The 72,089-nt window shown below is 37.1% G+C and overlaps 4 protein-coding genes and 2 non-coding genes across 8 annotated transcripts in view; all 6 read left to right on the top strand.

The window, feature by feature from the left end:
* The window catches only part of LOC135786633 (uncharacterized), a 2,542-nt gene extending 1,473 nt beyond the window's left edge, over positions 1 to 1,069 (top strand). The window contains exon 3 of the mRNA XM_065296125.1: positions 1 to 1,069. This exon is cut by the window's left edge and continues 43 nt beyond it. Coding sequence (XP_065152197.1) covers positions 49 to 816 — 768 coding nt within the window. The 5' untranslated portion in view covers positions 1 to 48 and the 3' untranslated portion in view covers positions 817 to 1,069.
* A 161-nt stretch (positions 1,070 to 1,230) lies between these two features.
* On the top strand, positions 1,231 to 7,159 carry glo1 (glyoxalase 1). Its single transcript, XM_065296127.1, has 6 exons — positions 1,231 to 1,363; positions 2,796 to 2,878; positions 3,260 to 3,400; positions 4,839 to 4,906; positions 5,215 to 5,304; positions 6,818 to 7,159. The coding sequence occupies exons 1-6, from the start codon at positions 1,295 to 1,297 to the stop codon at positions 6,907 to 6,909; spliced, it is 543 nt and encodes a 180-aa protein (XP_065152199.1). The 5' UTR covers positions 1,231 to 1,294; the 3' UTR covers positions 6,910 to 7,159.
* Positions 7,160 to 8,153: 994 nt separating this feature from the next.
* On the top strand, positions 8,154 to 18,480 carry btbd9 (BTB (POZ) domain containing 9). Of its 3 annotated transcripts, XM_065296123.2 has the most exons (12): positions 8,154 to 8,379; positions 8,503 to 8,533; positions 9,200 to 9,410; positions 12,822 to 13,185; positions 13,383 to 13,650; positions 13,795 to 14,017; positions 14,848 to 14,967; positions 15,050 to 15,159; positions 15,253 to 15,442; positions 15,768 to 15,875; positions 15,968 to 16,046; positions 18,055 to 18,480. In XM_065296123.2, the coding sequence occupies exons 3-12, from the start codon at positions 9,226 to 9,228 to the stop codon at positions 18,220 to 18,222; spliced, it is 1,815 nt and encodes a 604-aa protein (XP_065152195.1). In that variant the 5' UTR covers positions 8,154 to 8,379; positions 8,503 to 8,533; positions 9,200 to 9,225; the 3' UTR covers positions 18,223 to 18,480. The 3 variants fall into 3 exon arrangements, with proteins under 3 accessions (XP_065152195.1, XP_065152194.1, XP_065152193.1); XM_065296122.2 differs by lacking the exon at positions 8,503 to 8,533; XM_065296121.1 differs by lacking the exon at positions 8,154 to 8,379 and having other exon boundaries at positions 8,386 to 8,533.
* A 1,260-nt stretch (positions 18,481 to 19,740) lies between these two features.
* On the top strand, positions 19,741 to 19,813 carry trnav-aac (transfer RNA valine (anticodon AAC)). The gene has a single exon. It is a non-coding gene; the product is annotated as a tRNA-Val (tRNA).
* A 1,895-nt stretch (positions 19,814 to 21,708) lies between these two features.
* On the top strand, positions 21,709 to 21,781 carry trnav-cac (transfer RNA valine (anticodon CAC)). The gene has a single exon. It is a non-coding gene; the product is annotated as a tRNA-Val (tRNA).
* Positions 21,782 to 35,717: 13,936 nt separating this feature from the next.
* Positions 35,718 to 64,109, top strand: zfand3 (zinc finger, AN1-type domain 3). Its single transcript, XM_065296117.1, has 6 exons — positions 35,718 to 36,059; positions 47,864 to 47,904; positions 48,013 to 48,192; positions 51,187 to 51,252; positions 53,511 to 53,672; positions 62,748 to 64,109. The coding sequence occupies exons 1-6, from the start codon at positions 35,989 to 35,991 to the stop codon at positions 62,900 to 62,902; spliced, it is 675 nt and encodes a 224-aa protein (XP_065152189.1). The 5' UTR covers positions 35,718 to 35,988; the 3' UTR covers positions 62,903 to 64,109.
* Positions 64,110 to 72,089: the final 7,980 nt, after the last annotated feature.

The following is a 72,089-nucleotide window of genomic DNA, read 5'->3' as shown; positions in this document are numbered from 1 at the left end:
TTATAAAGCAGGATCTTGATTACGGACAAATTCAATTCATCAGGCCTGATGTCTCAAGAGTTTTTGGTTGGAGTTCCAGGTTCCGATTCCAGCAGAAAAGAGCCTACTCTTACCAAAATGTGTCCAGAAACCTTGTTACTAAGCCCAGCGGAGGAGTCAGTAGGGCGATTTTGCCGTAGAATGACATATAAAAACAAATGTATTATTGTGTCAGATCATGAAAGCTCTTCAAATCCTGCTTGTAAACTCTCAATCTCTCAGCCATCCAACAGCAGTGAGACACATCAAGAGAAATACAGCTGTAAGATTTGTGGCATAGAGTATTGCCGCAAAGGAAACCTGGTGTCTCACATGCGAAAACACACAGGTGAAACTCCATATGACTGTAAACTGTGTGGTAAGTTGTTCCGGCGTTCAGACTACCTAAACTTGCACATTAAAGTCCACATGGGTGAGCAGCAAAAGAGGACCAAGCGCTTTGTTTGTGAACAGTGCGGGATGAAGTTTGTTACATCCAGTTTACTTCAAAGTCACATGTGGAAACACAGCGGTGAAAGGCCGTATGCCTGCTCACTTTGTGAGAAAACATTTTTCAGTAAAGTCTTTCTTAAAAGACACATGAATGATTGTCATTTAGAAGAGAGAGCTTTTATTTGTTCTTTGTGTGGACACAGCTTCAAACGCGTGCATACGCTTCGCAAACACATGCGAATTCACACCGGAGAGAAACCTTATTCGTGTTCACAGTGTGGAAAAACATTTACTTATAAATACTCACTGATTTTGCACAATAAACATCACTCGTGCAAAGTGTGATGCACATTTATGCTTGATTTCTTTTTCTGAATCTTATTTCATCTGTACAATGCCAATAAAGAGACCTTACTTTTATTAAAGGTTTTATTTATCTGTGTCACACCAAATCTCATTTTTGGCAAAACTTTTTCTGTTTCTTTTAAAGAAAACTACCTGAGGTTTCACAAACAGAGTCATTATTTCTGCTATTTTGAGGTAGGATGGAAAAATAAATCTTGTGTTTAAAGTAGCTTAAAACTATTTGGGGAAATAGTCTGTAGATTTTATCAACAAGCAAAAAATTTGACATAAAGTTTACGTTGAGAGCGCCCTCTGAATGAAGAAAATGGGAACTACCACAGCAATTTTATCACGCCTCTTTCGCCCCTTATATATTTACGTCACACCTCTGACGTGGCATACGCCACCACGCCCCTTTACGGTATCTATCCGCCCGAGATTCAGCCGTTCCGTGATCACCTGGCAGAAACAGACCGAAATGACTGACCAGGGGCTGACAGACGACGCGGTCACCGCTGCGTGTAAAGAAGGAAACCCTATCACTAAAGTAAGTTGCGCTTTTAAGTTCAGTAATGTGTGAAACGGGCGAGGCTTGTCAATCAAGCACGCAAAGAATGTTCGACTTCACGCGGCTCTGCGCAAACCGTTTAATGTACCATAGTAAAGTACCGCGAGAACTATTAAAATCTGTTATTTCTAATCGCTATCGCGGTACTTTGACGTCATAGCGCCTCGTTAGTCGAACACACGGTCTATCGGTATTTGTATATCTCACTACTGTTTTACGAGCATGTTACTGATATAAATTTGTTTTTGTATAGTGATCTATCCACATTTCTCCCTTTAGCTTAGTTGAAGTTAATGAAAATTGTTTGTAACGTTTGTTCGTGTTTGTTTCGCTGCGTCATTTTGAGGTAGACGATCATATGTGTGTTGTTAGCGTACATGTATTGCAGATTGATGGTTGCTTGAATGACCCTTGGCATTTGACACAGATGAAATATTGACTCTGTGAGGTTCGCTAAGGTGTCAGTTGTGCAGATACACATGCAAATCTCCCTTTAACTTCTCTGCTATGAAAAAGTGTACAAAAGAGCTTTTTTGTTATGATTGTCAATACAGTATGTGACACTGTGAGTTTCAAATTACACTGTACAGTACATTCAAGATTTATGATAGATGTTTAAATTCCAGTTTAATACATTTGCAAAAATATATAAAATAAATATTCTGGATGATGTACAGTCTGATAGATGTCTGACACTGCATTGAAAGCATCAGTTTATTATTTCAAAAATCACCCCAGTCTGAATTCTAATGCATTGACTGACATTATGTTATTTGAAAATATTTTATGTGTAAGCCTGCATGAAATATATTTTTATTGCATTCAAGTTTCAAAGTATAAAACCAGTGGAAATGTACCTATTTGCATTTTCCGCTTTATTTATAATTTGTGCATTTGGTAGATGCGTCCAGTGCATTCAAGCTATACATTTGATCAGTATGTTTGTTCAATGGGGATCGAACCCATGACCTTTGCATTGCTAATGCAATCCAATTGAGACTACAGGATCCCTATATATTTTTTCCACAAATGCCAGCATAACAGTTTAAGTGACAATTTAAGTTAACATGAATTTTGAATATTTAATACGCTCCGATGTGCTTTTAAGATATAATGCAGTCAAACTGGCCTGGTTGTCGTGGGTTTGTGCTAATCCGGTCATCCTTGTTCAGAATCTTGATAAGAATGGTTCATTGAAAATGATAAAAACTAAAGATTTTGTTAGTGAGAAGACTTAGTGGTTACATATTTGCTTGCAATTGATGCAAATCTTTTTATTTTATGTCATTAGTTCTGCAGACTCTGATTTTTTTTGTGTTAATTTCCAAGTTTAAATGAAATATATCAGGTTTCAGTTAGCACAGGTAACCACATCAGTCTAAATGTCATTATGTTTTTCCCTCTGCTTTAGGACTTCATGATGCAACAGACAATGTTGCGCGTTAAGGATCCTGTTAAATCCCTGGATTTCTACACACGCATCCTCGGAATGACGTGAGTGCTTAAATTTAAAACATCAGCAACTTTTCTAATCCAGAAGTGTATCAGATTTGCTGTTTTTTACTTAAAGGCCCTCTTGCAGGTTATTGAAATGACCTTTATATTTTTTTATGAACTTGTCAGACATGTGTTAAATAATTACATTAGAGACGTAAATGTTTTGTTTACGTAATAAATAAATTAGGTCTGCACAATAAATTCCATGTGCTTGTCATGCGCATCTCATCAGTAAAGCCGGTTATTGTTACTGAGTAGATGGACAATAGCATGCGATTTAACATGCAGCCCTAAAATAAATATTTATTAAAATTGTGTATTTAAACCAGTGAGAAACATCTTATATCTTATATACATATTGTGAATGTTTTGTTATAGGTTGCTCCAGAAGATCGATTTTCCTGCCATGCGATTCACACTGTACTTTCTGGGTTATGAGGATAAATCAGAGATCCCCGCTGATGTGAAGGAGAGGACGGCTTGGACGTTTTCTCGTCGTGCCACAATAGAGCTCACCCAGTAAGCAACCCAGCAATGAGTCAAAATGGGTCTAGCTGTTGGGTTGAATTAACCTAGGAAATGTTTATATTTGATTCAACATTTTGACTTGAAACAACCCAGCATAAGTAAAAAGTACAACCCAACAGTTCAGGTTCATCCTTTTTAACCCAACCCTGGGTTCAATTTAACCCAACATTTTTTTTCTTAAGTGTGAATAATATAAATGTGCTGTTTATTTGCTCACCCTCCAGCTATCCAAGATGCAGGTAACATTGTTTTTATTTGAGTAAAACAGACCCATCAATTTGTTTCATAAGACCTCAGTATATCATCAGGAGCTATGGGGATTACTTTGGTGTTGCCGAAATCTGGATTTCGAAGGCAGATGTGGACTTGCATTACCATATTATCCAGACTATAAGTCGCTCCGGAGTATAAGTCACATCAGTCAAAAATGCTTTTTGAAGAGGAAAAAACACATATAAGTTGCATTGGACTATACATCAAGTTTATTTAGAAAATGATTTCACAAAATCCAAGCCCAAGAACAGACATATTTAATCTGAAAAGGCAACTAAACAATGGCACACAGAACATCAGGATCAATAGGTGTCTGTACATATTAACATAACATTTACATTTATTCAGCTAACACAATAGCATACAGAACATACCTGGGAGGCTGAATAGGCTAAATTAACATGACAAGCCAAATCAGGTTCAACAAGCTCCCGAAGTCATTCTACATCACTGAATCCATTGATTTACATAAATATAGGAGCAGCATAGAGGCTATAGACAGTAATGGTTTCTCTTGGTTCATATGAATTAATTTTGACATATAAGTCGCACCTGATACAGTATATGATCACTTTCAGCTAAACGTGCTTTACAGTTTTACTCAAGAAACACTGTCACTTGGATAACAGCAAATGTGAAATGACAGGAAATAAAGAAATCCAGCAGTGTGTTTAAATGTCTATAATGTTTGTTTAATACCTTAAGGTGTCACACGTCCCTGCTTGGATTGGTGCAGTTTTGACAGTCTCCAAGTTTACCAGCAGATGAATAATACTTATCATATTTTATTAGTACTATTTACTGAATCTATTATTGTTCAGCCTGGGTAGGTTGTTACCTTGTTGTCTTAAAAGTGAGTACAAGTTGACATGATATAATTAACACCATATGTGCCTTCTTGTAGATACAAACATCTGTCAAACCACCACCATCTGCACAGGGTTACAGTAGACACAAAAAAGGTTTACTTTAAGACAGTAAGAGTGCCTGCCGCATACTGATTATTGATGCAGTTTGTGTGTTGTGATGAAGTGCAAATGTGATTTCACTGAACTCAAATGTAAACACATATGCAGTATCAGAGCAGCAGTGGAGTAATGTTTAAAGCTGTTTTGTATGTCTGTCTGTTTATAACATTTGTTTCTTTCTTCATCAGTAATTGGGGTTCAGAGACCGATGAGAGCCAAAGTTACCACAATGGCAACTCAGATCCACGAGGCTTCGGTAAATACAGCTTAACTTTTTATTGATGCTTTTCTAAATTTCAGGAACCATCAATTCATCCAAACAAAGTTTCAGAGAACTAAACCAAATCTAGTTACCATATAAGTGAAGCATAATATTTTTCAATGAAATTAGCACGCGGAAGAATCTTCAGTCATTAAAATTTTTCAGTATGGCTTTTATCATGAATAAAATGGCATGCATATAAAAATTTACAGTAAAGTGAATTTACTTCTGTCCTAGTCCTACATTATTTAAAGGATGAAAATTTAGATTTAATGTCATGATGTAATTGTATTTTATTAAAGGTCACATTGGAATTGCTGTGCCAGATGTGTATGCTGCTTGCAAACTGTTTGAGGAGCAGGGAGTGACATTCGTAAAGAAACCTGATGATGGTAATTTCCGTTTATTTAATCCTGCTGTATGTGATTGATATTATTTTTAATCACATAATTCTTTTAGACTAACAACTAAGGATCGACCAATATAGATTTTTTAAGTGCCGATGCCGATTTTTGTTTCATCAGCCTTAGCCGATGACCGATACAGGTTGCCGATTTTCTTGAGCCGATACTGCTTTTGCTCCCTCAATTTACATCATAAAAATGAAACAATGATGATGCCAAATGTTCCAAGTCTCAATTTTAAAAAGTAACTTTTATTGAACTTAAAAAAAAACTATATTTAACAAATAGTTAAAACAGGTGAGGGTGCTATGGAACCATGAACTGTACTCTCCACGATGACGAGGAACTATCAGCAAAGGATATTGATTTTTAGCACTTTACTACTACAAATATATATATAGGGGTGGTTTCCTGGACAGGAATTCTCTTAAACTAGGACTAAAGCTTAGTTTAATTAGGAAATAGAACTAGTTTTAACAAACATGTCTTACTAAAAACATTACTTGTCTCCATTTTGAGGCAAAACACAGGGCACTGATATATTTTAAGATATGTTAAAAAGAGATGTTATTAGTTTGGACAGTTCTTACATTTATTTTAGTCTGGGACAAGGCTTATCCCTGTCCGGGAAACCGCCCCATAGAGATGAGAAATAAAACCCCGCTTTGTGCAGCTATAATCAGCTGTTAGGACAAGCTTTCGATGTTGTCATGGAAAGGTTTGTTGTTTTTAGTCACGTCATGTATCGCTTGCAATCGCTTGCAACTTCCAGCACTCTGTCTGTAAATAATGCCGAAAAAAATCACATAAAACTTGCAAATACCGTCCCGATATATCGGTCTATCACTACTAACAACGATTATCTAAACTCTACATTATAAGGTTGATAGTCCTGCTGAATGTACTCATTTGGGATTTTTGGGATATGATATTGTTTAAAGTAGCATCCTACCTACACTCATTCTGCAATTTGTATGTATACTGCGCACAGTATGCACTTGAATACATGAAACACCCACATGACATACTGTGTGTGTTTGCCAAAATGTGCAGTATACAGTATAACAATACAATATAAAAGTGTAGTATCCCACAATGCATTGCACTCCATAATCAAAATGTGAGCTTAAGAAACAAAAGTTATGGTACTGTTGATGTCAGGTTAAATTGTTAATCAGAAATATGTTGTTTAATTGTTATTTAAGCACATGATTTTAGAGATACCTGTCTTTTCTTATTCAGGTAAATAGATCTTTAGTCTTGCATGACTGAAATAACTGTCAGGAGGCTTTGCAAACCTGGCTGCTTAGTAACATGACTTCCCTAAAGGGATTACATTTAGGCAACTGTAAAATGTTTTTCTCAGGCATCTTGAAATTTACCTGTGGCCTTTTAAATGTACAATTATTATGCAGTTGTTGTAGTAGTCCTAGTAAAATAATTGTTGTTTATATTTCTATTATTCCAGCTATTGATTTCTGTCCATGTGTTTATCCTGCAGGTAAAATGAAAGGCTTGGCCTTTATTCAGGATCCTGATGGTTATTGGATAGAGATTCTCAGCCCCAACGGCATGGTGCCCATCGCATCTTAAAGACTGCTCTAATGCTGTGACCTAAACATTAAAGTATAGTTATAATAAATTACGGACGGTTGGTTGATCAGGAAAGGGAACTGCTCTGTTAACAGCAAAGTAGTATGCAAAGTAAAGAGAAAATGCTGTCTAGGGTGGAGTTTATTTTGTGAATTTTACGTACGAGCCTATATTTTTGAAATGGCATGGTGTCTAACTTTATAATTATACCTATTGGTTTAAATAAAAAAGGATATGTTTTTTTGAGTCATTCTTGAGCATTTTTTTTTTTTTATAGGATAAATGGTTTAGTGATATGCTCTATAGATTAGATTAAACTTTTTTGAATAAAAGTATACATGGAAATTTCAACGTACGAAATTGCAATATCTAACGCCAATTTATTTCGTGATATATGTGTTTTATAGTAATTATTAGGTATACACCAACATACAATTTCTGTGCCTTACTTATTTAGAATGACATCTACAAATTCCAAAAGATAAAGATAGTTTTCTTTTTTACTCTTATTATTTATACATCATGAAATGGTAGAAGTGCAGATTGTACAAAGTGAAATTTTGTTGTCAGCCCTTTAAATTGAAGGAAAATAATCGGCCCTGATCACAATTGGCTGATGTCGGATAGTTGGAAAATCCTTTTATCTGCCGATACCGATTATAGGCTGATATATCAGGGCCTAGATATCAACTTTAAAGAAAATTTATTTTGTTATATTATTATGACAATGCTTCATGGGACTCCAATTTATGCTCAATGAGTGAAACACAAAAGATAAATTAAACCTGTCAGTGCAGTGCTGTAATGAAACAGTTTTTGGGTAAGCCGCATTGTAACGTGACTGCAAGAAAACATGTTTGTCAAAAGATTTTTAAAAACAAAATAGGGTTGGTCAAAAATCTTGCTTGGGAAGAAACCAGCCCTTTGTTTTTATTGTTGTGCATTGATAAAGGAAATACCAAAACAATTAATAATTAAATTAAAAACAATTACATTAAAATTGGATAATATTTACATATCCTTGCATTTATTTAGGCCTACGTGGTTTTAGTCATAAAATATGTATATACAATAAGAACGATGTATTTGAATAGTTTCCGTACTGCAGAATGAACAACGTGAACGCAGAAATAATGTTTGTTTCCTACTTGATACGCCGTTGCGCAGACATGTCGGTGTATGACATCAGAGTATCGCGAGAGCGTTTCTCGAAACTTCGTTGTCATACTTGCTTGGATCGGTCTGCGCAACGCCACATCAAGTATAGATTTCGAACACACTTAAAGATTTAAAAACTTTACATTTTAAACTACAAGTACATACAATATGACTTGAGATCGTAATTTAGCTCATTGGAGGAATCGGACATCTGTTCCTGAAGAAAGAGACCGGTACTCGCTCGTCTCGCTGTGTCCACTAGAGGCGCTGTAACATTAACACATCATCTACGAGAGCCGTTCAAAACATCCGGTAAGTCTTTAAAGAGCGTATTAAATGGATTTTTGGAACATAAAGCTGTGTTTTACACAATTTATGATATCTTGCGATCTATTGTGGTCATAATAGCTTTGTGATCCCCTCGGCTTGGTTTAGGTGGAGACGAGTTGAATCTTTATTTGTGACGGTGAGTTACGATTATGACTGCTTTGGATTAACGTTAGCAGAAGAGACGGAAGATCTTCGTGATCTCACGTCTTACATATAGCATCATTTCACAAGTATACATAATAATATTTAATTGTTTCATTGTATAAATCGGTTGGTGGTCATTTTTTTTAGTTCAAGGCCTTCCATTCCACACGAAAAATACTGTAGTATACTTTAGAATGTACTATAGTAAATTGCAGCCTAATGTCATATATAGTCATCACCACACTCCTTTAATGTATTCCTGAATTAACTATCAGAATTTTGAACTATAATTTATTAATAAACTAGTCCCTGGGTGGACTACCATTGGCAAACCATGGTTTCACTATAGTAAAGCACAACATATTTTTGGTTTTGGTTTCAACTAGTAAAACTATTTTACTGTGATATTTACTATAGCCACACTAATATCAAGAAATCTTACTAAGCTTTACTATAGTGAATACACGTTTCTTAATTATTATCATTTTTCAAAACAGGGTTGATGTTTATCAAACATATTTCTTGTAATAGCACAAAACGTCATAGAACTGGCTTCACAACAAAACATCAATGTTAAAGAAATGTCTTCATAGGAAATATGCTCTTCCTCATTCCGTTCCTCATTGATCTGAATGAAATGTAACTTGATGTTCCTCAGGATTCAGGTGTTCTCCAGCGGTGGCCATGAGTGACGGTCATCCTCTGCGGTCCGTGAGCTCTACAGCTGAGATCGATCACCTCCACCTGCTGTCAGAGCAGTTGGGTGCTTTAGTTCCCAGTGAGGAGTACAGTGATGTCACCTTCATAGTGGAGGAGAAGCGCTTTCCTGCGCACAGAGTCATTCTAGCAGCCCGCTGCCAATATTTCAGGTTAACACTAATATTCTTTTTTTTCACGACATTATTGGTGTATTAAACAAAATCAAAAGGGTTTAACTTTACAATACCTTTAACTTTACTTTTACAAAGTTCAGTTCATTAACATTCATTACAGGTGCACTGTGTACATTTTAAGAGGATCCCTTGACAGAAATGCAATATATTACAGTCCCTCCAGAAAAACATGATTATGCAATTGCATGATTCAACGCATAATCAGCCAAAGTTTGCATATTTATGCGGGGGCCACATTTTTTAAATACGCCGCACTTTGTTGGATTTACTTCACACAAGTGCAGCCATGTCCCCTGTTGTCAACGTTATGAAGTGACATGATTATGTGACGTGAACATCATTGAAAAGCTGCAAACACAGGGTTCCCACACCTTAGTTAACTTCAAATTCAAGGACCTTTCAAGGACTTCCAGGTCCAATGCCCTCAAATTTAAGGACTAAATGTGGGAACACATTTCAAGTGAGAGCAAGGTTACATCATGTTACCTTTTAACTCTTTCCCCGCCAGCATTTTTAAAAAAGTTGCCAGCCAGCGCCAGCATTTTTCATGATTTTCACAAAAGTTTAATGCCTTCCAGAAAATGTTCTTCTTTAAATATATAAACAAACAATATATCAGATGAAAGAACAGACCCTCTGCTTTCAAACAAAAAAAAACCCTGTTTCATCCTACCTTCATTAGTTCTCTTGTAATCACCTCTCAAACATGGGTAGGTTTCTTCAAAAACACCCAATTCTGAGCAAAAAGCTGAGATAATTCAATTTTTGCGAAGGACTTTTGGTAGAAATCAGATGCAGAGCGATCTTTAAAACATACACGGAGTTCTTTCTCTTTCACGTGAGGCGCTACTTCCGGTTACTTCCGTTTATATAAGTTGCAGAAATACAGAAAATCTCGTCATTGGCAGGGAAGCGTTTTCTCTTAATTGACGAGATATCTCGTCAATGGCGGTGAAAGAGTTTAGAAAGGGAACTCGCGCTGTGTCATTGCGGTGACACTTTGGGAACGCCTCCAGGGGTAAGTGCGTCTAAATGTGTATATCAAATTCAACCAATGGTGAGGCTTAATGACAAAGACAGGGTGACGCAGGAAGGAAGTATATCGCTATCTGAAATATTGCCAAAGACGCCGTTACAGGGACGCAGGAAGTATGGCAAGGGAGACGCAGCGTCTCGTTCCCTTCTCGGGGAACAACAGTTACATACGTAACCCGAGACGTTTTCATTTGTCAAACACAACTATGCAAAAAAGCATTTTTGGTATGAATTAGGGTTGCCGCGGTGACAGAATTTTCTCACCGGTTAATCGGCGCGTCACAAACCCGGTGATCCCGGTTTCACCGGGTGGGAGGGGCTTATAAATGCGCATGTAGACGTACACATTTTACTTTCACTTTTGAATTACGCAACTCTTTAAATGCAGTGCTTGCGTACGCTGCGTTAAATCGCGTATGCATTTGTGTGCAATGCGAGTGCAACAGCTGGTTTAATTAAGTGCCTAAGTCAATGTGCCCATGTAATTCTCACAGAACCCCTCAGTCCCAAGCAGAGCAACCGGCTACTTCTCCATAAAGCGCTGCTTGAATGATGGCTTTATTATTTTTCTTGATGAAAAACACCAGAACAAAACGATCTCGGTTATATTAAACATCATTTATGTATATTATGACAAAAACGAGTAAGCACGCGGCTTCTGCCTTCGTCTGTTCAGTCAGCTCGCCTCGCAAACTCTGACAGGAATAAATGAAATCTGACACCTGCTGCTCTCTGTGACGTGACGCGCGTTCAGCTCCGCTAAATTCACTCAGCAGACACTTTCAGTTGTAAGTGTTTGCTCTCTCTAACGAAACTAAATGATGCAATTACACGAAAATATCAAAACGACGGTGAAAGACGGTGTCGCGGTGGGCAAGTGATCTAACCGGTGAGAGGCTGAAGCACCGGTTATCACCGTTTCACCGACCATCGCGGCAAGCCTAGTATGAATCAACTTTCGCATACAGAATAAATAAGCATTTAAAGCAAACAATTTAGCACATGTGCTTAAAAAGAATAATATGGATTTTTTCTTAGAAAACTTCTTGCATTAAATAGATTCAAGCACTTTCAATGACCTGTATCTATGTATGTATATTTTCAAAAACTTCCCAGGGCCTTGAATTTTTTCCCCCAGATTCACACACTTTCAAGGATTTCAAGGACCTGTGGGAACCCTGCAAACAGTTTTTGCAAGTTTCCGCAATTTTATTGCATAAAATTGCATAAATATCCCACATATTCCAACGCATTTTTAAGAAAACATGCGGCAAGATCAATGATTTTTGCCTGCAACAATCACAAAAAACTCTTTTCTGGAAGGACTGATATATATACATAACTATATTATCAGTGGTGTATAAAGTAGGGCTGAAACGATTAATTGTGTGTCCCAAAAAATGCCTGTCTTGCCTGTAATGTTTTCATCATCTTAGAATGAGCCATACATACATGAAAGTCGGCGTCATATTTCTACACTAGTCCTAAATAGACAAACCGCTCTACAGAGCGATCTTCATCACTACGTTGTCTCAGACGATGACATGTTTGTCCTGTGTTGACTATTGTAGCCTTTCTTTGTGTTTCGAACCGAGCCATTGCAGGGTTTCCCCCAGAAAATGTGTTAGTTAAGGTGGTAGGGTTGTGCCGGTGGGCGGGCCGGGGGCGTGGCAATCAAATTATTGATTATTAATTAATTAAATGTTTTATCAACAGGCTAGTTATCCTCCAGACAGTGACGGACCATGTCTTTCTCTCATTTCGGCCATGTGGCGCGTGCCCGTTTGCGGTGTGAAGCGCGTCCACGCTATTCTCCGAGATGCACTTGACAGCCTGTTGTGCAGCGAATTTTTTTTTGGACGACCTAGTTAAGGTGGTAGGATATCCCAGCTTAGGTGGGCCGCCCGAACTGAAAAGTGCTGCGGAAAACCTGGCCATTGGTTGCAATTCACAATCTCACCGCTAGATGCTACCATAAACTAACAATGAGCAATATATTGTTTACATTTATACATTGGTAGATGATTTTATCCAAAACTACTTGCAGCACATTCAAGGTATATTTTATCAGTACGTGTGCTCGCTGATATTGAACTTACAACCTTTGCGCTGTTCATGCAATGCTTCACCAGTTGAGCTATAGGACCTGTTACTAATGTTAGTAAATACAAATAATATAGTTCATGTTAGGTAGGTAATATATCTAATATATCTAAAAACGGCACATTAGAAGTTGGAAACCAAGGGCTGAGGTTTTAAAATATATAAGAAGTAAGATTAAGTTACAGGGTTGTGTTAATCTGCATTAAATAGTATAAAGTAATTACAGATTTTCCAACTCTTTCTCTTTAGAGCTTTGCTATATGGAGGACTTCGAGAGTCCAGACCCCAGGCTGAGGTTCGGTTAGAGGATACGCACCCAGAGGCTTTTTCCATGTTGTTGCGGTACTTGTACACGGGTCGAGCCACCCTAAGTGAAGCCAGAGAAGATACTCTGCTGGATTTTCTCGGCCTGGCGCATCGTTACGACCTCCAACCACTAGAGACCTCCATCTGCGAGTTTCTCCGCACTTTATTGACCACGCGAAATGTGTGTCTGGTGTTTGACGTGGCCAGTCTTTACTGTCTTAGCGGGCTGGCCGAGGCCTGCTGTGCATACATGGACCGGCATGCCACCGATGTGCTGAAGTCCGAAGGCTTTCTTTCTCTTTCAAAGGTGAGTTTAGGAATGAAGGTATCTCTTTTCTTTAAGGTACAAGATTTAGGATTTTGCAGGTTTAAGTTATTGTTTTAAAAAGCATTTCACCCCTGTTCATAGGATCGCTTTTCAATAGTGTCAATTCATCATGTTTTTTTTTATAAAAAATTGGCAACTATAAGATGAATGGTTTTCTTTTTCCTTCCTCTCTGCAGTCTGCCCTGCTGACCGTCGTAAAGAGAGATTCGTTTGCCTCCACCGAAAAAGAAATCTTTCAGGCCCTCTGCCGATGGTGTCACCAAAACGGCGACGGTCCAGAAGCGAAGGAAGTGATGTCAGCAGTGCGACTGCCTCTGATGACCCTTTCAGAAATGCTGAATGTGGTTCGTCCATCGGGCCTCCTCAGCCCAGACGATCTGCTTGATGCCATACAGACCCGCTCGGAGAGCAGAGACATGGACCTCAACTACCGTGGGATGCTTAGTCAGTACTACATATGCGTAATGCTTACACTGTACCCAGTAGTGAGCGGACGAACGTTGTAAAATTGATAGATTGTAATAAATTACATTTTCAACATTTTGGTTTGATATAAAAATGCAATCAGTGGTGTTTTGATTGTTGTAGTTCCAGAGGAGAACATTGCCACTATGAAGCACGGTGCTGCGGTGGTAAAGGGCGAGCTGAAGTCTGCTCTCCTGGATGGAGACACACAGAACTACGATCTTGACCACGGCTTCTCAAGACATCCTATAGAAGAAGAGGGTCGATCCACGGGCATCCAGGTCCGCTTGGGTCAGCCCTCCATCATCAACCACATACGTCTGCTACTATGGGACAAAGACAGTAGGTAAGATGAGATTCAGGGTTCCCACGGGTCCTTAAAATCCTTAAACGTTTGTGAATCTGGGGGAAAAAAATCTAGGCCTTGGGAAGTTTTTGAAAATATACATGCATAGATACAGGTAATTGAAAGTGCTTGAATCTATTTTATGCAAGAAGTTTTCTGGGGGAAAAAATCCATATTATTCCCTGTGTAGTGTATGATAATATCATAAAATTCAAGACTTTTTATGCACATGTGCTAAACTGTTCACTTTAAATGTTTATATCTTCTGTATCCGAATGTTGATTCATACCAAAATGCTTTTTTTGCATAGTTGTGTTTGACACATGAAAACGTCTCGGGTTACGTATGTAACTGTCGTTCCCTAAAAAGGGAATGAGACGCTGCGTCTCTCTTGCCATACTTCCTGCGTCCCTGTAACGCCGTCTTTGGCAATATTTCAGATAGCGATAAACTTCCTGGCTCCCGCGTCACCCTATCTTTGTTGTTAAGCCTCACCATTGGTTAAATTTGATGTACACATTTAGACGCACTTACCCCTGGAGGCGTCCCCAAAGTGTCACTGCAGTGACGCAGCGTGAGTTCCCTCAAAAGGGAACTGTAACAATGTATCTTAAAAGGTAACAAGATGCTCTTACTTGAAATGTGTCCCCACATTTAGTCCTTAATTTAGAGGTCATTGGACCTGGAAGGTGTGGGAACCCTGGAGATTGAAAGAAAAGTTCACCCCACCAAAAACAGACACTGTTCATTAGAAACATTAAAATTAAAACAATAAACCAATAAAGTAGATGATTTGTCTTCATTGCTTTCTGTCTCTCTCTTTCCTGCAGGTCATACTCGTATTATGTTGAGGTGTCTATGGATGAACTGGACTGGGTACGTGTTGTGGATCACTCCAAGTCCCTGTGTCGCTCTTGGCAACACCTTTATTTCCCAGCACGAGTCTGCAGGTACAAATAATAATATGAAAATTTAAATAAAGTCGCTTGTTTGTGTTTGGTTTTAAACAAACACTTTGTGGTTTAAACGCAGGTTCATCCGTGTCGTGGGGACACACAACACTGTCAACAAAGTCTTTCACTTAGTGGCTCTGGAATGCATGTTTACGCAGCGATCTTTCACCTTGGAGAAAGGCCTTCTGGGTAATGTAGTGGTTTTCACAGTCATTGTCTTTTTTCAAGGGTTACACACATTACAGCTACTCTAACACGTCACTTGTTTTGTGTCTCCTGCAGTTCCCACAGAGAACGTGGCGACCGTACAGGCGTGCGCTAGTGTGATAGAAGGCGTGAGTCGCTGCAGAAACGCCCTGTTGAATGGTGACACCAGCCATTACGACTGGGACTCGGGGTACACCTGCCACCAGCTGGGATCCGGAGCCATCGTCATCCAGCTGGCGCAACCATACATGCTGGGTTCGATACGGTATGAGAGAACTTTCCACCACCAAAATGAAATGTAACTTTTTGCGCGAGTAGATTACATACAAAGTCGACACAAATACTCAATGCAAAATTGGGCGATGTGGCTGCAGCGAGTGAAATTTTTAACTTGAACATGAAATTCACATGATGTGTTGTGTCACAAGCCAATCACCAATCACCGTTGTTTTTATTTGCGTGATTAACCCAAAAATATGTCATCTTGTGAGTAATACAGAGCAAGTACCGCAATTTTGGTGTGTAATACCGTAGTATTTAACTGTGGATATACTGATGCTGTCTTGCTCATGGTGTTTCTTTGTGTGTAGGTTGCTGTTGTGGGATTGTGATGAGAGAAGCTATAGCTATTATGTGGAACTGTCTACAAATCAGCAACACTGGGTGAAGGTTGTCGACCGTACTAAAGTTGCGTGCAGGTGAGTGTCTACTACTTCATCAACTATTAGTTCTACATAATATCATTCAGTTTTATAAGGTGTCAATGTTTGATTTAATGTCATTTTTAAAGGTCCTGGCAGACTCTGGTGTTTGACAGACAGCCTGCGTCCTTTATACGTATTGTGGGAACTCAAAACACTGCTAATGAGGTGAGTAGTTTTTGCATGTGATCGTCAATAAAAGAGCTGATTTTTTATGAGATTCTGTTGGTCTTTTAGCTTTTATTTAAAGTCCCCCTGTAGTTGATAATTTAATCACTTAAAACTCATATTTGAGCATCGAAAAAGCATATGGTAAAGTTTTCAAGTGACAGAAATGTCTCCATGCTTTAAAACAACTTGAATGTAGCTCTACACCCTTGCCTCATTAAGTATATGCGGATATATGAATATGCAAATTAGTCCCCACCTCTACTGAACCGCACAGCTCGAACCATAGATATGAGTTTGCAATTTAGTTCCCACCTCCACACTTTCCCACCACCTTGGACCATAGATATATATGCAAATAGATGCTACATTCAGCAGTTTCAGTCCAGTTTTATAACAATTTATATGAAAGTTGCATCTTTGCAGCACTCATTTTTTAGCGCCAAACGCTGATGTTAACATCGAAGTTAAAAACAAAGTGTGTGATCGTGACGATTACCTCCGTTTCAAAGCGATTGGGCGTTTGCCAAATAACCTTAGGATTGCCTGACGTTGTGATGACGAGCTCCCACTGGTGGAAAAAGAAATCTGCACGTATGAACACGCACGTTTGTTAAGAAATGTATATATGATCCTTGTTTAAATTTCAAAATATATGTATTCATTATATATAAGCCTACATGCATAAATGCGCGCATGCACATATGCGCATATACGTGTTTACGCCCACACATTCTATAACCACTGCACATCCGTGGTGAATTGGTGCATTATGCGTCTTTCACATAGGATGCGGTGTGCGCTGCGCTCGCCGCTATGTTCAGTGCAGGCAAGCGATTTGTGCTCTGATGACCAGACCAAAGTAAGCGGGTTTTCAATAAATTACTACAGTGTTTATATTTACGTTAAATAGTCGATGAGGAATACAGAGACTGATGTTGCCCGTCTCCATTTCACGTAACTTTAAGCTGCTTACCTACAACAAGCTTCTTGAATTAAAACACACCTGACATGCCAACTTGAATTGCTACGTGTTTCCATGACACGGCTTTCCTTCCGATGTCTCTGTAGGAGTATAAACTTGTATTATAAAGCTCCGGGAATTCCGAGTATAAGCTTTTCGCCCATTTTGCTTGTTTGGATGCCCCGTTTCTATTGGCCGCGCGGGTAATCGTCACAGAGCGCAGAGCAAAAGTTAAACTATTTTGAACTTTGACCGCAGCGTGAGCACAAGCTGCGCTCGCGCTTTGCTCGACGCAACAAAAAACCGCCCTCGCATGACGCAAGCCATTGAAATTAATGGGTTTCATAGCGCAGCACAGCGCACACCGCGTCCTATGTGAAAGCCACATTACCTTATCTATGGTTTGAACTACTGAGCCACTAGTTCAACTGTGTTAGGGGTGGTTCACATATCGCGTCTTTTGTGCGGTCAAGTTCGTTATTTCAAATGTATTTCAAATGCGGTTATGTCGCGCACGGCCGCACACGGTGCACCGCGCTCGTTTTTTTGCAGGCTTATCCACACCGCTTTGAGTTAAAAACATTAAATATTTTTAGAATTGCATAAGTGCTCTGCAGGTAATGTGACAAGAACCTACGTGCCTAGCGTTTTTCAAACGTTTTATGCGCGATGTGAACGGTCCCTTAAAGTGATTGGTTACATATTTGTGATGTAGGAAACTGAGGTGATTTCAAACTGCTTGAACGAGACGTTTATGTGAAACTCTACATTTTCCCCATGTTGTTGAATGATGAATTTGCACATGATTTGTATTAAAACATATTAAAAACACCACATTTGCACTACGCACTTTGGAGTCCATGACAAATTTCCCTGAGGGGACAATAAAGTATATTCTATCACATAGACAAATAAGCAACAATAAAAATGTGATTTTCACCACAGGGGCAACACAAAATTTTAAATGGTTCTCATATCATACCAAAATTATTGCAATATATTGTTTGGACTAGTGCATGATTGTTCTCACTCTGTCTTTGCTAGGTGTTTCATTGTGTTCACTTTGAGTGCCCCGCACAGATGGACACAATTGTCAAAGAGGAAAGTCCTGGACCGGATCAACCCAGTCCAGACTACAGGAGGGAGAATCCTGTATCTCAGAACCCAATGAACGATAAACCTTCCTCCTCCTCTTCCTCCTCACGCACATAGACTGTGGTTGCATTCTGTGGTGTTCACGTGCATAAGTATGACAAAACACACTTAAGTCGCTCATCTTATGGGTTTGTAATCTAATGTGCTGCTAATGAAAGTTTCTGTGTATTTATGATGAAAAAAATACTTGAGTTTATGCTTCTAATTTGATGGTTGAGGTTCATGACTGTCACACACACACACACACACACACTTATTTTCCTATGTTCTGATAACTGCAAGAACATAAAAATAAATTGAAGTATCAAATACTTACCAGTTTGTAATACTGTCTCATTTGTAAAAAAAACAGTGGGGTTTAGAATCAGTGGTTTAATTTCATAACTAACAGTGCAAAAGTAAACTGTGTAATTTGACTTTGTGGAAAGTAATTTTGGGCCAAAATGCCATCATTAAACGCAAAGTCTTTGATGTTAACCCAAAAATAGCATTGACTCCTTTCCTTTAAAAGTTGACGGTCCTATTCATCTCACTTTCCTAACTAAAATAGTTGCATTCTAGTCATATTTTCAGTGTGACTGAAATAAAGATGAGTTGCTGTTGTCATGCAAGGCCTGGAGTCAGATTTGAGGCTGATTTATTTGCAGGTGATATTAAGACAGATAAAAGTCAGTGGAACAGATGGAGAATGTATGCGAGAAAGGCTTTTGAGTTATATTAACTTATCTTCATCTCTAAGGGGATATAATAAATCTTGTGTTTCAATCAGCATGTGAAGGTGACTGACACTATAATATCGCCTTCATTAGACAGGCAGGAACAGACGCACCTTACAAAACTTCCTCACCGCAATCAACAGAGCTCCCTAAGGACGGGAGGATGATAGAGACAGGCAAAGTGTGAGGATGAGGAATTAAAACTAGGAAACTTGCATCATCACCAGCATGAATCTCCAGGCTGGTCTGGTTAGTAGATCAGTGTAGTCAAGTGGTTCACAAGATAAACATGACCAGCATTAACAACCGTTGTAATCAATGTATGCAATAACACCAATCATATAATATTCAGGATTGCAAAAAATAGGTTCATCAATTTAAAACAATGCTCTAATTTAATTAGTTGTTTGAATTTAAATATTTAAAAAAAAATGTATGCGTTTGATCACCACTTGATCCATTTAAACAAACTATTCGGAAAACAAATGAACAAGTTAACTTAGTATAATTCGTAATTTTTCATTATGTGTGTATTGTGTTAAAGTTTTAACTCGACGATGAGAGAGCCACCGGCTGCAGCCTGCGGAGGTCGCATATGCAGGCTGCATACGTCATCGAACCTGGTTTATTTAAGTTAACTGAGCATTACATTCGCAAGTTATACGCATATTACAACAATTTACGATTAACTAAGAATTATAGTCAACTTTATAATTGGTAATATTTTGAAATTAGACAATCTTGATGACGTATGCAACCTAGAAATGCGACCTCCGGAGGCTGCATCGGATGGAAAAACGGCCACCGTATCCGCTTACTAAACGTCATTAAGTCATACGTTCTAGCGTACGCCACGTCAGTTTCCGTAGTGTAGTGGTTATCACGTTCGCCTAACACGCGAAAGGTCCCCGGTTCGAAACCGGGCGGAAACAACTTTTCGCATTTTATTTATTTAAATCCCACATTCGTGTTTGTCTTAGTTGTGCTATACTTTTCAATTCCACCTAGCGGAAACAGGTTTTTTATTTACTTATTTATAAATTACACCTAGTTACCCTAAAACTTAAAGTTGTGAAAGAGGTTAAACGTTTTCAAGATCAGGTTAGCACACAACAGCAAAGCAACAAACCTCAAATAAGTTAGCCTGTAACGTTTTGTGGAAAAACGTTTTGTTGTTTTGCCAAGAACATTTAAAAGATATAATTAAGAATATTATAATTGATTTTATAAGATATCGCGATGTTTCGCTTTTTCGTGCCGTGTTAGTTGTGGTTTTAAAACTTGCAAAACGAGAGCGCGTCATGCAAAAACATGATCATCCCAGAAAAAAAGATTTTCTCTATGGCTCATATTTTTTTTTTTTTTTTTTTTTTTTATAACACAAAGAACGATACAAAAAGCCAGGGACAGGAGTAGGCCATCAATTGCTTATACATCATCCAAGATAGAATTAAATAAATTAAAAAATAAAAACAATATAAAGATACAGACAAGATTATACAGATATAAAAAAAAAATAATAAATAAAAAAAGGCCTTGCTAAATCACAATAACTTAAACTTGTCAAACAGATAGACAGTTTTGACAGCTTTTTTGTTTTTACTTTCCTTAATAGTATTTATATATAATTCAACTTCTTTTAATACTACCAAGAAAAAAGGTTTCCGGGTACTAAATTTACAGCAATGAATATGGTACTTCACAAGTAAAATTAACAGGTTGATTATGAAAGCCTCATTTTCCAACTTCGAATCGTAATTCAAAAACCCAAATATTACATTTTCATATAATAAGCTGAAGTTAGACATTACTTTAACATTTATAAAATTACAAACCTCACACCAAAGCTTCTTTGTATACTGACAATGCCAGAAAATATGTGGGACTGTTTCTGGTTGTAATAAACAAAATGAACAATTCACATCAATATCCTTAATAAATCTGGTTAAAAAGTGTTTTGCAGGGTAAAATTTATGTAGTATCTTAAATGAAATTTCTTTAATTTTATTTGTAATAAGATACTTATTAGGTAATACCCAAACTTTCTTCCAATCAATTTTTTGGGTGAACTTTGACCAATAAAAAATAACATATGGTTTACTAACAATTCCTTCCTGAAATAATGAGCGAATAGCCTTATTTTTCTTGCTAGATGAAAAACAGATTTTCCCACAGAAAGTGTCAACAGGGTGAAATAAGGAAGCATGTTTTGAGTATGATATTCCCCTACATAAAGATACAATACAAGAAGAGACAGCACCTATTACAGAAGCATATTCTTTTGGGGTTACAGGAAATTCAAAATATGAAAGAAACTCATTATAAGTCATCAAATATCCCTGAGAGTTCAGCAGCTGACCAACCAAAAGAATCCCTTTGTCAAACCAGGTTTTCATGAATATACTCTTGTGCTTATAGACAATATTACAATTATTCCAAATGTAATACTGGTGTGGAGAAAAATTGTGTTTGTAGATCAGCTTCCACGCCAAAAGTACTTGCTTGTGAAAGGCTGACAATTTAACAGGAAGTTTTTCAATTTTGTAATCACACATTAACAGAAATGGAAGTCCACCTATTTGTTCAAAAACAGTGTTGGCAACAATATTCCAAACAGAAGAAGGGTTACTCAAAAAATACTTCAACCAATTAATTTTGAAGGTGTTATTTAGGACAGAAAAATCTAAATAATCTAGACCACCATTTTTATATGAATTAACTAAGACTGATTTCCTAATATAATGCAAGCGATTTTTCTCTATGGCTCATATTCATCCTATTAGATGTTAACGTCATTACGTCATACGTTCTTACGCATGCCACGTCAGTTTCCGTAGTGTAGTGGTTATCACGTTCGCCTCACACGCGAAAGGTCCCCGGTTCGAAACCGGGCGGAAACAGCTTTTCGCATTTCATTTACTTAAATCCACAGTCGTGTTGTCTTAGTTATGCTATACTTTTCAATGTGTAGTTTTTAATGCATGCCATGTTCCCATTTGGATTTTTTTTTAATAACCCTTCGGCATCCATATAAATCAAACATGATTCCCCACAAGATGGCGCACTAGAATGCAATTTTGCGCACTCAGTCTTGATCACATCTGCTGCCAAGTTTGTTACAAGTGTTGAAGGCATAATAACAGCAGAGGCTGCGTTTCACGAAAACCAAGGGCAACTTTGAGGCCCAGCATTTTTCTCTTTAACGTTAATACAAAGGGGGCCAGACCCCCGGATGATTTGACATCGTTCTTAATTTCATTAATTAAGAAACCACAATGTAAAATTAATGTGTTTTTAGCGATTTTAACTATAAAACCTAGCAATTATGCTAATTCTAAATGACAACTTTATTGTCAGTTGACAAGCATTTCATATAAAACTTCTTAACTGCATTGCTTTAACATCTGTAACAAGCAAGGCCCTTTTAAATTAACTTAGTAGAATAGAGAACTTTCTTAACTCTCAGAAAACAAAATTATTAAAAATAAATAGTAAATAAATTCAAAACAAAATATATATTAAAAAAAACTATTAATAACGATTTATTTTAACTTACCTTTCAAATCTGAGATGAGAGCAATTTTGGCGTCTCCAGTGTATCTTTCATAGTTGTCTTTGTGAGCACAGCAGTGGTGTAATGACGATTTAAATTATAACCCTTCATTACAGACTTCGTTTCTAACAAACCAAACACATGGGACCCCCTTGAACTCGATGAAAATATAAGATTTTCGTTGTCAAATTTTCTTTTCTTTTTGCTAATTTTCTCATTACAGAACTTCACATTAGCCCACACTCGCGACTGTGCTTAAATACTTTGACGATCCGTGGGAACTAGCGCCCCTTACTGGTTGGGAGTATTTACGTCTTATCTGAAAATCATCATTTTATAAGTATTTAATTGATTTAATATGATATTAAAATGGCATAATTTTCTATGGCTGTACAACCCTGCTTAAAAATTGAAACCAGCACAGAAATTAAATGGTTTCTTTTAAAATACCAATAGCAATTTTTGTAGTTTTTTTTGGGACATATTCCAGTAGGATTTATTGTCCCCATCACCAATAGAACTCAACACATGCCAGTAGAGACCCACAGAGACCATTATAGTTTCCATTACCACCAATAAAATTCCCATTAAATCCAAAAGAATTTCGGTGATGGTTTCTATTGTTATTTTTAGCAGGGAAGAAGGACATTCTCAAATAACAGATTCATAAAACCACATTATATATAAATAAAATGTACTCCAACATACTAAAATACGTGCACAACACGTAAGCAATTATGTTGAAATATTGTAATCCATGTGGTTTAAAAGGCTTTTCAAAAGCTGTAATTTTTAACTAAGCAACAGATAAACTAAAACAAGATGATATAAACCAAAAACATTCAGCCATTTATACTGTGACATTCTCTTGAGCCAAATAATCAGGACAAATGTCATCATGACAACCACCAAGAATTTTAAATTATGTAATAGCACATGATAGTTAACCAACTTATCAATACAACAGGGCTAAATGAAAAAACAAGTAACTTACCTTTTGTCGTCATGCACTTTTTATTGCACAAGTGGCCATATAAAAAAGGCACAAAATAGTTAATAAAATTTACTGCGACTGCACTACAATTAATTCAGAACAGTACATCATCTTTTTTTCTCTCACCTTGTCCCATGTGTATATCAAACCATTAAAGAGCACCTACTTTGGTAATAACAACTTTATTTTGGGTATTTGGTGTAATAATGTGTTCAAATATGTGGTTGGTTTATGGTTCAAACTCATTTTTCTCCACATACCGTACATTTTTGTTGCTTCTTTATGCTCTGCCTCTCTGAAACGCATTGATTTTGTACAAAGCTCATTGTTCTGAAAAGCACAGTGTCCTCCGATTGGCCAGCTATCCAGAACGTTGTGATTGGCTTGAATACCTCTGACGTCAGCCATAAATTTTACCGTGTTTGATAGATAAGCTCACAATGCAATGCTAACAGGAGTTAAAGTCGCCATGAAACGGAAGTAGCGATTGTCTTGTTTTCCCTGTGGTGACGTAGATCTGAGTGAAACAGCTTCTGAAATGAATAAAAGGTCGGGCTGGACTTGAATTCGTCCATTGAGAACTGATTGGATCGTTTGAAGTTGGGTCGCGTTGCTAATTGCTAATCACTGCAATGTTTTCCCGGACCCGCCCACCTGCCATACCATATGACCGGAAATAAAGAGAGATTATTTCGAGGAGGGGAGGGGATTTGTGCAGTGCCACATGAATAAAAAAGTTGTGTCCATGTCAACAGGCCGAGGAAGTAAACTGTTGCCTACAATCCGTGTGTTTGTTGTAGTCCAAGAAAATAGATTTAAGTTGGAAACAATGGCCATTTCATGTGGACTTTGGGTCTCGTTGCCTTAAATTGAGCGTGCTCGCTTAGTCTACATGTCCGTAGGGTGTCCCATCTGTCATTTTTACGTTTTGAAGTGTGCTCATCAGCGCCCCCTTGATGTGCTCTCCGGGGAAGCCCACACTGCAGCAGACTTTGCGCACTTTACCAACCCAGAAGTCCTTGCGAAAGGCGATTGGAGGAGTTCACACTGACAGGCAACTTCTCTTCCTATTTATATTGATGCACCCATGTGGACTCGCATCAAGGGTCCCTAAAGTCTGCACTCTATGATGTCATCAAAGTGTGGACTCTGAGGAGGAGTGTGCCATTTGGGACCGGACCAATGTCTGATGCATGCTCGATAAAATGGGCGGATCAAGAATACATCAGGTGATGTTGTGGGTGCCACCCAATTCAGGGGCTGCATCCTTCACAGGCCGTATTTGAAGGCCAATGATGTCACCAGCCTCGACATTCGAAGGCTCCTTCAAACGCAGCCTCCAAATGCTGCCTTTGTTTCCCCTGAAACCAAGGATCCATATATGTGCCTGTGACATCTGGATTTTTGAAAAAAACATTCAGAACTGTAGTTAAATAAAAATTTATATTTTGCAAATGAATCCCTTGTCACTGTTTTATAAATAATGTTTTAGTGATGTGAATTAATATTACTGCAATATTGTGCATGATGCACTTTATATGTATTTAATATACTCTTTGAAAGTTAAGCTGCATCAATGTGTCATATCTTCTAAAATAAAATAAAAAAATATCTGGCTCCATATTTATTTTTAAAAGTCTGAAAGGTCTCAGCATTTGTGTCCCACTGACAACTTTGGTGGGCGGGAACAGCAAGTGACGCAACTCCCGTCTAGACCGTCTCATTCCAGTCCCGTCTAGACCGTCTCATTCCAGTCCCGTCTAGACCGTCTCATTCCAGTTCGCTTTGTGACGTTCAGTGGCTGCAGCCTTTAAATAAAGAGTCTTGCCTTCAAAGTCCACGTACTTAGAATGATCCAGACCCTGGATTGGGATGCACCCATGTGAACTTGATGCAAACTTGGAATTGAAACTGATGACGGTTTTACAAGTCCACAAGAAGTACAGACAGGAATGCATATTTAGAAACGGCCAATAATTTGCATCATTGTTTACTTTGGGATTTGTACCTTTTGCATATCGTTAACATGTACTTACACACACTATGCTATAAGCATCTGTGCCTGACGTATTGGTCTATGAATTTCAGCCAGGTAAACAGGGACGTGCACAGGGGGGTTGCTCAGGTTGCCCGGGCAACTGCCCATATGCCCTTCTCGACTCAAGTTGCCCTTCCGAGGTCGAAAAAATAAATTTTACTTTTTCTTCGTTTACACTATGCAGCGTTTCTTCGTTACTGTATTTTAATTAATTACGAAATTTTTATTTTATTTTTAAATTGCTATCCTGTGTTCCTGGCGCATTCGCGAATTAATGACTCGTTTGAGTCGATTCCTTACAAAGTATTGCAAATAAATGAGTCTTTTGAGTCGATTCTTTACAAAGCGAATGGGCCAAACGTTTTAAATTGATTCGCGAATCAGTTTGAATGAATTGTTCAGATCGCTGCAAAAACGGAATCGTTTTACCCGTAACCTATGTAGAAACACGCAGAATATAACCAGTGTTGGGTGACGTGGAAATGAATTTACCAATCTTTTAACCAGGGGCGTCATGCACCAATTTTTTTTAAGGGGGCACAGTGTCAACAGCTCACAGAAATTTGTGCATACACAGACATCAAACGAAATATTATAGAGCTTTCAGTCTTTTCCATGGCACTTACATTTCTAACAATCTGAAAACCCCTGCTTTCATGCAAAAACCTCCAAAATAAAAGTGATGACTACTTTCATATCATATACTATTCAATCGGAATAATGACACATTTGCATCATATTCACATCTGAAACGGCATGTTTTATTTAAGTCTTAATGGCTTGTTTAATTGTGTCATTAATGCATTTTGCACAACAACTACATTATCATATAAAATTAATGTAATTTTAAATCCATAAAGTATATAAACAACGAAAATGACATAAGCTATAGCCACGTGATTGATTTTAATGTTCAATAATGATTTTAAAAAATATGTTTAGATAAAATTATTAGAGGAACGGATTTTTGCATTAAATTTTACCTCATGTGAGCATGTGAAATTCCGCGCCCGCGTGAACTTTGGCGAACTTTGGCGTTGTGCCAAGAAGATGAATCTCTGCTAATATAACGTTGAGACGGTCACATTTAAAACCATACATTTTCTACACAGAGAAGGTTAACTGCACATTACCGTACTGGGGTTTGGAAATGTTGTGAGCGTTTCTAACACGTTTTAATTCCTCAGATAGCCAAATGCAGCAGCAAGCCAGCAACTTCAGAGAGCTCGTGAGCGCGCCCAGACACTGATGACGTCTGCGACTGCGCTCTGACTGCAGCCAGCGCCAGCTGCCGCCAGAATAAAAGTAATGTAACATGATCAAAACACTATCAAAACGGCGAAAATCTCCGAAAAGTGACAAGGATGCAGCACAGAATGTATAATATTGTGCATATTAACAGATTAAAAGTCAAATAACAGATTAATGGACGCTTATTTGATTTTGAGGTTGGATGAAAAATCCATTGGCTCAAAAAAACCAAGGGGGCAGGTGCCCCCTCAGTTTGAATGGGCATGACGCCTCTGCTTTTAACTAAAAGCAAAACTTCACACATGTACCCGCCATTACATACACGCGACCTGTTCGTCGTCTCGTCAGACACAGTTAAACGCGTGCAACCTTCAGAAGCATTGTAGCACAGATTGAAGAAAATACATCGATGATTGACGTCTGATGATTGTCTGTACTGTATATGATGTAAGTGATTCTCACAAAACACACGTGACATGACAACGTAAGAAAACATGAGTTTTGTCTAAAATCATTTTTATGTTAGTGTAAACTGTCAATGTCCTCAGACCATCTTAGGAGATTCTAACTTTATACATAGTGAATGCAAAACTGTTGTCAGTTTACTTGTCTGATATTTCAGCTATAAGCTACATCAACATTGACACTAGAGTTAATTTGTTAATTTGAAATGCTTGTCTATTCTGTGTTTGTATTCTTTTTTCTGTACTGTTTGTGTGTATGTTGCAGTTTTACACATACTGTAGAAGTGCCCTTCCATAAGTATTCTTCTGTTTGTTGTGTAGTCAAGAAATGTCTAAACATTAAAAGATGAACATGAGACAAAAGTACAGAATCTGTCACATTATTTTTTTTTAATGGTCACTGAGCTGTGTCCTGATTGTTTACACATAAAAAGCATAAAATGTGTAGGATCAGTTTGATTCACTTATGTGCATTTGTGTACAACACACATCACAAGTCAGCATTTAATGCTGTTGTTCTTTGTTGTTAGCATACGTATGTGTTGAAACATAAACAAAGGTTAATAAAATGTGACATTCTAAACTTCTGACATACTGATATTTATCTTACCAATTTCTGGTCTCCACAGCAAACAGAAAAATCTTGTCTTTACAGTTCTGATACTTATGGAGGGCACTGTATTGTGTGTGTGTGTGTGTGTGTGTGTGTTTGTTTGCGTGTGTGTGTTTGTGTGTGTGTGTGTGTGTGTGTGTGTGTGTGTTTGCGTTTTTTCATGAGTAACTAGTAACTCGCTACTTACTATTTTCATTGCATACTTTTTACTTCTTCTTGAGTAATTATTTATTTAGTTACTTGTACTTTTACTTGAGTAAAGTTTTTGGCTACTCTTTCCACCTCTGTTAAAATCTTCATGAATCTAGGCTGAGTTTGCCTCGTTTAAGCCTAAATAATCAGACAGATAGCAGCTAGCTATCATAGCGTGCAGACAAGCAACCTAGGCTACAATTTTTTTGGTAGGCATTAGGCAAACATGTTTGCTGATTTTAATAAAGACCCTGTTATTCTCAGTCCTTCATATAGGCCGTGATTTAAAATGGGGGGGGGGTGCCCTTTATTTAGGTCAGAGCAACTGCCCCTAAAAATTCCTGTGCACGTCCCTGCAGGTAAACATTTACAGCGCTGATGAAAGCACAACATCAAGTTTAAAATATCATCAGTTTTAAAGTTTAATGTCTTGCTTACTTTTGAAAATAGTTATTCTAGGTAAGTTATAATGAATACGGTAAGAGGATGCTGCAAAACCCTGTACACCAACACCACAACCCCATTATACATAACTATAGACATTCCATTACTGTCTATGGCTCCATGACCACAACAAGATCCCAGTCCAGTTATAACAAGATTAATGTTTCTTATAAGAGGGCTGCTTTCTGTTATCCTATCCACAAACCTATAAACACTAAAACAAGGCTGGCCCGCACTGTCAATAACGCCTTCGCTATTTCTTAGGAAGGAATTAAAGGATAAGAGAAGCAGTCGTTTATGGAGAGACATGCCCAGCTAAAGATTTTCCATGAAATCCATTGTTGTTTGTGTCCTAAACATTCCTTCTCTAAAACTGGCCCTCATAAATCAAACAGTTGTATTGACTTGCTGTTTTTCGAGAGCATCTTACACATCTGGTCTCTGTCGGTCTGTCTGTCAGGCTTCTGAAACCTTATTTAATCACATTTTATTTAATAACAGCTAGGAATTTTCTATTGTACAAGAACTAGTCACTTTTCTACTGTAAGGTGCTTTGGTTTCATTATGTATACAGTAATACTAAAATATTATAAAAAATATCTTCCAAGGTACCAATTCAAAGAAGCCTCCCCTAAAAATATTTTTTATTCTTTCATTAGGCAGAAAACAATCCAAGATTGTGTTGGGGATTTTTTAACAAAAACTTCATAAACTTATGTGTTCCAGTCCATTGGCTGCAATAAAGTGAACCTGTGTCAGTATTGCATGTTCAAGTTACATTATAATTCAGTCATCTTTAAAAGAAGTTCCTGTTAATTCCTAAAGTTCTGTGTGGAGAAATGAGAGGAACTTTGTCTTTGAAGTTGTGTGGAGCAAAGTCTCAGGAGTCCTGGAAGCCTCAGGCTCGCCATGAGGAAGATGTCAATTGAAAGCGAATACTTCTAGTCTCTGCACTCATGTTCTTGCCTATATTCAAGAATCACATGACAACGCATTGATACTCAAACAAATTGTATAGACAATATTTAGATTTGTGCTCTGAATATTTCAAAACACAGTAAGCTTTCTTTCAAAAGCTCATACGGGCAAAGCAGGGTTACACTGTAAAAAAAATCCGTAGAAATTGCAGCTGGGTTGCCGGTAATTTACCGTAGATTTAAATTTACGTTATTTACTGGCAACATTTTGTTCAAAGTTAAATGAACATTTAACATTTACAAGTCTTTGTCTTTACAGAGTAAAACTAAAAAAACAGCATCAAGCAAAACATTCTGGGAAACAAAATCTGAAGCAAAAAACAGAAAAAGGTTAATGATGATTTCTGGTTCCCAGAATGCTTTGCAGGAGGCTGTTATTGCATAGTTTTATTCTGTAAAGATAAAGACTTGTTAATATTTAAAATTTATTTAACTTTGAACAAACTCTTGCCAGTAAATAACATAATTTTAAATCTACGGTAAATTACCGGCAAACCAGCTTGCAATAACATTGTAATTTCTACGGATTTTTTTTACAGTGTAGTTTTTGCAAAAGCTAGTGAATTCTTTCATGCAAATTAAATTATATAATGTGTTTGTTGTATTTTTGCTATAGCTAATGAGTAAAACTGAGCAAATTATCATATTAACCCTCAATTGGTCATTGGGGTCTATATGACCCAATCAACATTTCGTTCATCTCAGAGATATACAATTTTGTGACTTTTCCTAAATAATCTATCTATACATACACAAAAAAAACTGGGCTTGATTCAGTTCTATTTTGATTCTGAAGGTATGTAAAAAATGTATCACTATTCCCTATATAGCAAATGACAATTGAGTTCACTATATGGGGAGGAAGGGAACGAAAATGAGTGAGCAATTTCGGTCTCTGACGTAAATACCATGCGTCGGAGAGCTGTCGCGGGGATTAGTCATAAACCCCCTGTGTGGCTTTATTGATTGTACTGTGAAACGGTAAAAGTTTACTTAGTTTGTCACATCATTGGTCATGCTTATTATATTAGTTATGAATAAAGAAAACAAAACAACTGCTTGTCATATTTATTTACTGTTGCTTATGTATGAATTAATACAAATATTTATAATATTTAAAAAAAGATATCGCAATTATTTTGAATGTCTTTATTTAAAAAAATTATAAAATAACTGACAATAAGAATAAAAAAAAAATCGTTATAAACGTAAATCTTTGGTGTTTACTGTCAGTATCCTTTAGCTGATTCTTATGCGATTCTTCTGATTCTTACTTATGCGTTCGTCTCCTGTTGCATCATGGGAAATATGAGTGAGCGAGTGTACATTGAATGTACCCTCAAAATCAGAGTGCATTGTGGGTAAAAAGTAGTGAACGAATGTAGGAAATGAAGTTGTTCACTAAGGTTTCGGACACCACTACAATATGGCCAACACCCGATATAGTGCACTAGTGGATAGGAAGCGGTTTCGGACACAGCTCTGGTGTTTGGGGTCAATATGACCCCAATTGAAAATGAATGGGAAATGCAAAAAAGTACTTTTTCACATTTGTCAAAAAATATCAATAAATCCAGCATAAATCTGAAAATTTCCACACATAAATGAAGGCCTACTTGTGCACAAATGCAATGTAGAAAACACATGCTCACACAAACACATACACACCCATTCTGGTTTCCATATTTGGTGGGGACATTCTACAGACCTAATGCATTTTATACCGTACCGTTTTCCCTTACCCTAACCCCAACCATCACAGAAAACTTTGTTGTACCTTAGATTTTCAATAAACATCATTCTGTTTGATTTGTAACCTCGTTTCCCCATGGGGAACTCAAAAAGTCCCCACGAGGTCACAAATTTACTGGTATTCCTATCTTTGTGGGGAAAATTGGTCCCCACAATGTGATAATTACCTGGTTCACACACACACACACGCACACACACACACACACACACACACACACACACACACACACACACACACACACACACACACACACACACACACACACACACACACACACACACACACACACACATTCTATTTTCCATGTTTTGTGGGGACTATTTGAAATAATATTTATTTTTAATGCCCTTTCTAATGTTTATATATAAATTAATTCAGAAAACGTATCACTAAAGTAGTGATGTGAGCGGTTGCCCATATCCAGTAAAATGAATGGCTTTCTATGACCCTCTACTGGTCAAAGGTATTTCTTTCTTATATGGTAATTCCTTTAGGTTTAACACGGAAAGGTGGATTCTACAGCTAACACATAGATTAAACCGCAAGTCACACAAAACATGCTGTTGGGGATCCCATCAATGTGATGTCACATTGATTACATGCCACCCATGATCGCTCACAGACTCCAGTTTATAGCCCTATTCGGACGGGATTAGTTTTACAGAGGGACCTCTGAGAAAATCGTGCTTCTCAGATGTCCTCTGTGTTTTTAATCCCGTCCGAATCGGCCATGTCTATGTTTTTCTCTGACGACCTCCGTAAGAATTCCAGAGCAATTTACCTACTGTTTTTCGCCAAACTCAGAGGTCCTCTGAGAAATTTAATTAAATTTAATTTAATCCCGCAAATGTCTGTGTTTGCCCGCAATATCTTTTGAAAACGCGGTTCATTTCGTGTTTTGGCCAACGTGATCTGCCGTAAGGTCTTACTAATGCTCGTATATTGTATTTCCTGAGTCCCATTTATTCAGATATGAATGTTTTTTCGCATTCGGCAAAATAAAATAATTAAATCAAGACGAGCTGAATATCAAACACTGTTAAGACTGGCCACTGTAATATCAGTAACGTTATAAAGAAACTCCGTTCAATGTTGTTCAACTCCGGAATGGTAATGTTAATTAATAAAGATAATAAATTGTTATTAATCATTATTTCTTCATTTCTTTGAGTTTATTATAAGCAGACAGTTATATAAAACACGTATAGGCTAACGTTACTTTAGTAGGATTTGTATATTTTATTTTGATTTGTTAAAATTAAATGTATAAATTACATGTTCTGTCATAATTTTACATTTAAAGCAAAATATTAATTAAACATTACAAACACGCGTATCCTGAGCACGTGCTCTTCTGCAACGCCCAAATGCATGACACTCCCATCTCTGGAATAGCCTGCATCATTTTAATCCCGTCCGAATCGGTACATAAAAACACAGACGTCCTGGGGGACACGTTGAAACTCAAACATTGTTTGGAAAACTAATCCCGTCCGAATAGTGCTTATGAGCGCATATTTCAACATTCTGCCAGAGGCACGTTTTAGCACACATGTAAGCGCTCCACACCCTACTTTGCATATGGGGAGGGGAACAAAAGCTGTCTTTGCATTTAAAGAAACACACAAAAACAGCATGTTTTTAATTGCAGCCACAATTGCAGCCATGTTCAACACTGAATAATGAAAGATATGTGGTGTATTTTGTGCTAAAACTTTACAGACAAATTTTGGGGATACCAGAAACTATTTTATATTGCTGAAAACACCTACATTAGGGGCCCTTTAAAGGGATAGTTGTCGTTCTGACATGTCATGTCATGACTCATGTCATGTTGTTCTAATGAGTTTAAACAGAAAAGATGTGATGATAAGCACAGAGTTGACAGACTATTTGACTATCATAGTATTTGTTTTTCATACTACGGAAGTAAGTGGGTATCATCAACAGTTACCATCTTTTATCAAAATATCTCAAACAGGTTTAGAACAACTAATAATCAAATCAAATAATTTTAATTTTTGAGTGAACTTTCCCAATGTTTATTTGATAGAATTTATCCATATATGTTGAACATTATGTTAGTTTAATATTTGTTAAAAAAAATTGATATACATTTTTGTAAAATTCCCCAAAATATTATAACAACATGCAATGCTATTGCTGTTTTTTTTTTTTACTGCAGTGCATATGTGACATGTGACAACTTTTACCAATCTCCCATATTAAATTACATCTGACTTTGTAATACTATATTAACAATAATAAAATCTGAGCATGAAATCTCCTTTCTCCAGTGTCTGGTTAAAGGAATAGTTCACCATTTTGTTGATTTAGTTAAATCATTTTGTGATGTTATTGTAAACGTGCAAGAATTTATTTTTTCTGATGAACACAAAAGAAGATATTTTGATAAATGATGATAAGCACACAGTTGATTGTAACCATTGACTTCCATAGTAGGATAAACAAATACTATGGAAGTATTGTGATGAATGATGGTTGACAGTTCCCATTGAATTCTTTAGGATTTGTTTTTTCTACTATGGAAGTCAATGGTTTCCACCACACCAGCTATGTGCTGATCATTATTTAATGATGCTATATGAGGATCTACTAGCAGTCATGATGCTTTGACTTCTAAGTCAGTTTTAATTGTATGCTTTAAATTTATTTTGCTAAAAACATGTTGCTTAAATTCGGGCCAAATGCTGTTTACTGTACAACTGACCAAGACCAAAATTTTGACTGAAATTCCTCACAGAGCTTTCAAACTTCATCCACTAAAGTGGGTACAGACCTTCACCCTGCTCTGACTTATTTGCAGATGATGAAAAATGGTAAATGTTAAAGATGATTTGTCTGTTTATATTGTGTCTTCTGTAAATCTGAGCAATTCCATGCAAATGTCAACTTTATCATGAAAAATAAAGGTCTCATTAAAAGTTTTTAACTGTACTAATATCTCAAATATCAATATTTAGTTGCTTAAAGGTGCCATAGAATGTTAAACTGTATTTACCTAGGCATAGATGAATAATAAGACATATTGTGAGCTTCAAATGGATTTGTTTCCTCCTTCTTATGTAAACCTTGTGCATGCAAAAGACTGCTGGAAAACAGGCCAATCTCAACAAATCACTGATTGTGATGTAACAGTCGAGATGCACACACGGGTGCGCCTCATACAACTTAAAAAGTAACGCTGCAGGTTCTTTAATCGCCCCCTGGTGACTAATTTACACTTCCAATAAAATTTTCCGAAATATGGTTTTGGTCTTTTAAAGTAGTTGTTATCATGCTGATATATGTTCAATTGTTTATTTTTGTGATAAGTTTCATTTTAGCTAGTAATTTGATGCTATAGAAATGGGACGCGCCGTAATGATTGGCGTAGTTGAATTGGGCGCGCGAGCATTTGGACGTTAGCTTGATAACGCGACTCCACCTCCACGGAGAATTCCTTCTGATGTTTTTACGTAACATGGCAGCACCCATCGTCGGACATTTTCGGCTTCAATTCATTACAATGAAAGGAAGCAATGTCACGTTGTCCATTTTTTTTTACAGTCTGTGTGTACACCCCACCATGTTTACTAATGTGAGCTACTGGCATGAGCCTCAGAGCAGAGCCGAGCCAATCAAAGCAGAGCTCAACATTATTATTCATGACCCTTCCAAATAGGGCAAAAATAGCATGTAAATTGACATGTTAAACGTTTCTGGATATTTTTTTTTACACTTAATTAAGTTACATACCTTCTATGTAAATATCAGAGAACAATATAACATATTATTTCAATGTATTCTTTGGCACCTAGTTATGTAAGTGCAGCTTATGGATGTGATCAAATGCGCCATACAAATTAATATAAATTTGTCTATAAATTCTGCAAACTTTAAAGCTTTGTAAAATGTAATGCCAACATTACTTAAAATGTCCATATTTTATATATATATATATATATATATATATATATATATATATATATATATATATATATATATATATATATATATATATATATATATATATATATATATATATATATATATAAAATAATATATAATTATATAATTATATAATAATAATTCTTCACATTTCAGAACAGAAAAGGAGATTACTACGTGGCCCTGAGCCAATGTTTTGTCAGTGTGATATACAAAGTCATTTATATTTCAGCGTCCTTGGTAATTTAAATGTAGATGTTTTGTGCTTTGCTGAAAAATGTGTTTTAGTCAAGGCCACCGTGAGCACTTCATCGTATGCACGAGTCTGTAGCAGGTTTTTTACTTAAACAGCTTTAAAGCTCAAATCCCCTTTACAAACAAGGAATACAGCTTGGATTCTACCACTTTCTTTATGGGTATAATTGATTCACCAAACGTTATTAACACGTGATGTTAAATATGTCAGAATACATATTTACATCATTTTATTTATATCCCTTGTTAATAGTAACATTTTGTGATAACGTGGACAAAACCCCAATGCTGATAATAAAATTTTGTTTTAGTAATAATTACCAACACCTATTCAAGAGTTGGTATCTTCCACTCGCCAGCTGATCGGCCTTGACTCCCGGTGCGGTCCGTCGGACTGTACGCGGCCGTTAATATCATAAATATTGTTTAAATTCATATAAATATAGATTAGAGGCCGCTCGTGTCGGCATTTTGTATATCTTACGCTGCATTTTTAGTTCGGGGATTGCGGTCTACAGCGTTTTGGTACAAACGTCAAGCCGAGGAATTCCCATAGAAGCACTAGGCCGTGAGCGAATCCCCGGTGTTTCCTGCAGCAGACCGCCGCCTTTACACCGTCACCATGGGGGACACAGGGAGCGAGCGCAGCAAGCCGCCTAGTATACCTCCTCGCTGCCCTTGCGGATTTTGGGGGTAAGATAACATATTTTATACATGCATATGATTGTTTGGCAGATCTGATACGGAGAAGGTTATAAATGTGAAAGAAATGTGTAGTGTTTGTTGTTCATTGTTGTAGGCCGATGGGATGGGGGTGGGGAACAACCACTCCTGTTTTTCACATTCACAGCTGGTGTTCCCCCTTAAACACACATATAAAACAAACACTTTTATTAAACACACGTCATAATTAAACAGTGGGGCTTAACAAAAGTAGATCTGGCCGATTTTCGAGGTTTAAATGAGCTCTGTGAGCTGGACTGACAGATCACGGGTCCTCTATCAACAATCATTTGATGTTTCATAATCGTTTCAGCTGTCTACCTAGATACATAAATAGCGTTTTTTGAAATAAAAGGATGCCTTTTAGCATTTTTGGGCTTCGTTTTTGGCTGTATACCAAAGTAAGCTCCGGTATTTTTTGTATAATGGGGGCTTTTGTGTTGCATTTTGTTTAACAAAGCGTAGTGGGCTGCCTTTCCCAGGCAAGATCTGTGGGCATGTTAGATGCCTGCAGTTTATGGCATTATAGGTGGCATAGTTATTTTTTTGCTGTATCTCAATATTTAGTGAGGATAGGAAGCACTTTGGGTATCACCATTGACACACATATTTTGGCTGTAACTCAAAACCTAGTGATTTGTGGCTTGGAGATCATGGTTGTACGCAGTATTTTCTCATTGGCATTTTTGTGCTATTTTTCAAAACCTAGTGAGATCCCTATGTTGACAGCATTACTTGACATTGTAGGGGACATACTTTTTTTGCTCATTTCAAAATCTGGTATGCTGCCACCTTTGTGTTGATTGGCATCATGAGCATGTGCATCAGTTTTGGGGCATTAGGTTGGCATCATTTATATGCTGTTTCAATATTTTGTTAGTTGCCTTTCTAGACCACATATTGTAAACACTATAGACCTAGTTGTTGAAGTTTTTGGCACACACCTGTGATGTCATAAAATGCAAGTTTCACCCCTGATGTGTAGGTAGGGAGCTCACTGTTTTTTAATAGCATCCAATAAAGGATAATGACAGAACAAATGTGTTTGTTTGGGTGTGAATTGTCAATTAGGGCTTTTAAAGGATTTGTTATTCACATTATTGCATAATTGAGTTTGAGTCATTTATAACATGCATTTGAAAAAGCAACACTCATCAAACATAATCATTATACATATTCTTTATTATCATGAAAATACCTGAAAAGGCTTGAAAAACAGTGATATAAATGTATGCTTAAGCCATTTCCTGGAGCTGCATGTGTAATGGTTCTACTTCTGCGGCCCATATTGAGTTTCTGCATGAGAGCGCCCTCTGGCTTTTGGATGTAGCGGCATTTCATTGTAATTGATTGAGAAGCATAGCAAGCATCATCAGGCGATTTATCGGTGCACCTCTAGTAACGAATTATAAGCAAAATATAATGTAACGACATAAGTCACCTTTTACATAACTAAACAGTTTTAATTTTAATAAAGTAAGGTTTAATCTGGTGTATCGTTGAATTGTTAGTGTAGATTTTTTAGACAGTTTTTTTTATTTAACCATTTTTGCTTGGGTTTGGGGTTAAAATTGGGGTTTGGGTTAGGATGTCATTTTATGTAACAAAAAGTTGTTGTAACCCCAAACCCCCCAAGCGACAATAGTAAAAAATTGAGAAACCAAATAAAACGAATAAAAAAAAAACATGTGCCGTATTAATGTGCTTATCATATGCATGCAAAATAGGATTTTGGTGTATGTATTGCACAAGTTTTCACACTTCGTGATATTTATACGCATCTTCATGAGACTGGGTTTTCCAACCAAAGTTGTTTAGTCATGTGATCCTTCATTTAAAAAAAGGTTTAATGTTGTATCTCTGGTGTTTTACTTGCTATTCACTTTTGATAGCCTTTATAAATATGTAAGATATGCCTCATGAATATGGAAGTGTATACATTAGTGAACAGTTTGTCATTTGTTACTATTCTTTTTTTAGCTATACATTAAGTCAAAGGTGTCTTTAAGATTCACTGTTAAACTGAATTTCTGCTGAGTGCAAAAAATGTAATATATTTTTTATTTGAATCAATTCGCATTGTGAATAAAATCAATCTTCTTCATGAATTTAATAGTTTGGAGTTTGAAAAAATAGTTTTTGAATCCATTGAATTTAATCCAATCAGTTTACTATCTACTCAAAGATTCACACCTCTAGGCAGAAGCGACCCGGTTCCCTTACCTTTTTTTAGGCTACCATGAACGGAGCTGTTGATGTATCAGCGTACATCAGCTTGTCTTGCATTACCACAATGAGGAAATGAGAAGGAAGTTGAATAGTTACTTTTAATCTTAAATTGCATAAAATGTTTCTATTATGTCTACCACTATAGGTCTATAGGTATACTTACAAGGGGTTCTTCATTTGACTTGTACACCTACAAAGGCATTTTACAAGCAGATATTGCGACAAATTGCATAACCCTTCCCAGCCTACATACTCTCATGTACGCACGGTTACAAAAATCTAGCAGTGCACATACAGTATGTGCAAACTGTTCTGATGACAAATAGTGATTCACTGATGTATCGGCCGGTTTTTGATGAATTTGAAACCATTGGCATATCGGCAATAGCACGAGAGAGGCCGATACCGATTGTTTATTAATTAACTGCATAAAGACATCCATTATATGTATAAAAAATGAGTTAATGTTGTGAATAAAATAAATGCTGAATAGCAAAAACCACCTTTTAAGGTTGTCATGCTGTCTTATTATATTTGTTTTAGCTTAATTTGTGCCTCTCTTATTATGTTGGTCAGTTAAATGTTAATTAGATCAAATCCATGTTCAGTAAAAATAATTTGATGCAGAAATAAACTAGCTAATAGACCAACTGTATAATATTGTATACAAGTGTTTAATATCCGTATCTGCATCGGTATCGGCCAGAAGTTGTCTGTTTAAATCGGTATCGGCAAAAACAAATCCTATCGGTGCATCCCTAATGACAAAGTTTGTCGTGCGTGCTGTGGCCATTAAGCACTGTCGAACGCACGCAATCTCTGGAAGGTATAGTTAATTTGACTCATACATGTACACAGACGTCCGACGCATGCACATTGCAACAAAATGCTATGCATCTACATACTACATTCACCTGTAGTCTCATGCGCGACCTACGCATACAGTGTACTCGGGTTTCAAAAATCCGGGGGTGCGTGTACAGTAATGCATACTCTTCTGATGACGCGCACTCCGCGTACATGTAAAATATTGCCTATACTTTGGCCTTTAATGTGCATCAATGACACGACGGTCATTATCATAATTCTGCCCGCTTCTGACTTACAGCCTGTAAGTATTGTATGTTTTCATATTTAAAGAATTTACTACTGCCTAAACCATGACTCAAACACTAGTTTTGTGCAGTGCAAAGTAGCGCTTGCTGGCCAATCGGGGATACAGCGCTTTTCATATCGATGAACTTTGTAACCAATCAGAGCATTTGAGGAAGGCAGGGATATCTGGAGCAACAAAAATGTATGATATGTGGAAAATAATGTTTTTTTAACCATAAACCACGGGGACACGTATTTGACCGGATACTCAAAATAATGTTGTTTTTTACCACCAAAATAGGTGCTCTTTAAATGTGTGAATGGTTGTCAGTCCGTCACAACACAAAAAAAGTGATAAGCAATATATAGCGTCTCTTACATTAAAATGTGTTTTTTTTGTCATTAACAAGCATTTGGGTATTGCATTGCTTCTGTTTTTGTTGCCTTTACCCTTTGTAAGAGAAAATTAGTGGGATAAGTTACATGATGAGACAATACCATCTTTATCGGTGTAGTCTGATATGATCCTCATTTTTTGCAACAAAAGCTCTGCCAGAATTGAACAGTGAGGTCAGACGTTAGCTTTTCAACTGCATGTTGTGCAGCTGTATATATTCAAACAGCGAAGAAAACCCTGTCTTTGAATTTATTCTCATCATACACTTTTTAATTAAGTCTCACATGAGGCTTTGACTTGCATGTAAACATTTATTCCACTTTGTAGAAAGCGCACTGATATTTATTGTATATCGCAATTCATCTCAAAATTACGGAGATTCGCTGCCTAAAAATAGTCCCCTGCCATTGAAAGTTACCAAGCAGACTATTTTCGTGCAGTGCGTAATATCACTACGCCTGCTGCAGTCATGGTACATCAGCAAAGTCCTTGATTATTATGCCAGTTTGAGAGTATAGTTCCTAGCCATATCTGCCTAGAAAATCACAACTTTTAATTTTAGTACACGATGTAACTACAGAAGAGTCAAGTTTTAAATGGGAAAAATATCAAAACTCTTTGGTCATTTTTTAGCGAGATGCTAATGGTCTAATCAGATTCAATGGATTGTGCTAAAAGTGCTAGACCCGGAGATCAGCTATATGGATTTCAAAACAGTAAAATTCAAATGTTTTGATCTAGGGGAGCTGGAAAATGAGCATATTTTCAAAAAAAGTGGAGTGTCCCTTTAAATAGTTATTTCACTGTGTTTTACTTTTTGCAAAAAACACTTTAAACTGCGTATCCGCCAGCCTTGTAAACATCTTCGGATCATTTGCAGCCTAATAACAGCACAGGATCTTATTGGGATGGTCAAAAAATCCAAATAATACCCACAGATTCCCTCCCATAAATCATTCATGAATTTCATCATAGCTTTATAGGGTCGTGTTTATGTAGCAAATTTCTCTTAGAACTTTGCTACACTATGATGAGTGTTTTCTTTCTTTATATCTAATTATAGTATAAATGTACTAATGTGGACTGAATTATTGTTAGTGTATGAAAATACAGATAGTGTATGATGTAAGTAGTGGCAGTGGTCTTGGATAATTGTTTTCCATTAAAATCTAAGACGTCTATGCCTGTATTTGTTAAATCTGATATGCATGAAACCATTCGTGGTTGTAGAGTAGTTATTTGAAAAGGTTATATTTTGCCCAATTTAGTAAACCAATACTTTCAGTTAACCTGTTTCACTTTTTCAAACACGTGAAGGGTTTTCCTATAGCTATAAACTTTGTGCAGACTTGCCCAACCCTGGTTTTAAATGACACAAGCAAATGCTTCCCTGTTTTGATAACCAGCGCAAAGAAATCTGGTTTGTACAACAGTACACGTTGTTCCAGACTTGTGTTGGGCGAGCTTCTCTATAGTCAGATTGTCCTATAATGAACGTGTGAGATCGATCATACTCCATATCATTTGGGCCAGGACAGTGGTTTACTTATTTACTTGTTGACTTATTTAGTGAAGGTTACACGGTAATGTAGATGTAAAACTATTACAGGGCCATAATAATAGTATTCATAATAGTAACTTAAAACATTCATGGGCAATCGAGCCATATGTTGTCAAGGCATCAGTGATCGGTTATACGTCAGATTGTCGTCGATTCTAGATTATCATTAACACTATTCCATTTTTTTTTTTTTATAGATCTGTTCAGTCTGGGTACAACATCAAACATGTCAAAATGAGATTGATGTAAACTAATGTTTAGTGCAGTTATCTGGAAACATGGTTAACTATTAGGTCAACTTTTGAAACATCATTGCTTTAAAAACATTGTACACAGTCAAAATGTACATACTTTTGTTAACAAAGACGTTTTGTATATTCCTGATCTTTCATCAAAATGTACCGCCTCCAACCACCTGCTTCTATTCTGGTTCAAGTCAATTCCCAATGGATGAATCTTGCCCTATATTTTTCATTGCAGATACTTTCTAGGCCCACAGATACATCACAATAAAGTAAGTCGGTAGCGTGTCATGTTAACTTAAACTGCTACATTGGGAGCATTTAGCATTTAACGCTCAGGATTTCTAGAAGTTTTAATGATTCATTTGTCAGATGTATGTGGTTTGCTTTTATACCAAAGTCATTTCTGTGCAGGGCAGAAGTGTGAAGGGCAGCTGTGCGATTTCATTTTTCATTTCCATACTTCCATCTGGCATCTTCATTTTAACACCTGTTAGCACATTGGTCTTTTCATTTTCAAGCGCGCTTTATCTTTTGGAAGGTGGCGCGGACGGGGAGTGTGCATAGATTGCGAGATCATCTGTTGGGTTTGGATGCATCGTCCCCTGCGATTGCCACAAAGCTATTTTGTTACTGTGATGAATCTGACTGCAAAATAAACCTTTGCGTTTCAGTGTCAAAGCCATGGTCATTTGATGATTTCTCTTCGTATCATTTGAAATTAGGCAGGACTTTGGATGTCGGTGATGAGCTGGTGATCTTTTCTGAAGTGTCCTCCAGGAGGTGTTTGGGTGAATCGGGCGATTTGCATAAATATACATACGGGGGTGTAAATCAGGCTGATGAGAGGACTCTTGGTCTCCCATCAATTGTTCATGGACATTTACGCAAAGCAGTTAAATGCATACAGATAAATTTTCATATTTGAGTTTTTATAATAAATTGAATATTAGTTAAATGTGTTTTTTTATGATTTTTTTTCTGTCAATTGGGGCTGATTTAATCTGTGTTAAGTGTTAATGTAGTTGTTGGGTGAAATGGGTTTTATTAAATAAATAATGCAAAAACTGAAATTTGTCAACATTTAACCCTAAATTTCAAAAGAAAACTCAGAATAATTTTGTTATGTTAATTTTAAGGTTATATATTTATTTATTTTAAAATAAAATTGAGTAAATACATTTTTTTAAAGGTGTGCTTTGATTTATATTCATGGCTTTGTTGATCATTTTACACACAAGGCAGAAGTTGGGTTGAGGTGTGTGTGTGCCCGCTGTAGTCCTGATTGGGTTCTTGCGTCTCTTCATAAACTGTAATTGCAGATGACATTTAACAGGAGATGTCACATTAATCCAGAAACAGGCCGACTTGATTGGTTTGGAGTGATGTGACAGAAGACCACATACAGAAACACTTGTGTGCTTTTTCCCACGTAGATTTGCAGTTCCTATGATGTTGTTTCATGAACTTCTGTCTTCAACTTTGAAATTTAATATCAACATCAGAATTAATTATTTACTTGGATAATAAATGTCAGTGGTCATAGAGGCCATTTTTGCAACAACAACAAAAAACCAGCTTGATGGAGATCAGATGAATGGAGCAGAAATAAGTGATGCATCGAAATTTTAATTCTGGGCCGAAACGGATACAGAAAATTCTGGATGCACTTGGCAGAAAACCGAAAAAGTTTTTGTATAATTGTAGTAAAATTAGACAATAATTTAATGAATTGACGAATAACGACAAACTAATCCATTTTTATTTCAGCTGAAACTTCGGCAGCCGAAATTTTGTGCGTGACAATCAAAGGGGCGTACACGTCATGATGAAAATGAAAATAGTTTTATTAAAAACACTCAATTAAAACTTAATTTTGAAGAAACCATGACAGAAAATGTTTTTTTAACAACCTAGTTAGGGCGGTAGGGTTTCCAAGCTTAGGCGGGCCGCCCGAACTGAAAAGTGCTGCGGGAAACCCTGAGTTATCAGTCATGCAAAACTTAAGTCCTATCTAGTTAAATTTGGAAAGACAGATAGCTTCAAAATCATTTGCGAGAATCACAATTAAACAACATGTTTTTGACCAACGATTAAACCAGAAACAAACTTGTTATATACCAATGCCAAATGTGCCAATCAGATCGCAAAAACTAGCCTGACTGACACTCAGAAATTGCCCAAATGTCAGCTTGGTGTGTCCCTGGCTTTATTTAAATAAATTTTTTATACAGCTGGGATGATTAATCGTGCAAATGCGCGTTTTCTGAATGAATGCATTTTAATGAATTATGGTGAAATGCCACCACATCCAAAAGCCAGAGGGCGCTCTCGTGCAAAAACTCCATTTGTGCCACAGAAGAAGAACCATTACAAACGCTATTCCAGGAAATGTCTAAGCATATTTACATCGCTGTTCTTCAAATAGTTCCAGGTATTTTCATGATAATAAAGAATATTTTGAATGATTGTGTTTGACGAGTGTTGCTTTTTTAAATGCACCTTGTAAATGACTCAGAATCGTAATGATTTTAGATTGATAAGGACTTCCTATTGATCAAAGACCCGCATGAAACACAGAATCAGAGCCTTGCGGTTCAGAATTGATTTCGGAAAGATATTTTTAATGGGAAACGCGATGCATCATCACAGCCCTAATTTTTTATCCTCTCATAATTTTTATTATGAAGACTACCTTTCTTTGCCACCTTTAAGGAAAAGCAAAGGAAGGCAACAGTGTTGTTTTGGTTCAGTTTGTATAATGAGTCCTAAATGATTTAGTACATTTGTTTCATTAGTTTATGCCCAGCCAGAGTGACTTCATCATTGCTAGAGAGGTGTCCTGCTGTTGTGGACATTGATAGAGCTTCTGATTTAACCACTTCCTCTCTGTGAGAATCTCATCATCTGTCATGCACAGCTGATTTCCATGGCAACCATCATACATCTTCCAGCCTTCTCATACAAGCATAGCCCGCCCCTGTCAGTGCGTTCACTTGGTGATGTTACCTTGGGTGCGATCATCATCTTAATATGCATTATTCCTACCCATAATGCTTTGCTTTCTCCCCATGTTTCCTTCCGCCTCCTTGATTGAGCGCTGATTATGATTGCAGTTGATTGTGCTGAAGAAGGTCTGTTGACGTTGTTTTCACTTCTAACCTGTGTCATCCTGAGGGAGATCTCAATGCAGGAAATGTGATGGCTGTTTGCGTCTATGGAAATAAAGTGTGTGTGTGATATAGAAGCATCCTCAGCCTCCAGGTGAAAACAGACTGACCTGTAGGAATGACTGTCCACATTGTTATTTTTGCAAGTGTTGACATCGGGTTTGTATGTCCAGGACATGTGGTGAATACCCAGTGGATTTGTTGCCAAATGAATGACTTTACATAAGTATTTGCATTCATTTCAGAGGCCAAGAAAGATTACACAGACTTTTCTTTTGTGCTAGGAATAGCATGCACCCTTATCATGTTTTAGGATGTTAAAACTGATAAGATGCATTGTGCTTTACAGTTTTGTCATGCTTATAATACGACGTATTTCATTTTGTAATTGCAAACCCTAAATGGACACTCCACTTTTTTTGAAAATAGGCTCATTTTCCAGCTCCCCTAGAGTTTAATATTTTTATCGTTTTGGAATCCATTCAGCCGATCTCTGGGTCTGGTGCTAGCACTTTTAGCATAGCTTAGCATAATCCATTGAATCTGATTAGACCATTAGCATCGCGCTAAAAAATAACCAAAGAGTTTCGATATTTTTCCTATTTAAAACTTGACTCTTCTGTAGGTACATTGTGTACTAAGACCGACAGAAAATTAAAAGTTGTAATTTTCTAGGCTAATATTTCTAGGAACTATACTCTCATTCTGGCCAATAATCAAGGACTTTGCTGCTGTACCATCATGGCTGCAGAGGCGCAATGATATTACGCAGTTCCCAAAAACATTGTCCCCTGCTATTGAAAGTTACCAAGGGGACTATTTCCAGGCGCTGTGTAATATCAAAGTAATACCACAGATGTTGCCTTTGTTATTACTTGCAGTAATTAGGTATATTATTGTTTTAAAAGAGAATCAAATAAATAAGTTTAACAAACATTCTTTCTACAAAGAGAAATTTAATATGCCCTTTAAAGGTTTATGCCTGTTAAAAGTAATGAAAATAAAACACTTCACAGTCTTTACTGTATGAATTAAATGTATGTAAAATACATTCATTTAAAGTACAACAGTTATTCAGTCAAGAGCAGAGAGTGATTTTATTCAGAGATGAATTAGGTTAGTAATTAAAGGAAAACGCCACCGTTTTTCAATATTTTACTTTGTTCTTACCTCAACTTAGACAAATGAATACATACCTATCTTTTTTCAATGCGTGCAATTTTAATCTTTGTACAGCACCTCAACAATGTGTTAGCATTTAGCCTAGCCCATTCATTCCTTAGGATCCAAACAGGGATGAATTTAGGAGCCACCAAACACTTCCATGTTTTCCCTATTTAAAGACTGTTACATTAGCAGTTACACGAGTAAGTATGGTGGCAAAAAATAAAACTTTTGTTTGGAGCCATAGGAATGAATGGGGCTAGATTAAATGCTAACACATTCACATAGCACTGTACAAAGATTAAAAGTGCATGCATTGAAAAATATAGGTATGTATTAATTCATCTAAGTTGAAGTAAGAACATAGTAAAATATTGAAAAACGATGGTGTTTTCCTTTAAAGTAAAATTAAATTATAAACTGTCAAAACTTTAAAACGCATGCAAATAATTACTTTCGGCATGAAGATGCAATTGTCCGTGCTAGATATGTTTTATACACTGTTAGATGGGGATGTGAAGACGCGGCACGCTGTTAAGACCGGAGGGCATCCTCTTAGAAAATGCACATATCTCTGTAAAGGCAGAAAAAGAAATTAAAATCTGCACGTTGCACATGAGCAACAGGTTGTAAAAATGCTTGCACTGTGTAAAAACGGCCGCATTTAGGAGCCCTATGATGACAAAAGTAAACAAAAAGATCGGTTCATGATAGGGATGTCCCGATCTCCACTAATAATACTTGGCCGATCACATTTCTGAATCGGACAGCCGATCTCATTACAGCTTTTTCATGTACTACGGCTTCTGATCAGTAGGTCCTTATCGATCTAAAATCACTGTTAGTTTGAGTCGTTTATAACATGCATTTGAAAAAGCAACACTCGTCAAACATAATTATTAAACATATTCTTTATTATCATGAAAATACCTGAAAAGATTTAAGAACAGCAATATAAATATATCCTTCAGCCATTTCATGGAGCTGCGTGTCATCACAGCTGCGTGTGTATTGTTCTTCATCTAGACTCTACAGCGCATTTTGAGTTTCTGCACGAGAGCGCCCCCTGGATTTTTGGATGTAGTGGCATTTCACCGTAATTCATTGAGAAACATAAGCATTATCGGCCGATCGATCGGAGCATCCCTAATTCATGAGATTGCCAAATTTTGCGAGTACTGATCAATTCATTTAATGCTATGATCGATCGTTACCGATCTGAGCATTCCTATAATAACAAGTAGTTTTACCCATTTTCTGTTTGTCTGATTCACTGTAATTACATCTGTATTGTAACGGACTTATATTGGCAACATTGCTCTCTCAATATCTGAATCAGCATCAGCCATAAAAAAAACATCGGTTTACTAGGGCTGGGCAAAATGTTTTTTTTTTTCGATTAATCTTTTTTTTGTCGATTAAAAATCGATTCTCAAAGGCTACGAATCAATTTTTTTATGAAATAAGCTGATCCTGTTTGATCAAGGAATGCGACTGTTTTGACTTTTTTCAGCATACATTTTTCATCTTGCATCAAAATTGTATTGTATTTAACATAATTGTATGCATTTGAAAATTCGAGATGGGTTCTTTTTTAAAGTGTACCTAAAATTAAAAGTGTAATCTACAGGTTGGTGGCTCTTAATTTCTTTTTATTAACTACCCACTTGTAAACTTATGTTCACTGTTTTTTTTAAATAAATATAGTATTTGTATTAAATCTATATTCATTGAGTTGAATCGAGAATCAAGTATAAAATCGATCCGAGAATCGTAATCGAACCGTTCTGATAGCTTATGAATCGAAATCGAATCCGTCCGAAACATCTGAATCGATACCCAGCCCTACGGTTTACCCATATTGGATATAAACATGATAAACAGGTCTATAATTTCTCTTATTTCTTTCTTTCCAGGTCTAGCAAAACCATGAACCTCTGTTCCAAATGCTTTGCTGGTAAGTGTAATTTCTTCACACTTTTGAATCACTGTGGCTTTACAATTATGCTTGTGGTTACATCACACTGTCTTAACCCCGACACTTCTGTTTTCTCTTTTCCACCAGACATACAGAAGAAACAGCCAGACGAGGATTGCACTCCAGAGCCCGCCCCCAGCTCCAGCAATAGCCAATCAGCAGTCTTCTGTAATGAATCGAGCAGCAGCAGTAGCCAAACCTTGTCCTCAAAGCCAGCCAGCTCAGAGGAGCCTTCATCAGAAGCCACACCTCTTCCTGCGCAGGACGGTGAGGGCACACAGTTACTCACCATCGTGTCATTACAACATCATATTAATTTCCCTTTTCCATGAAACACAGGGATTTTTTTAAGTGAGGTTCTGTTTTTAATAGAATGATAGTTAATGGCGATTTATACTGTACAAACTTAAGAAACTGCAGCTTTTCCTGACACAGTGCTTTCATGTAGCTTTTAAAGTTGTGGGGTGTCACCCTGTAAGTGAAATTTAGGTAAAGTCTCATAACATAATTATAAGATTTGGAGCATCAACGTTTATTTTCACATCTTCAACATGACCTTGCTCAGTCAGCATTAAACCTATTAAGATTATATTTTCACTAAATGTCCTTTACATTACGTAGGATGATTTTATGTAGAAAGCATTAAATCACAAAAAATGACTTTGGCTGGGTTTTCACTGACTGGGTCACGTAATGTAGGGGATACATTGACTGATTGCATAGTGTCCTTTTGAAAATGAAGTATTATATATACACATCTACCATTGATGTTTAGGAAAAAAGCTCAGCAGTCTTTACTCTAGATTGAAAATTAGCCCATATTTCATAATCCACAAGCCCAAACCCAGGTGTTTATGACTTTCAGCTAAACAAAGTTAAAGTTGTATTAAAAAAATATCCTGAATCTTCTTAGCCTTGTAATGGCATTGAACAGTGGCTGTTTTTGAAGCCCGTTTGTCATCAGATAAAATGAACCCATAAGGTAAATGTGTTAAAAGCTCAGATGCAAAACCTGACATGTTTTCTTGTAAGTGAGCATTTTTTTATCAGACTCTTATTGGATTCTGCCAACAAAGTGTTATTTCTGAAATTCTTGAGGCTGGGATTATGCGCATTTGAAGCGAAAGTTATTGGTGAACGTATTATGCATTCTGAGAGCTTTCTGTTAATGTCATTATCTCATTTTTGATGGATGTGGCATTTCGCAGCTTTTCCAAATCTTTTTAGGTTTGTGAAAGAAAACGATTCATATATAGAGTACACAACAGCGTAAACGCATTCAGATCAATCCAAACATAGTCTGGGCTCAACATAAAGGAATGCCGGTTGGCCCGGGGTAAGCGTGAGAGACGATTGGGCCAGTAAAAAGTATTGTCACTAGTCTGATCGGGCCAGTGCTTCACCCTCAGTCACTAAAATACTATATTTTCATCAATGTATATTATTTAACATCTTGGAAACAGACATTTACTCTGGCAAAACATGATCAAAGAAAAGATGCAATATTTTGCACAGTTTGCTGTCAGTTCACAGGTAAAGCAGAAAAGTTGGGAGACTTTTTTCAATGTATATGTATCCAATTGACTTCTTTTTATATTGGGGCCAGTGAAACTTTTGTCAGGGCAAGTGTAAACCTGAACCACGGGCTGACCGGACCAGTATAAATATATTTGCGTTGAGCCCTACGATTTTTATACGATCTTTTCTAGTCTTACTTTATATAAAGAGACTTTATTCTCGCCACAAGTATAGCCTTAAAAGCTGGCTTTGCGTTGAAAAGAAAGAAAAACATCCAGTTCTAAAATACTGACTTATAACTAGTCGTCATATGCATTCTGGCGAAACGCGCACGAACCAATGATTGCCTTATGTACCGATTTGAAACCATTTTTCATGTAGATGTGTTCACATTAGCCTGGCTGCGCCCTCCTACGCACTTCCGCTTAATTTCATTTTCCTTCAGTACTACGTCTGGGATTTCTCTCTATTCTAGCGTTTCGAGAAATCAAATTTTTGTAGGACCAATCAGCGAACAGAGGGAGTGGCTGAGAACGATGATCTGCCAAAGCCAAGCCTCACGACCACACGTAAGCGATTGGCTGACAGATTCTGAGTGACCACACGTAAGAAATGCCACCATATCCAAAAGCCAGAGGGCGCTCTCGTGCAGAAACTCAATATGCACCGCAGAAGTACCATTTTCATATGCAGTTCTATTAAAATGCTTATAAGCATATTTATATTGCTGTTCTTTAAACCTTTTTAGATATTTTTATAATGATAAAATATATGATTATGTTTGACGAGTGTTTTCAGAAGGGTGTTTATTTACACATACCTGTGTATATATGCCATCAAGAGTATGCCAAACCTTTAGGTGGCGATGTAACGAGAAGCTCAAGCCCCCGTAAGCCAATCAGAATCCCGAAAATAGCAGCAAATCACTTCCTCTTTTGAACAAGGTCGCACTTTTGACGACGGTGCGAGCTCTGGCGCATGCTGTGACGTTGGCTGCCTAAACACTTTTTTGTCTCAGTTTACGTACAAACGCGCAAAGGAAGATTTTCTAAATTGAGTTTTTAGAAATAATCTTTTACAGAGGCAAATTATCCATTTGCGTGTAAACGAAGGGAAATGTCTCCGTTTTTCAAAATGACCATGCGTGTAAACGGAGCCTCATTCCATAGTGATACTAGACTGATAAGGACTTCCTACTGATCAAAGACCCATAATACATAAAAGTGCTCTGCATAATATCGCTTTTGTGATTAGGCGGGTTTTATTAATATGAATGGCAATTAATCGCTCCAGCCCTAACAAACATATTGTTTCACTTAGAATACTAATATTAACCCACTGCAGTCGTATTCCTATCTGATGAAAACGGCCATTATTCAATGCCATTACAAAGCTATGAAGAGTCAGGATAACTCTGACTCATGCACACCTAGGATAGCTTGAGGTAAAATAAAATGAGCTAATTTTCAATTTGGGATTAACTATTACATTAACCGATGATAAATCTTTGGATTGGCGTTTTCCTTTATAGACATCCTTCTGTGTGTGTACAGGAATCCCAGGGTGAAATAAGAGCGTTACATTCACTTCAGTAATACGCTGGTGCCTTCTGGCAGTCTGTTGCTTTTGTGTTGTATTTCATTGTGTTTAGTGCATACGCCACAAATGATCTCTGACAGGAGGAGCTGAAAGATATTATACACTTGTGTTATAATGATCTAATTCTCTCTCTTCCTTTCCCAGAAGTCTCCAGTACAGACACAGCTCGCGGCACGCTATCCACTCCTACAAAACGACCCTGTGACTCAGGTACATCTCATCAACGAGAGAGAAAGAGAGCGCTTTTAATAGTCTAGCACATCACACCATAGTAGATCAGAGTTGTAAATGCTAGTCATTGTTAGGGATGCACCGAATAGCTGAAGCTGAATAAAACGAAACACTCAGCTGAAGGCCAAATACTGAACACGTTTTTTTATTTTTTATTTCCCTTATTATTTTGCCAATTTTGTCACCATTGCACAAGCTACTTTTTCAGAATGTCATTTTTACTATGTTTATTTCACATTATTTAACAATGATTTTTTTTTACATTCCAGCAGTCATTACAGAGCTTTTTTTTACACCTGGTCACTTCTCTGATCAGATAGCTATCTAACTTGTTAAAACTGTGCCATTTACATTCGACCACATAAATGAGTCTTTGCTAAACAGATATTATTCTGATCTTCTGTTTCCGCACAAAATGCAAATAACTTTTTTTTTATTCAATGCTTTGAAAGGAGATACAAAAAGGCATTTATAATAATGAGAATTACAAAACAAGACTGAGATTTACATACAAGATATTACAGTTACATTCATCTTCTGTACATATTAAGTAAAAAAATAAAAAAAAAATAAAGAAAATGAAAAGAAAAGAAAAAAATACATCAAAAATAAACAGCGTAGTAGGGCGATTTCACATTTCCAATTCAAAATCCTGTATTAAGGTACATAAATATCTTGCTTTGTGACTTTTCATACTTTTTAAAGTCTTCAAATATATTGCAAATTTCTCTTTAAACACTACAAAACGTGGAGGAGTTTTACAAAATTTACATTTGTGAATGAAAAATTTTACCAACAACAACAACAACAACAACAACAAATTATTTACAACAAAATGCAAATAACCTATTCATTACTCTGCCTTAAGCAACGACGCTTATGCAGCAATGTATGTTAAGCAGGGGACACGCGCCTGCGTGCACGGTCAAGCACGAGCAGAGAGCGAGACGGCGACAAGATTGACGGGCATGACAGAGGAATATAAGCGTGTTTGTCATTGTAGGACTTTATTGGTTCTAGGAAGTTTTTATACATACTGCAGTTGCTCTTCTCATTCCTCTTCTCATCTATAACATCAAAATGAAGAGCTAAAGTCTCTTGTTTTCTGGGCTTGTGCTGCATCAGGATGTCTTGATTTTAAATGGCAAATGAAACTTATAGGGGCGGTTTCTCGGACAGGGATTAGACTAGTCCTAAATTAAAATAAATGTAAGAGCTGTCCAAACTGAAAACAACTTGCACTGACATCTCTTAAAATACATCAGTGCACTTTGTTTTGCCTCAAAATGCACACAAGTAATGTTTTTAGTAAGGCAAGTTTGTTAAAACTAGTAATATTTCATATTTAAACTAAGTCCTAGTCCTGGTTTAAGCTAAACTCTGTCTGGGAAACCACCATGTAGTGCTGTATGTTTTTGTGTCTTTCTCGGACACTTTAAAATGCTTTTACCAACATGTTTACTACATTTGTGCACCTCTCATATTCTGCACTGGTTGCAATTCGATCACGTCATCAAAGACCTTATTTTTCGGTAAAAATGTATTCAGTCTTTTCACTTTAAACACATTTTTAGTGTTCGGCCGAACAAGTGAAAAGACTGAATAAATTGTAATAATTTCGGTTGCCAAACATTCGGTGCATCCCTAGTCCGTGTATAAATCAAGTTAGTGTATAAATCTTCCTTCAGATACCTTTTGACTAAAGTTATTTTGTATGTAATTTCAAAACGGTGTATATCTGTTTTGTACATATTTTTACCAAAACATTTGCATGCGTAAGAAGTGCCATGCATCAGGTCAGCGCAGGCTAAATCGAAGCTCTGGTCAAGCTGTACTCCTGTCTAGAGGATTTACAAACGTTCTGTTCTCTCTGAAGTCCTCGCCAGTGGTTTTATCTAATTCCACATTTGCACAGGCCGGCAAGTGCTTGTGCCCTAGCAACCAGCCAGAACACCATAGCAACCACCTAGCCAAGTATTTAAATCACATGATGTTTAAAAAAGCTTCAGACTTCAATCTGACCAATTATTTACAATACCCAAGTGCTATGTAATGTTTAAACTGTTTAAAACTTACAGTCAAGTTAAACACTTTAGAGTTTGTTACAAGTGTAGTTGTTGGATGCATTGGCAAGCCTTCAAATGTGTGACAGGACTGAGGCACACAACCAGTCTGCACACAGCGCAGGTCATTCAGTCGTTTCCAAAGTTTACAAGTCTATTTGTGTTTGACTTCAGGTTCAGAGAGCGATTCGTCCCCAGAGAAGCGCGTTCGGGTGGAGGAGGCCTCATGTTCTGAAGGTTCTCCACGAGTTCCCAAGCAGAAGAACCGTCGGCGGTGCCATAGCTGCCAAACCAAACTGGAACTCGTACAGCAGGAGCTGGGGTCCTGTCGTTGTGGTCAGTATGCCAACATGCCTCTCCAAAATGTTAACACTCACGTAACACATGCTGTTTCTGTTTATTTCATATTAATCTTGAGTACCTATAGAGCAGTATTTCATCATTCATATTTTTAAAGAGTCATTCAGATTTGAAAAAGACAGATCAGCTGTACCGATTTTTTTCCGAGTTAACCTGAGCTCCTCGAGGCATACCGCATCATGAACACGCACAAAACATTATCCGACTATCTCTGCATAACTTGATTCATTACATATTTGTGTCATTTACATTATATGCACGTACCAGCCAATTGCCAACAAAACACAGACATTTGATGCAGTTTTACTTACCGCCTGCGACTCATGACAAAATCCAGCTTTAAACAAACACACACAACTTTGCTGCTACCTTGAAAAAACAAAATATATCCATTGTGCTGATTTCATTTGGAAGTTGAACGAGCTTAAAGAGCCCCTTTTTTCCGATTCAGGTTTTTACATTTCCTTTGGTGTGTAAGTGTGTATTAGTACATGTTAATGAAATGCCAAAGGTACAAACCCCAAAGTAAACAATGACATGAGTTATCGTCTTCAACATAAATCTCTTTTCTTGGACTACAACAAACACATGGATTGTAGGCAACAGTTTACTTCCTGGAATTGGTGATGTAGACAAGACCGACATTATCATAATTCCTCCGCCTCGGACTCACAGCCTGTAAGTTAACTCCTGTTAGAAACCGAGTCTTTCAAACATGGTAAGGAGCGTCACATTTCCGGCTGACGTCAGAGGTATTCAGGCCAATCTCAACGTACAGTAGGGTAAATTTTTTTAGTCGATTGTCGGGAGAATTAACGATTGACTATCGATTAATCATTAATATTTTTATAATAAAAAATAATTATTTAACTTTAATCATTCAAAAATGTTGAATACAAAATACAGCGTGTTTTCCTAAATGAGACCTTTATTACAAGATCAACTTGTGGCAAACAGTTAAACTACATTTAGTTAGACAAACGGAACACAGTGTTTCCTCTAGGATTTTTTTCAGCTGTGGCGGCAGGGGGCACCCATGAGGATTATAAATGTAAAAAAAGATTTAATGTAGAATATAGGCTACAGTAAACTAACATGTATTTTTTTATAATTTTCACGCTGTCATTTACTTTTCCTTATATTTATAGCATATTGCTTTTCTATGTTTGATCTAAACTGTATTTTCTTAAAAAAACGTTACACAGCTACGTACGTAGTTCGGATATTTCATTGTAGTTTTAATGTAGTGTGCATTGCAAGTTCGTCCTCGTGTTTAGCGTACAGAGCTGTTACAAAGTCATGCAGTCTTGTTTGATAATCCGCACCGCTGTGATTGACAGAACAACCGACCAGTTATCCGACATCAGCAGCAATTTTATTTCACACCCGTACCATTTGACATAAAGACTGTGACCCCGAGCCGGTCACACCGCAAATCGCGCAGTTAAATATAAACCTTTACCGGTCTTCAGACAGATCTTAAACACAAATAAGCACGGGACATTTTAAAACGAGTCGAATTTTGGTCTTGGATGTTAGACCCGCATTTTACTCTTGTCTATTGAGTCCCGTCCCGACCTGCATCTACAACACAAATGACACGCAAATAGCCTATTACACCCGTTAGATCAAATATTATGCGGTTCACCCGCGGGTACCCCGACCCTGCTGTTTCGTCTGAAAACAGATAAAACAGTCTCACCGTCTGCCTCAAGTTTCTATTACCAACGTTCTTCTCTTTCACGGGAATAATGTAAGTTTCCTTACAAACAGATTCGACTATTAATGTCTTGCAGTCGCATATAAGTAGTATTCAGTATTTAGCATTTTGTTTTTGGACAAATATCTTATCATTTAGGCTAATGTGAAACTTTGTGAGTGTCGATCTAAAGCACAGACGATTGACTGACAGCTGAGCGCTCAGCAGTGCGCTTATAGCCAATACTGAATAACTAATGGCCCGATAAGTTGATAATATGAGTACAGTGATTCCAAATGAATGTCCAAAAAACTCGTAATATGTTAAATCAAAAGTTTAATAATGTCTTTTCTCGCAGCCCTGCGCTGTGTTGGTGTAGATATGCGCCGGTGAACATCATATGCGTGATGACCTTGCAGCTTAAATTACCCTAAATTTATAGTCATAAAGATAAAAGTAAAACAACATTCGAAACTTCAAATGATGTATTTTTATTTGTGTAAACTCACAATAAGGAGAAAACCTTGTGCTTATTTATAATCATTAAAAACATGACGTGCTTTCTGCTGGTTTGGTTTTAGAGCGCGTCACAAAAAAAGAACAGAAACTCAAATACTTTTTTATTCGTTTTGTCAATTTAATAATTATTTAAGTGCAACATATTTCGTATAGGCTTATTTATTTTATTATTATTTCTCAAAACAGAAACGTAGCTTAATAATCCTCTGTTGATTTAAATCTATTTGTGCATGAAACTAAACCCATGGAGGAAATTATGATATTTTAGGAGACTTATTTATAAATGAGTGAACAACGCAAATCCAGAAAGGAATTTATTTCTAGACAGCCAGTCTCGCAGAGCGGACATTTCGGTAGCTTTTTGCGAGCTGACGCTGTGGGTTTTGTCTAGAAGGGATACAGCAAATGCCGAAAGTTAAGGATTAGATTTGGAGGTAGGATTATTAGGATGAAAACAGCGGTTCTGGCTAAATTGGATACAAATACATCCTACAATCGTGTGAAATTTTGTGTTTAGAGTTGGGTTTGGTTAAAGGATTAGGATAAAACAGTGCTCATCCAACGAGATTTCGTTTGCTGTATCCCTTCTATCCACAACAACAGGCGTGGCGGGGATGTTTTAGGAGTGGCGGGCCGCCACGGTTGGATGTATATAGCGGAAACACTGGGAACATATATGCGCTTGAATATGCGGTGCTCTAAAGCAGCGGAACCTGCAGCTGCGAGCCGCATTCTTAAACAGAGACCTCATTTGTTCCAAAAGATCATGACCTCTACATGATAATTTTTTTGAAATCAAAACGGAAGGTCACAGATAACGGAGTAGTGTCAAATATTGCACCCTGGTGGTAAAATGTTGAATTGCTGCCACACAGTGAAATTAATTTAATTGCTTCAAGACACACGCTATGCTAGGCAATGCAACCTGCATTAGATTAAAAAAAAGGATTCGATTAATCAATAACAAATTAACATCATCGACTAATTTCTTAATGATCAATTATCAATCGTCGATTAATCATGCCCATCCCTAACGTACAGATTAGCTGGCCAATCAAGGACACAGAGCTTTTTAAATTCGTGCATTTAAGGAAGAGAGTGAAATCACAAAATCACGTTTTTTTAGCAATGAAATAGGTGCTCTTTAAATTTTCCTCACAAACAACAAAACAATTCTATGGTGGTGTTGATTTCATGTCAGCTCTTGGTTGGTCCGTGACCTATTCCGGTTAAAATGCCCATATAAGGACTTCCACTGTACTTTCTGCACTGAAATTGCCCATACAAGAAACAAAGCAAGATTGTTACGTATGAATATTTCATGTTCAAAATTTTTTTTCAGAAACTTGTACGAACCTTGGCGACATGCATTCGGCACAAAAAATACTACATCATACGTCCATCTGCTTTTTTGACACTTTGCTTATGTATAGCATGAGTATTTCAACTCAAACTTCGAACGATGCTGCCACGCCCCCATGTCACGTCCGGTTGGCTTGCGAAGCGGGGGAAAAAAGCTCTCAGATATTAATATTTTAAACAAGAGGGATGTATTGCTACAACTACTTTAGTTTATGTTTAGACTTCGGACAGATGCGAGAGCACGTGCACGTGAGACGGAGAGAAGAGTAGCTGCTTATGACGCGTCGGATTTATTTCAGATGCCAGTCCAAGACGCACGCATTAAGTCCATGTGCGTGCAAGAAGGAATCCTCTATCTACAAGCTGTCCCCATAAAGTGAAACTCACAAACCCTCATGCGAGGAAAAGCATGCAATGTGCATGTTAATGTTAAACTATAATAATATTAATAATAATAATAAATATTAACGGCATAGCATTTTTTGTCTTTAAAAAAAAAAGTAAAAATCGCGAATCGAATCGTGACCTTAGAATCGAAAATGTAACCGAATCGAGGATTTGGAGAATCGTGACACCCCTAGCTTTAAACATCCTCTTTAACTGTGTGTAGATATAACAGATTACACACGATTACACACGGGTCTGCTTGTTTGTGAAGTGCTTGCAATTTCAGCAAGAACTTTGAGATCCCAACAGTACTAAGGGAGGATATTTAATCCCCCTCAGACGTTTAAATTTCAGATTTCAACTGTAGGTAATGAAATAAAGTGAATGTTTAAACATAATTGCACTGTTCGTTCGACTGGCTGTGCTTGATATTTATTTATTTCTTTGTTAAAATTAAGGTGGTATTGTACAGTAGCAGTGAGAGTCATCAGTCTGATAGAAGTTCCCACTGATCTGATAATACACTTACGGATCCGACTGTTCTCACATCTGACTCATTATCCCTCCAGAGTCCCTCGAAAACGAGACTCCTGCGGTTATCTAGCACTCAACACTCCATCGCTTCAACTTCTTAGTATTCGGGAATCTATTTCTGTCGGTGGAATGCTCAGAATGCGTTCCTGTGTGGCACTGGCTCATCATGCCTTTTGTCATTTTTTTGTTGTTTTCCAACAGATTTCCCAAACACTCTCTGCATCACCCATTAGTTGAGTGTCAGCTTAAAGTGACACCATTAGTTGAGCTCAAATAAATAGAGCTAATTTGTTTGATGGCATCACAGCGTTCATACTTTTTTGGGGATCAACTTACTGATAGTCATTTCTGCATTTTAAACTGAGACAAATGCAGGGATTTTAACATGAAACAGATCACCATCAAGTTAACCTACCATTAGAAATGTACAAACCTGCCTTAGTCAAGATACCTGCAGGACTACGATTGTACCCAATTGAACCGTGGGACAGTATTTGATGGGTGTGGGTGGAAACTTTGCGTGACATCTGTTAGTACAGTGCATAAAACGGTAACAAAAGTTCAGGTCTGAAGTGTCAGGTGTGTACAGTCTTAAAAATCTTTACCATCTTTCCTGACATTTTACGACAAGTCAATAGTCGTGTCAAGAGCACTCAAAGGTGAGACAACAGAAAAACTAGTTGTTTGTGCCCACCTAAGATCTATAACACATTTCTGTGTGAGTTTTTTGAAAGTACTTTTTAAAAAGTTTCACTTAGAAAACGCGCTAACACTTTACTATGAAGTATTTATTAACAATTAGTTAATGCATTAGCTAACATGAACTAACAACAAACAATACTTCTAAAGCATTTAATAATCTTAGTTCATTTTAATTTCAGCATTTACTAGGACATTTATAAAATCAAGTGTTGTAATGTTAATAGGGATGCTTTGATCGATTGTCCGCAGTTTGGTATCTGCCGATAACGGCATTAAATGACTCGATCGGTACTCACTAAATTTGCTGATCTCATAAACCAATATTTGTGTTTTTTTCATCATAGGGCTCCTGAATACGGCTTCACTTATGGCGCTTTTCCATTGCATAGTACCCCACGGTTTAGTTTAGTTTGGGTCGGGTCAGCTTACTTTTGGGAGCTTTTCCATTGGGTGCAGTACGTAGTACCCGATACTTTTTTTCGTACCACCTCGGTTGGGGTTCCAAGCGACCCGAGCTGATACCAAACGTTACGCGAAAACACTGTAGATCACTGATTGGTCTGAGAGAATCGTCACGTCATCGCTATAATGTAAATATTAGCTTTAGCTTACTAGTAGCTTGCGCTGTCTCAAGCAAACATGTTGTTATCTGTGTTCTGCTATAAGTTTCCAAACACCCTTTTAGCGATGAAAAACATCCGCAGGTTGAGAATCCGGGAAACCATAACAGTTTTGTCCAGACTTGCAGTTTGTGGCGGCACATTCGCGACGTGCACGTCCGCATTATATATGCTTAAATGCAACTTGAATGAGGCTCAGCGGAGCGCCGTCGACTGACGCCACGGGTCGGGTGTTTTAACAGAAACTGTCATGTGAGACAGAGGTAGTGATAAACGCGATGTGCAAACATCTATTTGTGGTGGCCAATTTTAATTTTGTGGCAGACTGAGAAGTAAATGAATGTATGGGAATGTACAACAACGCTCTCACGTGTATGATGTCACAGCAGTATGCAGCGCAAATATAACGACACGCCTATAATCCCTCCCACTCCGAAGTGATACTAAACTCGATGGAAAAGCTAACCACGCCAAAGTGAGGTGAACTGACCCGACCCAAACTAAACTAAACCGTGGGGTACTATGCAATGGAAAAGCGCCATTAGAGACAATTTTTACGAAGTGCGAGCACTTTTATAACCCGTTGCTCATGTGCTCATCTTTTTTACTTTACAGAGATTTGTGTATTAAAGGCAGAGTAGGCACGTTTAAGTCCCGAATGGAAATAATTAGCTGTGTTTAAAACAGTAATGAAAGGTCTACAGACACTCGATTTTTATACTTTATACTTTTATACTCGATTTTATACATTTTACTTATGTATTGGTATATAAAGGCCGTTTAAACAAATTTGGAAAAAGTTTTTTAGACAGTTCCTGCCTTTAACTACGAAGACGTGCTTTATATTTAATTCATACAGTGTAAAGACTGTGAAGTGTTTTATTTCCATTATTTTTAATAGGCATAAGCCTTTTTAAATGCATATTAAATTTCTCTTTGCAGAATAAATATTTGTTGCACTAATTTATTTAATTCTCTATTAAAACAATAATATACCCAATTACTCCAAGTGATATAACAAAGGCAACATCTGTAATATTACTTTATCTAGGAAAATATTAACAGATACAGTCATCAAAGTGCTTGCATATCAGCTTGGAGAATTGGTATCGGCCGATCATCTGTATCGGCTTTAAAAATCCTGATCGGAGCATCCTTAAAAGTTAACATTAATTAATGCACCATGAACTAACATAAATATCTGTATTGACATGAGCAAAAACTAATATATGCCGAAAAACTATAATGTTCATGTTTGCTTTTATCCAAGTTAATGCAGCACCCCGTTGACACAGCAAGCAAATATATAAAAATATATTTTTTTGTTTATTATCTGTCTCTTATATTATATAAAGGGGGAACAAGTTGAAAAAGTCATAATTTCAACATATTAAAATTTGAGCAAAGTAGAACGAACTGAAATATGTAAGGAATAATTGACGACGGGCCATTGAATTTTAAGAAAATAATGCGCGGAGTGCCGTTTCACCGCGGGTGTGCATTATTTTCAAATAATTCAATGGACCGGAGTCAATTATTCCTCTTATACCACGATTACCACACATATTGCTCTGGTGCCTATTTTTAAGACATTTGACAAGTTAGGTGTGTGGTTATCAGAAATTAATGCATACCCACGGAACATTCAACAGACCCGTGGTATAATGACATATATTGACACCTGCATGATTTTCTTGGCCAGAGGGAACTAATTCTAAGGCCCAGTTTACACATACATGGTTATTTTGAAAAACTGAGAAATTTCCCTACGTTTGCGCCTTTTGTTTACACGCAAATGGAGAACTCACCCCTGAAACCGACTCTCTCTAAAAATTCTGGCATGTGTGGAGATTTGGAAAATCTTTGGTTGCACAGTGCCATGTAAACTGAAACAAATGGATGTTTAGGCAGCCAACGTCACAGTATGTGCCAGAGCTCGCACCTACGTCAAAAGTACGACCTTGTTCAAAGAAGGGACAGGAAGTGATTTGTTGCTGTTTTTGGGATTCTGATTGGCTTAAGTGGGCTTGAGCTTTTCGTTACACCATATATACATGGGTACGTGTCAATGAACACTTTTCTGAAAACTGACATGTGTGCACAAAGTTATTTTTGAAACCGGAGAGGTTGAAATGTCCGTTTATGAAAATAGCCGCCCATGTGTAAACGTAGTCTAAGTATTGCGGACAGAAGCGGGACATAATTATTTTGCTGGTGCGGGACATTTTGAAGTCAGGATTGTGATTTATAGCACCTGTACCCTTTTAACTCTTTCCGCAATTAAGAGAAACGCTTCCCTATGAAGAGTTTTTACGGCAATACATATTTCCGTTACTATCCACTAGGTGGTGCTCTTACCCAACTTATAAAACACTAAAGCATCCACTGATCCAACAACAGGAAAAACTCTGCATATGTTTTGATCATCGTTCTGAATCTGATCTCTAACAAAAGTTAATTATTTCAGCTTTTTGCTCAAAATTTGGTATTTTATAAGAAACCTACCCATATTTAAGAGGTTATAAAAAGAGAAAAATGAAAATCTCTTCTTTCGTTTGCTATATTGTGCGTTTATATATTTGAAGAAGATATTTTTATGGAAAGCATTAAACATTTGAGAAAATCATAAAAACGCTGTCGCTTGCTGGCAACGCTAGTGGGTGAAAGTTAAAAAAATCATTAATTAGCATTAAATCAATGTGAATGTGTTTATCATGTATTTGGCAGATACTTTTATCCAAAACAACATAGTTTATATGTTTAGTCAGTTTGTGTGTTTCTTGGGAGTGTGATTCATTGATAGCTGTACACATTTTTTTGTTTAAAACATGTAAAGATGAATGCACAATTGCATTAAATGCTTAATATGTACTTGGAGATTTCATTTCCCAGCAACCTCAGTATAATCCTAGCAACACTGCTCACATTTTCTTCAGAAAATATTAAACTACTGTTTTATATTTGCTAAGGAATGATCTGATATCTGTATAATTTCTCTGCCAAGTGTGGCATTTATTCAAAAAAGCAGACACCTAATCTGGGTAAACAGTTGATCTGAGAGCTATTTGTTTTTCTCAATGAGGCAGAAAGTGGGGAATAAGATGTACTTTTAACTCATGCTATTAAAATTTGCTAAATTTGGTGTTGCACGCCGTGCTGTTAGAATGCTTTTCAAAATCAACCTTGAGAAGATTACACAACACTTTTTATATCATTGTGTCTCCTCAGGTTATGTGTTCTGCATGTTGCACCGGTTGCCGGAGCAACACGACTGCATGTTTGACCATCTGGGGCGTGGCCGAGAGGAGGCCGTGATGAAGATGGTTAAACTGGACCGCAAGGTGGGCCGAACCTGCCAGCGCATCGGAGAAGAGTGCTCTTGAACACCCCCTGCCCCTTCTCGCACACACACACATACATACACACCGCAGTCCACTTATGCCACGCACGCACACACCTCAATCACCCACTAGTGACATCTTTATTTCTCCAGTACATCTCAGAGGAACCCACATCCTTGCTTGACCCCTGACCTGTGTCCCCTCAATAGCCTCGGGCTCATCACACACAGAGCCTTAACTTAACTGTTATCCGCCTCCCCTCCAGAGCGAACGCAGGTCACCGGGTCAATAAAACTTCCCCCAAGGTCACGGCGGAGAGGAAACAAGCGTCCTCCTCGTCCCCACCTCCCGAAAAGTCTGTAGTTTGGAGAACTGCTCTTTCTCAGAGGCTGCGGTCGACTCCAGGGGAAACTTGTCGATCGGGACCTTTGGGAATTTCCGTTCCACCTCCACAAGTCTCCTCCATCACACGGACGTTCGGATGAAAAAAAGTCTTTTTGAGGACCTGGATCACGCAGTCACCCCCCGTGATGACCTTGGGATAAGGCAGACTTTGCTTTTTGTGATTTCATTTGGCGAGCTGTGCCTATTTTACGCTCATATGCACTTACAGCCGTGTTTTCGACGCTTGGTCCGACACAAGGGCGGAAGCGAAATCAAACGGTACCCTCAAACGGATTGGATTCAGTTGGGACACAGCTCGTCCGGGAACTGTAGTTCATTCAGGTCTGAATAAACAAGCTCCGTAACCTCGTACGACTCCCAACAGCCCTTGCAAAATACTGTCTGCCTCTTAAAGCATCTAAACATCCCGGTTTACTTGCTTTGTCCCGTGTCATTATTTTCCTCATGCTAATCTTTCAATTCTCTCTCTTTCTCCCCATCCATGTCATTAAAGAGGGGCGTGTTCACCGTCGGTGGGAGCGAGGATGTCTCAATTTACCGGCACGTTTCTTTTATCTTTATTCTCGACTGGTTTTCTGTTTGGGTGTTGAGAAGGACAGAACTGAAGAAAAGAGATGAATATTGTGTATCTTAAGAAAAATCCTTATTTAACCTCCTTTGTGTTTCTGGTTAACTCTCACTCTAGCATAGAGCTGCATTACTTTGCCCTTTTTAGGTTAAAATAAAAACATACGAAAACATATGGATTATGGATAAGATAAATTCTGTAGCCTTTCTTTTTGTTTCTTTGTTTTTTCTTTTTCCTTTCCTCTTTTGCTGAAAAAGAATAAACTGGATTAGAGGATGTGTGGCATGGTTGTTTTATATTAATGATTGTAAGTGCATTCATAAAGCGAGGTTGGGTAAAACAAAAAAGATTCACTTTAGTAGCTGCACACAGGGAGCCACTCGAAGAAAGATTAATGGGCAATAAAGCAATGGTGCCTTAAAAAATAACTCTTAAAGGGATAGTTCACCCAAAAATGAAAATTCTGTCATCATTTACTCGATTGTATGTTTGTTCTTTGTTCTGCTGAACACACAGGAAGATAACGTTTTGGAGCACCATTCAGGGTTCCCACGTGTCCTTGAAATCCTTGAAAGTTTGTGAATCTGGGGGAAATAATTCAAGGCCCTGGAATGTTTTTGAAAATATATATAAAAATATACAGGTCATTGAAAGTGCTTAAATCTATTTAAAAAAATTCATATTATTCCCTGTGTAGTGTAGGATAATATCATAAAAATTTGATACTTTTTAAGCACACCAGCTAAAATCTTCACTTTAAATGCATATATCTTCTGTGCGAATGTTGATTCATACCAAAAAGTTTTTTTGCATAGTTGTGTTTGACACATGGAAACTTCTCGGGTTATGTATGTAACTGTTGATCCCTGAGAAAGGAACGAGACGCTGCGTCTCTCTTGCCATACTTCCTGCGTCCCTGTAACGCCGCCTTTGGCAATATTTCAGATAGCGATATACTTCCTGGCTCCTGCATCACCGTGTCTTTGCCGTTAAGCCTCACCATTGGTTGAATTTGATATACACATTTAGACGCACTTACCCTTGGAGGCGTACCCAAAGTTTCACCGCAGTGACGCAGCGCGAGTTCCCTCCAAAGGGAACTGTAACAATATATCTTAAAAGGTAACACGAAGTAACCGTGCTTTAGTCCTTGAAGTCGAGGGTATTGTACCTGGAAAGTCCTTGAAAGGTCCTTGAATTTGAAGTTTACTAAGGTGTGGGAACCCTGACCATTGATTTCCATAGTAGTGTTTTTTCTACTATTGAAGTCAATGGTGCTTCTGTTTCCTGCTTCATTACAAATAACTTCCTTTGTGTTCAGCAGAACAAAGAAATGAATACCGGTTTGTAACAAAATGAGGGTGAGCAAATGATGTTATTATTTTAATTTTTGGGTGAACTATACCTTTAACCTTGTTTTCAAGTAAAATACCTAAACATACATAAGTATGTTACAGAGGCTAATGCAAAAATCAACTTTGGCTTTAAATTAGCCTAATTTTATATTTATCCCATTGATACATAGTCCCCTGGTTTCACAGACAAGGCTTAAGACTAAGACACATGTTTAAGGTGTCTCGATTGAAAATACCAGATCTTAAAATAAGCCAGTGCCCTTGATCTAAAGCATGTTTATGAAAGATGCTTAAACATCTTAATTAATTTAAGGCCTAGGCTTGGCTTTGTCTGTAAAACCAGGCCTTTATTTTCTTTAGGTTTAGAACTTACTACATCTACATTTCTGAAAACAAGATCAATATTTTATGCGTATTTTAAGTAAGTGTGTCTTGGGTTTTAGGCATTTTTACATGGCAAAAATAAGCTTAGCTAAAACTAAGCTTCTTAGTTTTAAAGTGTCAATAGCTTTTTTGCATAAACATTATCTGCACATGTGCATAAAGGCAATTTTATTACTAGCCTGATCAAAACAAATACATTTTAAAGCTGCAATCCGTAACTTTTACCTCTCTTTTGCCATCTCCGTACATCCTAAAAGTCACATATCTGAAAAGGTAATGTGTGCAGCATTTGTTTTGACTAAATGAAACTTGAATGTATCATAATCACATTGCTGCAGTGTTTCTTGTTCAGAGGATAAAGTAATCTCTGCTTCAGTATTTAATCCCTTAAAAAAGCCCTTCTGCTATTAACTTTTGTTTTAGCATGAGCTCTGTTGAGTTCACTTTTTGCCTGTAGACTCTTTCTAGTTCGAGCCTTTATTGTTTTAAAAACAGACGATTCCTCAGATGTAAGGATCTAATAAACTGACATGTTTACATGATATTTCCCAGATGATTGATGCTTTAAACTTTACAGATTTAACGCAGCCATCTAAATGACAACTCTAAGCTGTTGAACAAACTACAAATGCTTCACCATATGCGGCAGCATCGTGCGACTCCTCAACACTAATACATTTCTTGTTGCTTTAAACAACTTAAACTAATTAATTTTAACTTTCTTGACTAGTGAGGAGTTAGTATAAATAAATAAAAAGTTGAATGGAGTTATTTTTATAATTTAAAGCAACTTCAACTAGTCAAAAAAGTTAAACCCTTGAAGAACCCAAGATGATTTTGAGTAGCAGCAATTAACATTTCAAAAAGTTATATAACCTACAAATTGCTACGGCACAAATTAGAAATCATCATTATTATTCAATTTTTATAACACTTTTCACAATTGTTAAATTGTTTCAAAGCAGGTTTACATTAATAAAAGCAAGAGGAAACACAGAAAAATTGGTGGACAACATAAGAAGTATAGACTGAAAAAAATATTCATTCAATTTATCATTTACTTAAAATGTACTTCTTTTTAAGGCAAGTGGTTGCAATCAATTTATTTAAGCTACGTTTAAACAAAAGTTTTTCTTTTTGTTTTTCTAATTTTTTTCTATTTTTTTTTTATTGAGTAAATTGAATGAATATTTTTTTTCAGTGTACAGTGGCTAAGATTAAATCGTACTAGCAAGAGCAGTAATAATGTAATGCCTAGAAGAGAGTTCTAAATTAAGCCAATGTGAATTATTTATAAGCTTATCTTGTGAATAAGGTTAAGAAGACCCTATGTATTTACTCAACTTATTTTTGTTTATTTTCACTGAAAAAAATAGTGATTGCAGCTTTAAATTTGCATTTTCCATTAGACTAAATCCATGATTTCATGTATTAACTTTACCTTATGTACATATATGATTGTGTATTTGTGTGTACAGGGCTTGACATGCACAGTATATTATAAAGTGTGTATCAGATCAGAGCAGGGTTATGATTTGTCACATCTTCACTGTGAAAAATACTACAGACTAAAAAAGCTTATATAGACTGAGTGATCATAGCAAATGTGCTGGATGTTGATGAAGAATGGGTAGCGCCATTAACCCCGCAGGGAGTCCCCGGCACGGTTATATTTTATCTGATGAGATGCACACTGACTCCCTTTGACTCTCACACCCTGTGTACACCTGGTATTAAAGGGGACGTATCATGAAAATCTTACATTTTCCATGTTTAAGTGCTGTAATTGAGTCCCCAGTGCTTTTATCAACCTAGAAAATGTGAAAAAGATCAACCCAGTAACTTAATTTTGGTAAACAATTCTCTGTAAGCATGTGAAAAAATAGCAAATTTTTTCACACATTTTTCACCTTAATCTGTACTATCCAACCACAGCACTGTCATTTAGTGCAGATAGCAACTCATTTGCATGTAAATGTGGGGTTTGTAGACACGCCACTTACCGCTGATTGGCTACAAGTGTGTTTTGGTACTTGGCCGACTCCCTTTTCCAAAGTGTTTATCAAAAATCATGCACCCCGCCTTTAAAAGGACACCCCCAAAATGGCACATTTTGCTTACACCTACAAAGTGGCAATTTTAACATGTTATAATAAATTATCTATATGGTATTTTGAGCTAAAACTTAGTACTCTGGGGACACCAAATATTTATTTGACATCTTAAGAAAGTCTTGTGTTTTGTGTTGATCAGATCAAGTGGATGACGCTAAATACAGGTGTAAACGGGTTGTAAAACCTTTTGAGCTCGTCCATTTGACCACATTCACAGGTAGTCAAAAACGATTTCGACCGTATTGCTTTTGGGGTGTAGACCTGCATGTGCTCGAATTTGTTTAAACAGCCACAAAAGACCGCCTTCTCTCCACCTGTTGATCTAATGTGTGATGTACCGAGCACAATGTTTTTACATCGGTCCTGACTTCTAGAGCAAGCATGCAGTGTTTATTGCAGTCTTTAGTGTGTCATTGAGAAAACTAAATCTCGTATTTGTGTTTCATTCAAATTTGGTCGAGCTTATTTCGTAAAGTGCTCTGAAATATCAGAGAAAACTCTTACATGTACAGAATCTTATGACCAAAGTGCTGTACAATAAAAAATGCAAGTAATTTTTTAATTACTAAAACAAGAAGTAATAAAAACAATTTCAATAAAACTATCAAAAAGAAACAGAAAATTGCTGATATGCCAAGGAAAACAGATACGTTTTTATAAGGGGACTTAAAAATAGCCGGAGTGTAAATCAGCCAAACTCTGACAGAGTCCTCATCAATTTAAACCCGTCTTTTCTCCCCCTCGTGTTTTGAGGACTTGCCCATATACCATCCCCTCGAGGTAATCAGGACAGAAGCGGTCGAAAGTGGACAAAACAGCTGGATTAAACACTGGGTGTGAACGAGAACGTGTCTATCGTCTAATTGTGATCCGATTTAATACCAGGTGTAAATGTGCTCTCACAATGATTACATGAAACTCATGCTGGTGAATTAATGCTTATCTTAACTCAACCTGCCTAACAAATACTTGGTTAGTCTGATTTGAGTTAAAGGAGCAATGTTTGCATTCAACAGGTCTGGAAATGTATGAAAAGACCTGCTAAAATTGAACATTTTGTAATGCTTGAAAGTAAGCCTTACAGAAAACCTCATACACACTTAACAACAAAAGTGCTTAAAAGCTTCTTCACAGCGAGGTGATTTCTTTCTTACATTTTTATAATCTAAACAACCTTTTGTGAAACAAAGTTTTTTTCTGATGTTAAAAGTTCTTTATAAAACCATTCAGCTTAAAATGATTCTTCTATGGCATCGTGAAGCACCCTTATTTTTAAGCGTGTATGGAGTATGATTAAGGGATTAACATTATGGTCATGCAGAATAAGGCATTAATATAACTTTATGGGGTGGTTTCCTGTACAGGGATTAGTTTAAACCAGGACTATGTCTTAGTTTAATTAGAAAATATTACTAGATTTAACAAACATGCGTTACTAAAAAAATACTTGTGTGCTTTTTGAGGCAAAACAAATGGCACTGATTTATTTTAAGATATGTCAGTGCAAGTTGTTTTCAGTTTGGACAGCTCTTACATTTATTCTAGTCTAGGACTAGTCTAATCCCTGTCCGGGAAACCGCCCCTATAAACAGCCAATATGTTGGTAATATGCAAGCTAATAAGCAACAGTATTGGGGGTAACGCATTACAAGTAACGCGCATTATGTAGTAGGCTAATATTACTTTTCTGAAGTAACAAGTAAAGTAACGCAAAGTATTACTTTATAAATGTACACATTAATATTTGAGTTACTTTTTAAAAAAAGTAATGCGAGTTACTTTTCAATTTAATTAATTCAATTTAAAAATAAAATAATGTACTGAATTAAACTGAACATATTAACGTAGGATTATGTGCACTGTGCACCTGAGGGGGAACCGTTTGGGTCAGACACGGAGATGGCAGGCCAGAGCTAAAAAAAACACCTATGCCTGAAAGAGATCGAGCCTTAGCCAAGTAAGATAAAGTAACGCAAAAGTAACTTAAAAGTACCGTAAGCATTACTTTCCATGGAAAGTAACTAAGTAACGCAATTAGTTAATTTTTTGGTGATTAACTTAATATTGTAATGCATTACTTTTAAAAGTATCTTTCCCCAACACTGAGGCAACGTTAAAAGTGAGAATTGGTCCTCATACTTAAGCGTTGGCACTTTTTTAGTAGTTTTGCACAAAAAACAGATGTGATTTTTTTTAATACATGGGTTAGGCTTGAATGAACCACAGCTTGGGCAGAAATTAGTGGACTGGAAATATTGCTTTATGAATTCTGCTGAAATCAACCAACATCTGTGACCCAGTTTCAACAACCTGCCTCATGAGCCGTACAAATTAGTGTCTGATGGAAACAATTCATAAACCACTTTGTGTAAACTGAGTGACATGTAACCTGTAAACGTGGATCCCTTCAGCACGACAGAGGAGAAGATGGTATGATGAATAAATGTCAAGGTATGATCTATATATAAAGTGTGGGGTAAACTATGCCAATTTTACATTATCTTTCAGGAAAAATATTCATTTAACAAGATATTGTATTTAATATATAATTAGCAACTTCAGTAAATATGTTTTGATTCTTCTCACATTTGACACTAAGTGATGGGCTCTTTCTAAATTCATGGTTACCTGACAAAGAATTGTGCAGTTTTTTATAGAACAACATTTCTTTTTCATTCTACCCTATATTTATGCTGCTTTCAAAAACTGGCCTGGTGAAGGGATATTGCTAGGCAAGACACCTTCTTCTGGCACCATTCATTTCATTTTCGCTTTGGGCTGTCCTTGCCTGAGAGTATGGTGGTGTAACAGAATGGGTCATGTGACTTCCGGACCTCTAGGCTACCGGCCAATAATTTAAAAACAACCGATAGCCATGGCCGATACATCCTGTCAATCAAAAGAAACATCACTATTTTAATATTAATGGTCATTATATAAATTAATAACATTTAGAAAAAATTTATTTTCAGAATTTGTTTAATGAAAGTTAATATAACCACCTAACTATCAGTATCTGCAGAAATAAGTCTGAATAATCTGCTATCGGTGGACAATTTTAATACCGGTGCATCTCTACTTTATGTTAGTTCCACTTTAACATATACATAATTTGTAATTATTGTGTAACAGTGTGTAATTACTAGTTACTAATCCTAACCCACATTACGTACATGGATTTGCCAGTATTTTGTCGGGTAAAACATTGTAAAATGTTTTATTTTGTGCCACCATACTTACTTGTGTAACTACTCGGAAGTGTTTGGTGGCTTCTAAATTCATTCCTGTTTGGATCCTAAGGAATGAATTGTTGCTAGGCTAAATGATAACACATTCACGACACGCCATACAAAGATTAAGTTCACGCATTGAAAAAAGATAGGTATGTATTAATTTGTCTAAGTTGAGGTAAGAACATCGTAAAATATTGAAAAACGGTGGTGTTTTCCTTTAAGGTTTAACATGTAATGCCAGAAATATATTACATAAGTGTGCAAATGCAGACACAAATGGTTATTTAACGCATTGTCCCATTAAGCATACTTAACATGCATATTTGTGTTACTCCACACTCTGCCACACACTGTGTGTTTTGTGGTGTTTAATCCTGTCAGACGTCAGTTTCACAACTCTGTGTCAGCAAAGAGAGAAATGTCTAATCAAATATCATCTTCATATGGTCTGTTTGCCAGACTCTGTGTGAGATACAAACAGGGCTCATCATACTGCCAGTAGTGAGTCAACAGGCAGATGGGCTGATCAAATATTTAGAGAGAAAATATTTTTGAGATGTATGTGGCCAAAATATCATAATGAGTTTCTGTGTAGTTCAGCATTTATAAATAAAATACATGACGATTTTATTATTGTAATTAAATGATTTCCACTATGCTAATACATTTGGATATCTTGGTATATGTAATAGGATTATAAACGCACAGCATAGTTTATCTGAGTCCATATTCAACACATCCTGTGGTATGCGCATGCGCGACGGTGCGCGGTACTAATTGATGACGAAATTTGCGCCACTGTAATGAACCCTGTGTACACTCAGGGGTCTCCAACCTTTTTGTGAGCAAGGACTACCACAATGGATATAACAATCTAGAGGGCTACTTTTTAAATATAGTCTACTCAAAACTTGTATTTTTTTACTTGATTTTAGTGATGGAAGAAACGAAGCTTTTCGAAGCTTTGAATCAATTGAACCAATTGCTCAGTAGCAGTTTTAACATAAAGTGGCATGGCATCTTACGCACAGAAGCCACTGGCACGTGCCACTATGTTTTGTGGCACTTCCGGTTTCCATTGGCTCGTACCAGTGGCTCGTCGAGTGGCACTTCCGGTGTCCAGTGGCTCCTGCCACTTTTTAGTGGCTCGTCGAGTGGCACTTCCGATGT

Source organism: Paramisgurnus dabryanus, chromosome 20, assembly GCF_030506205.2.
Source record: "Paramisgurnus dabryanus chromosome 20, PD_genome_1.1, whole genome shotgun sequence".
In the NCBI taxonomy this organism is placed as follows: domain Eukaryota; kingdom Metazoa; phylum Chordata; class Actinopteri; order Cypriniformes; family Cobitidae; genus Paramisgurnus; species Paramisgurnus dabryanus.
This window is presented reverse-complemented; position numbering and strand designations above follow the sequence as displayed.

Coding starts and splice junctions, on each gene's coding strand:
- glo1 (XM_065296127.1), top strand. CDS start 1,295: ATGACTGACCAGGGGCTGACAGACGACGCGGTCACCGCTGCGTGTAAA. Junction 1,364..2,795: donor AAGGAAACCCTATCACTAAA/GTAAGTTGCGCT, acceptor CCTCTGCTTTAG/GACTTCATGATGCAACAGAC. Junction 2,879..3,259: donor ACACGCATCCTCGGAATGAC/GTGAGTGCTTAA, acceptor GTTTTGTTATAG/GTTGCTCCAGAAGATCGATT.
- btbd9 (XM_065296122.2), top strand. CDS start 9,226: ATGAGTGACGGTCATCCTCTGCGGTCCGTGAGCTCTACAGCTGAGATC. Junction 13,186..13,382: donor GCTTTCTTTCTCTTTCAAAG/GTGAGTTTAGGA, acceptor TCCTCTCTGCAG/TCTGCCCTGCTGACCGTCGT. Junction 15,443..15,767: donor TACATGCTGGGTTCGATACG/GTATGAGAGAAC, acceptor CTTTGTGTGTAG/GTTGCTGTTGTGGGATTGTG.
- zfand3 (XM_065296117.1), top strand. CDS start 35,989: ATGGGGGACACAGGGAGCGAGCGCAGCAAGCCGCCTAGTATACCTCCT. Junction 36,060..47,863: donor TGCCCTTGCGGATTTTGGGG/GTAAGATAACAT, acceptor CTTTCTTTCCAG/GTCTAGCAAAACCATGAACC. Junction 48,193..51,186: donor ACCTCTTCCTGCGCAGGACG/GTGAGGGCACAC, acceptor TTCCTTTCCCAG/AAGTCTCCAGTACAGACACA.